This window comes from Rutidosis leptorrhynchoides, chromosome 4, assembly GCF_046630445.1.
Source record: "Rutidosis leptorrhynchoides isolate AG116_Rl617_1_P2 chromosome 4, CSIRO_AGI_Rlap_v1, whole genome shotgun sequence".
Taxonomy (NCBI): Eukaryota; Viridiplantae; Streptophyta; class Magnoliopsida; order Asterales; family Asteraceae; genus Rutidosis; species Rutidosis leptorrhynchoides.
This window is the reverse complement of record NC_092336.1, coordinates 507,815,968-507,888,056: the sequence shown is the minus strand read 5'-3', so window position 1 is coordinate 507,888,056 and position 72,089 is coordinate 507,815,968. Positions and strand designations below refer to the sequence as shown.

The window sequence follows — 72,089 nt, the reverse complement described above, 5'->3', positions numbered from 1 at the left end:
TTAAATGTACACAAGTACACCGCAACCACAAGTCAACCTACATCCTAGGTGACTATCACTAAAACAATGTCCAAGTTCGCCTACTTACATTAGGCACTAGCTATCTAAGGCACTAATTTACACACGAAATAAGGCCCCACATAATCACACTTTGGCCAAAAAAAAGTCCTAGTTAGTCACCTACTCTAAGGCACTAACAAAGCTCAATCCGACCCGTATTCCTACAAGTCCCACAAATAACGCACAACCGCCAATGAGTCTAAGACTATGCACCTATTCCAAGGTCACCTAATTCCCTTAGACTATGCTCTGATACCACTTGTAACAACCCGACTCTGTTTTACCAAAAACACGCCTAAAAAAATAATAATTCTGGGACAGTACATCTGGACGGCGTCCAGCTCTGAAGGACTGTACGGCGTCTAAGCCCTTGGGACGGCGTATGAACTAAAAGTTCCTGATCAGTTTTTCAAATTCACACGAGCGGAAAACCCGTTTCCCGACACTTTTAGACGAAACAACTTTCACAACACATCATATTAAGTAAAACTAAGAGATTTCCACAATGAAAATAAGTTTTACAACACCGGGCCCACAATGACACGTTTTACAAATAATGTAGCAACTTCGACCCATTTATCTCTTTAGACGGATTAGAACTCTACAACCCAACCCGATACCAAGAGCACAATCCCGAGGGCTACCAAAGCCCCAATCCGCATTAACATATCCAAAAGCTACCCCATCGAGCCCAAGCGCTCCTAAGCATCTAGTCTAACAACTAGTTAGCTTCAAAACACGATACCTGTAAAAAGGCAAACAACGAGAGGGGTAAGCATAAAGCTTAGTGAATGCAATAATTATACAGATACATATATAACCTACTTACTTGCAATCACTTACACAATTACCGCATAAACGCTAGCAATATAATTAGCATACCATCGCAAAGTATAACGCTACATGTCCAATACACAAGCTAGCACAAACAATAGCATATAACTCGAACAATATAATATGCTACACTACAACACAATAACCATGGTTAACCAATCGAACGAGGGAACGGTATTTAAAAGACCGTCGGAGTTCATAACATCCATTAGTGCACTTAACACGTCATACACTAACCCCACGGGTGGCATTTTAACACGTCGATACTTCACCCTGGGTGGCGTCTTAACACGTCGACACTTTACCCCGAGTGGTGTCTTAACACTTCGACACTTCACTCTTCATTTTACTTGAGGTGGCATCTTAACACGTCGATACTTCACCTCGAGTGGCGCCTTAACACATCGGCACTTCACCCTTCATCTTACTTGGGGTGGCATCTTAACACGTCGATACTTCACCCCGGATGGCATCTTAACACATCGACACTTCATTCGTTAATTTCTTGGAGTGGCATCTTAGCACATCGATACTTCACTCCGGGTGGTGTCTTAACACATTGACACTTCACCCCGGGTGGCGTCTTAACACATCGACACTTCACCTGTCATATTACTTTGAGTGGTGTCTTAGCACATCGACACTTCACTCGTCACGTGAACGTGGTGTCTTAGCACATCGACACTTCATATCTCACGCTACACAAATAAATACATTATATATCTACGCATATAATTATTCCACTCACCTTGAAATGCCCGCACAAGTCATGTACAACATGATCTTCGGGTCCTCAAATCCGAGCAAGTAACCACCTATATCACACGTAGGTACAATATACACATAAATAATCATTCTCTAAAAGAGAACTCGACACAAACATCCCTTAGCCGAGGGATCACACCTTGCTCGTCAAAACCCGCCCATTTAACACCTAATGGACACAAACCAATTACCACTTCTGGTGGTAATTCAAATCAACACAACAAAGTACAATTTAACCCAAAATCATACTTTACCCCAACTAGACCAAACCTAGGTCTTAACACTATATTACTACTTAGGTAGTAATCATTTCAAACACCAATTGCACCAAAACCCCAACACGTGCAATATTGACCCATTTTGCTTTTGACCACGTTTGACTTATGTTAAAAATATCATTTTAACCCAAAATCACTTCTCGCGAGTACTTACATCCAAAAACATCATTTAATGCTTAACAAAAGCATTTAACATTCATTTAATCCAAATTAGTGTCATCCTCAAATTTGACCTAATTCAAATTACTCATTTTGACCAAAGTCATAAAACGCCCCATAATCACTAACGACTAGGGGTTATATTTCCAAAACATCAATTAACACCTAAATCAAGTATTTACATACTTGATTCACCAAAACTCGACTCAAAACTTAATTTGACACCGAATCAAGCTTACTTGACCCAAAGTACCCATTTGACCCATTTTGACCTAACTTAGGGTTTACACCCAAAAATAAAGTCAACACAAGTGTTCTAAGGTTTAACCAACACATGCAAGGTCCAAACTAACAATTTCATCAATTGAAACCCTAAGTCACCCATTTAGGCTTACTTACATGAATCTTACCCAAAACCCCCAAATTTCACAATAAATGGGTTTATAACTCTAACTAACACAAACTCTAACTCAAACAATAATCTTAACAATGAAATTCGGATTTAGAACTTACCAACACTACTACAACGTAGCCGTGAATGAGGTGAACAACTTTAACACTCGCGACTCGACCCGATTCACCCTTCTTCTTCCCCAAACCAAGCTCTCTCTCTCTCTAAAAACTTCTCTCTCTCTAGGGTTTGGTTGGGAGTGTTTGTGGGTGAAAATGAGGATAAGGGTGAGTTTAGATCAGTTTTGATGGCCCAAACAACCCCCAAGTGAAAAGACCCAAATACCCTCTTTTAAAAACTTCAAAATATCACAGCTGGCCCGTCAGGCCTTTTAGACGGCGTCCAAAAAGATTGGACGGAGTCCAGATTAACTGAATCAGTTTTCTGAACTTGACCCCCAAGTGAAAAGACCCAAATACCCTCTTTTAAAAAAAATCAAAATATCACAGCTGGCCCGTCAGGCCTTTTAGACGGCTTCCAAAAAGGTTGGACGGCGTTCAGATTAACTGAATCAGTTTTCTGAACTTGTTTTGGTCGTAACTTTCAAACCGTAGCTCCGTTTTTGATGAATCAAATATCGTTGGAAATGTAATGAGATTTACTATCTAATGGTAAGGTTTTAGAACATCAAATCTAACTTTATTTGGGATCCAAATATACGCTTACATGCCTCGTATTTCGAATGTCGTTCGAAATAACACGTAACTGAAAACGGGTGTTACATTGCGCCCTTGCGCATTGAAAAAATTTCGTGTTGCTATAGGTATGGTTCAACCGAGCACGGCTATGCAACAGATAGGTGGGAAAAAAGAACTTGCTGAAGGTTATTTAAGTGTTTTGGTACAGACCGTGCATAGCAAATATGAAAATTTTCCTCTTCCGGAGCCACCATCGACCGATATTTCTATGACTCTAGGTCAAGCCAAGAGTAGTTTCATTCTGTGGCCAAGGAAATATATTGAGCTTTATAAGGTACATTTCAATATCTTGATCATATTTCTTATTGGCTACATCAGGTCAACTGTTTTTTTATTAAATATAATATTACATCAGGTAGGGAATAATAGTCAGTATTAGCTTTAGATATTTCGATAATATGAAAGAAAAATAAGAAACATGAAGTAAACATTTGCATATGTTATATGTTTGACATAATGTCACCGATTGGTCATGTTTATTTGATCAGTGTGAAATGAATGATAAAAGCAAGACGACATATATTATTATTAAGTTATCTTTTAGTTTTTATCCATTATTTAGTATAATATGAATATATATTAAAAAAATTATACATCAGGTCACTGTTTTTCTAAATATTACACGAGTTCATTTGTTTTTGTTTAAACCGTAATAGTACATTAGATCAAATTTTTTATATTACACCTTAATATTACATCAGGTTAACTGGTTAATTATTATTTTGTTTGTGATTTGACTTTGTATTTATATCGACTCACATACAAATTGTTGAACATGTTGATAGCCTTCCACTGCAAAAGCAACGATGTCTAGGTTGGGAAATGAAGGAACTTCTTCTAGAAAAACACCAGTGTTGGCATCTAAAATAGCACGGGCCTTGGTGTCGAAACAGAAGGTTGATGCTAATAAGAAGTTGCGAAGTATGTACCATCACAAAATTCAAAAGAGGCCTCCCTGTGTGAAACAACTATTTGATCATTGGATGAATCGTGAGAACCCAAATGCTGGGAGAACATTTGAAGTGGACAGCTCGGTCTTTGGTGTAAATGAGCATCCTTATTTCACAATTATGCCCGACGATATTATGCGATTAATGACGAATGGGTGGTTGGACATATCAATTGTCACATGGTTTTCAATGTAAGTAAATTAGTATATACTATTATGTTGGGTATCAATGTTAGTTTAGATTAATAATATGTTTATTCTCATTTATTCAGGACGTGTCATAAAATTCAAAATGGGATAAGTAAACCAAAGAGGTGCGCATTCTTAAATCCAAATATAATCTCACAAGAAATATGTTCTAAAGCTCCCGAGAAGGCAATTGATTATATCAAGGCAACAACTTCACTTCGCAATAAGTATTATATCATACCTTATTTTCAAGGGTATGTACTATATTCTACTTAGCTTTTTTTTATACTACTTATGTAAATATGTATATATCTGATAGAATCTTTTCAAATTATCAGAAATCATTAGACGTTGTTTATTATTTACCCTCACGGCAATCGAGGTTACATTTTGGATTCCTTGAAAGGAGGAAAGAGTCCACGGAGTTACTTATTGACAGAGATAATAGATAAGTAAGTTTTTATATCCAATAATTCGAAATTCGTTTGTGATGCATAAAACTGAAACAAATATTGGTTGTCTTTTAGGGCTGTTGGATGTCTCACATGGGATCAACCGATGGTAATTAACCTTGACCTTTTACAACTTCATGTATACCTATTTATAGATATTGCTACTATTTTCCAAGTTTCATGGTAGATTTGATTATTGTTTGTATACCACACAATTCTGCAGGTGTGGTATACAGTGGTGGAAAAATCGGTGGTTTAAGCAGATTGGGTAACATGTCTAAGTGAAAAATATTACTTTGGGTATACAGTGGTGGAACTATTTAACCCATTTATAAGTGAATATGCTGAACTTTTCAACTCTACAAGATTTTTTTATTTTTTTTATTCAAAAGCAACTCCACAAGAAAAGATACTGATATTACTTAATATACACAAAGAAAGAAATACCCTGAAAAGCCTAATCCAACATTTTGTCACTGTTTTGAGTGTTTGTCACTATTTTCCAAGTTTGTTCATGTACCCTCCTTTAAAAACTAATAAAACTCTATTTTGCTTTAAAAAAAGAAAGAGAAGTTTGATTATCTTAGGTCAGGTAGTTTTCTAATTATACTGTCAATTATATATGTTTGATGATTGATGATTGATTATTTAATCAAAATGTAGTGTCAACAACAAGAAGGTGAATGGGAGTGCGGTTACTACATTATGAAGTGGATGCATCAATTTATTTTATTTGATCAACACAGGTTACACCAAGAAGTAAGTTATTTTTATATATTTTTAAAATTTGGAAAAGCAGATTGTAGGTCATAAAATTTGTTATGTGTTATTGCACATACAATCTAATTTTAAGTTTAAGTTGATATGATTTTTTTGGTTTTCAATCGGTTACGTTTTCGGGTTAACCAGTTTAAAGTCAAATATTGAACACTCATGCCTAAAAATATAATAAAGGTTAAAGGTTTGTTCAAGTACTGAAAATCTCTACACATATGATTAAAATAAGCCTTTTGAATGTACATGGACTATAAAGAGATGATCACATATTTTTAGGAGGTGTGACAAAAATACAGTATTATTTCTTAAAAAATGAACTAGTTTAATACATCTTGACTTGCTTGTGTAGTGACCCGAACTTTTCCATGTTTATATATATTAATTGAGATTGATATTTACATGATTAAATGTTTCCAACATGTTAAGCAATTAAACTTGTTAAGACTTGATTAATTGAAATATGTTTCATATAGACAATTGACCACCCAAGTTGACCGGTGATTCACGAACGTTAAAACTTGTAAAAACTATATGATGACATATATATGGATATATATATATATATATAGTTAACATGATACTATGATAAGTAAACATATCATTAAGTATATTAACAATGAACTACATATGTAAAAACAAGACTACTAACTTAATGATTTTTAAACGAGACATATATGTAACGATTATCGTTGTAAAGACATTTAATGTATATATATCATATTAAGAGATATTCATACATGATAATATCATGATAATATAATAATTTAAAATCTCATTTGATATTATAAACATTGGGTTAACAACATTTAACAAGATCGTTAACCTAAAGGTTTCAAAACAACACTTACATGTAACGACTAACGATTACTTAACGACTCAGTTAAAATGTATATACATGTAGTGTTTTAATATGTATTTATACACTTTTGAAAGACTTCAATACACTTATCAAAATACTTCTACTTAACAAAAATGCTTACAATTACATCCTCGTTTAGTTTCATCAACAATTCTACTCGTATGCACCCGTATTCGTACTCGTACAATACACAGCTTTTAGATGTATGTACTATTAGTATATACACTCCAATGATCAGCTCTTAGCAGCCCATGTGAGTCACCTAACACATGTGGGAACCATCATTTGGCAACTAGCATGAAATATCTCATAAAATTACAAAAATATGAGTAATCATTCATGACTTATTTACATGAAAACAAAATTACATATCCTTTATATCTAATCCATACACCAACGACCAAAAACACCTACAAACACTTTCATTCTTCAATTTTCTTCATCTAATTGATCTCTCTCAAGTTCTATCTTCAAGTTCTAAGTGTTCTTCATAAATTCTACAAGTTCTAGCTACATAAAATCAAGAATACTTTCAAGTTTGCTAGCTCACTTCCAATCTTGTAAGGTGATCATCCATCCTCAAGAAATCTTTGTTTCTTACAGTAGTTTATCATTCTAATACAAGGTAATAATCATATTCAAACTTTGGTTCAATTTCTATAACTATAACAATCTTATTTCAAGTGATGATCTTACTTGAACTTGTTTTCGTGTCATGATTCTGCTTCAAGAACTTCGAGCCATCCAAGGATCCGTTGAAGCTAGATCTATTTTTCTCTTTTCCAGTAGGTTTATCCAAGGAACTTAAGGTAGTAATGATGTTCATAACATCATTTGATTCATACATATAAAGCTATCTTATTCGAAGGTTTAAACTTGTAATCACTAGAACCTAGTTTAGTTAATTCTAAACTTGTTCGCAAACAAAAGTTAATCCTTCTAACTTGACTTTTAAAATCAACTAAAAACATGTTCTATATCTATATGATATGCTAACTTAATGATTTAAAACCTGGAAACACGAAAAACACCGTAAAACCGGATTTACGCCGTCGTAGTAACACCGCGGGCTGTTTTGGGTTAGTTAATTAAAAACTATGATAAACTTTGATTTAAAAGTTGTTATTCTGAGAAAATTATTTTTATTATGAACATGAAACTATATCCAAAAATTATGGTTAAACTCAAAGTGGAAGTATGTTTTCTAAAATGGTCATCTAGACGTCGTTCTTTCGACTGAAATGACTACCTTTACAAAAATGACTTGTAACTTATTTTTCCGACTATAAACCTATACTTTTTCTGTTTAGATTCATAAAATAGAGTTCAATATGAAACCATAGCAATTTGATTCACTCAAAACGGATTTAAAATGAAGAAGTTATGGGTAAAACAAGATTGGATAATTTTTCTCATTTTAGCTACATGAAAATTGGTAACAAATCTATTCCAACCATAACTTAATCAACTTGTATTTTATATTATGTAATCTTGAGATACCATAGACACGTATACAATGTTTCGACCTATCATGTCGACACATCTATATATATTTCGGAACAACCATAGACACTTTATATGTGAATGTTGGAGTTAGCTATACAGGGTTGAGGTTGATTCCAAAATATATATAGTTTGAGTTGTGATCAATACTGAGATACGTATACACTGGGTCGTGGATTGATTCAAGATAATATTTATCGATTTATTTCTGTACATCTAACTGTGGACAACTAGTTATAGGTTACTAACAAGGACAGCTGACTTAATAAACTTAAAATATCAAAATATATTAAAAGTGTTGTAAATATATTTTGAACATACTTTGATATATATGTATATATTGTTATAGGTTCGTGAATCAACCAGTGGCCAAGTCTTACTTCCCGACGAAGTAAAAATCTGTGAAAGTGAGTTATAGTCCCACTTTTAAAATCTAATATTTTTGGGATGAGAATACATGCAGGTTTTATAAATGATTTACAAAATAGACACAAGTACGTGAAACTACATTCTATGGTTGAATTATCGAAATTGAATATGCCCCTTTTTATTAAGTCTGGTAATCTAAGAATTAGGGAACAGACACCCTAATTGACGCGAATCCTAAAGATAGATCTATTGGGCCTAACAAACCCCATCCAAAGTACCGGATGCTTTAGTACTTCGAAATTTATATCATATCCGAAGGGTGTTCCGGAATGATGGGGATATTCTTATATATGCATCTTGTTAATGTCGGTTACCAGGTGTTCACCATATGAATGATTTTTATCTCTATGTATGGGATGTGTATTGAAATATGAAATCTTGTGGTCTATTATTATGATTTGATATATATAGGTTAAACCTATAACTCACCAACATTTTTGTTGACGTTTTAAGCATGTTTATTCTCAGGTGATTATTAAGAGCTTCCGCTGTCGCATACTTAAATAAGGACGAGATTTGGAGTCCATGCTTGTATGATATTGTGTAAAAACTACATTCAAGAAACTTATTTTGTTGTAACATATTTGTATTGTAAACTATTATGTAATGGTCGTGTGTAAACAGGATATTTTAGATTATCATTATTTGATAATCTACGTAAAGCTTTTTAAACCTTTATTGATGAAATAAAGGTTATGGTTTGTTTTAAAATGAATGCAGTCTTTGAAAAACGTCTCATATAGAGGTCAAAACCTCGCAACGGAATCAATTAATATGGAACGTTTTTAATCAATAAGAACGGGACATTTCAGCTTGTAAATCCTAAATCACTTCAATCAGCAAATAACTTGTTACTCAGTATATTAGTTCAACAGGGGTGTTAATAACCAATCGGGACCTTGTTGAATACATAATTGAACGTTGTTATCATCTTTGCTCCTTGAGCTATCCTGCGTAGTATGCTTTCACCATGTATAAAGTACTAATTCTAAGTTTGGTATTGGTTATCTATATCTTTTGACTAACATGCTCTTTTTTGTTCTTTTTATAGATTTCGTGGATCTCTACACAACCGTTTAGTGAGACCGAGTTAGAAAGTATCGTTAATACTTGGATCTCCGAATATTTGAAGCCTTGATTAGTTAAGTTTTTAGTGGTACTTAGCTATCTTATTTTTTATTGTTGAACACGTTGGTTGTTGAAGTTTTAACAAGACTAAAACTTGTGTAAAACTTGTGCAAGTTATTTTGGTTGTGATGTGTCAACAAAACTGAGATTTGTTTACCTTTTGGAGTGTTATGTATGTTTAAAATATTAAATAGCAGGTTTCAATATATATTTTTTTTTTGAAAAGCAAAAAGTATTATTATTATTATCAGGAATATATCAATGCAAGTCCCTACGCTCAACTATACAATGATATGGACAAAATCGAAATATCGGAATAAAATTGGAGAATAAACGATGAATTATAAGACCGGGAGCGACGAAGCCTACTTAGCACTATGAGGGAACGAACTTGAAAACAAGCAGGGACAGAGGAGACAACCGTGCCGATCAAGCGGCGACAAAGTTGCCAGACAACCAACCCATTTAATCTACCCCACATAAGCTAAATAAGACCGCGAACACTGCCCGATATATGTACTGTCCTATTAACCTATTCCCGTACGATTTGTAGGTGATTCCACATAAAAGGAGGGGTTGAGAAGCCATTGATGCCATTCGATAGGTTTTTTTTTCCGGGAACGATTAGAGATCCAGCTGAAACTTTGAGTTTGAATCTCGGAGATAATCATAGCGGGATTCCATATTTTATTAGAGAAGACTTTTAAGTTTCTATGTTTCCATATAATATAACATGCAATCCATTTGGTAGCTTGCCATAAGGATGATCCAACGGAGCTATGAGAGAAACCTTGGTCGGAAATGATGGCTTCGTTGATGTTAGAAATTGTTGTGTTATTTTGGTTCCACCAATCAAGCAATTGTGTCCAAATAGAAGACGCGTTGTGACAAGTGACTAGCGCATGTTCGATGGTTTCGATATGATGATCGCATAAGGGACATAAGATGGTGTGTAAATCAATTCCTTTTTTATCTAGTTCACTTCTTGCCGGTATTTTTAATTGAATGACTCTCCAAGAGAATATGAAGATCTTTTGTGGAGCGTATTTGTTGTGGGGTATTGAAATGTTTCGAGAGTGTACGCCATATTTAAGTGTATTGATCAAATTTGACATTGATGCCGTAGTGAAAGTGCCGGTAGTGTCAAGGGAGAATTTCCATGAATCGGGGCGATCCGAAATACTTACGGAGGATAGAAGGTTAGTGAGCTCCCTAAGTTCATCTATTGCCCGACCACTAGGTGTCCGGGACCAATCCCAATTACAGATTGAATTGGAATTAACATTCGAGATTCTTTCAGCAACAGTTGCGTCTTTATGAGATTCCAACATGAATAATCTATGAAATAAGGATTTGAGGCTTTTGGATCCGAGCCATATGTCATGCCAGAAACTAATCGATGTGCCATTGCCGATGCGCTTTGAGAAAGACGTTGTGAAGGAGGTGCCTAAATTGTCTGCGACTTTTCCAGCTTTAATAATCTCTTTCCAAATGGTGCGACCTGAAATATTCCTGCACAAAACATTAGTATCCAACCCCCCCCCCCCCCCTCCCGGCCCATAAATACTTTTTATGATTTTTACCCATAAAGCATTATGTTCGTTTTTGAAACGCCACCACCATTTACAAAGTAGTGAGATGTTTTTAGCGAAGAGAGACCCCACATTTAGACCCCCATTTTCGTATGGCAAAATAATTTGGTCCCATTTAATCCAATTGATCTTATTATCATTTGAGGAGCCCCCCCCAGAAAAATTTCCGTCTTTTAGATTCAAGTACCTTAAGGATGGTGGCTGGTGCGTGTAATAATGAGAAGTAGTATAAAGGGATACTACTTAAGATGGATTTGATGATAGTGAGACGACCCCCGAAGGAGATGGATTTAGTTGCCCAATCCGAAAGTCTCTTATCGAATTTTTCAATGATTGGCTGCCAAGAAGATGCATGAGATGTTGGTACACCAATAGGGAGACCGAGATAGGTAAACGGGGTAGTACCTGCTGAACAGTTAATGTAACTGGCCATTTGCTCGGTTTCAAAGGTGGATGTTCCAATGCCATAAAGTTTACTTTTGTGAAAGTTAACTTTCAGACCAGAAATGTTTTCAAAACATTTTAGGAGTTTGGAGATATATTTAGCATTTCTTTTATTCCACTCACCAAAGAAGATTGTATCGTCCGCGTATTGGAGATGAGTGATGACGAGATTGTCGTGACCAATTTTTAATCCTTGTAGATGTCCATTGATTAATGCTCTTTTGGTGAGTATATTAAGACCTTCGGCAACGATGATGAAAAGAAAAGGTGATATGGGATCACCTTGTCGAATTCCCCTTTCTGGGATAAATTCTTTGGTAGGTGAGTCATTGATTAGTATGGAGATGGATGAAGAAGAAAGACATGCTCGAATGAAGCTAATCCATTTTGAACCAAAGCCCATGAACGGCATGGTTTTGAATATAAAATCCCATTCGATGCAGTAAAATGCCTTTTCAAAATCCACTTTGAAGATAAGGCCTTTTTTGTTTTTTGCGTTTTAATTCATCTATTATTTCATTAGCAATTAATATACTATCTAAGATGTTGCGGCCTTTGAGGAAAGTTGTTTGTTCAGAACCTATGACTTTATGGATGACTTTGGCAAGGCGATTGGATAGAATTTTAGTGAGAATTTTATAGTAGCTACCTATAAAACAAATTGGACGGTATTCGCTTAGGCCGATAGGATTAGATTTTTTCGGGATTAAAGTGAAGAAAGAGGCGTTACACCCTTTGGATATTTCCGAATTGACCCAGAACCAATCAAGAGATTTAATAAGGTCGTTTTTGATCAGTTCCCAATATTTTTTAAAGAATTTCATATTAAAACCGTCCGGGCCAGGTGCTTTTGAACTATCACAATTTATTATCGAGGGCAACAATGTGCCAAGCGTAAGTCAGGTAGCGCGAACATGGACAAACATGTGCGGATGTAAAGCCTGAATAAAGGATTGCAGCATGCGGTTCAAGATTAGAACAAATAAACAAAAAGACAACACAAATGGTTGGCATAATCCCAACATGGTAGGATCGCCAGACGGAGCAACAGTTTGCATGGCCATTGTTGCAGACAGTGGACAGACTCGTCAGAATATGCTTTTGCTTTTTGACAACTTTTCTGACAAAATAGTACGACGCAGATCAAACATGTTTCTTTTATCATATTACATGTCATTAAGGGAAAAAAGCTTGCACCTATAAAAAAGGGATCATACCTCATTACAATAGAGGGGTGTGGAACATCAAATAAACACATATTACACTCTCAAGAATACTCTCATTACAAGTTCATCCTCAAGAGGATCAAACCCGCGCTACCAGGTTATATAGCCTCTCACCCGTGTTACCGGACTTTACAGCATCTCCAGCTTCACTTAACAGTTACAAGTAACGTTCTACGAACATAAATTCTAACACCTCCCTTGAGCCATCATTCTGGTTATCCCGATGATGGTGGGTCGACGTTTAACCACCACTGTCGAGATCTTCATCTCACAACGGGGTTATTCATGGTACGACGAATAGAAGAATTAAAGCCGAAAACCCTTAAATCCTCCTTATTCATTGACAAGCATGGACCGAACCCCATGGATCAACTCTATGTTTGATCAATAGTGGTGGAAGAGTGGATAAGGGTCTTTATGAGGTTATGCGGCTGACATGGCAATGATGGGAGAGGGAGAGTTATTAGAGCACTCGGAGTCATGAGGTTTTTTTTTCGCCGTTAGCAAATTCGAAGTCGAGGTTTCAATATTGGTAACTCCGCATCGGAATTAAACTGCCCTTCACTGTCGAGCTCCAGTGTCAGATATCGACATTAAATATTGCTTCTTTTTCTTTCTTTCATTATTTTTGTTTTTTATTGTGGTTGGAGACAAATTTTGACCAATATGTGTTAGTCTAATAGAAGAAAAAAGAAAGATGGAGATAAAGAAGAAAATGAGGATACAAGTTTTTTTAGGTAAAAAAGAGGGTCAAAGAACATAAAATAAGGTTGGGCTACAATGGCGGAAATCTTTAAACCTTTTGGGAAAACTAGATCCGGATCGGCCCGTGCGATGTGACGGGCCTTTCGGGTTGCATACTCATATTTAACGTAACGTTATATATTTACATAATGCAAACTCGTTATCTTCTTATATCATGGTATGCAAAACACTACAAGAATACATTATCCTTCCCATCTTGTTGATGCCCACAACTCGTGCTGGAGTTTTTAAAATAGCAAAAATCCCCGTACGATTCATGTCCTTTCGAGCACTTGCTTGAAATATGGTGAATATGATTAGTGGTTCCTCAATAGGAGTCACATATCCCTTACCAGTGTTTTCCAATCAGGATATATACCACCTACCAAATAGTAACCAAAAGGATAATGGTGTTTGTTTACTTCAAACGATGGCGGTGGAGCTGTATTCTTTTTAAGCGAATCAAACAACCGATAATTATTTAACACATTTTTATCGTTGTTAGAACCAGTCATCCCGAAAAGTGAATGTCAAATCCACATATCATATGAAACAACCGATTCAAGCATGATCGTCGGGTGACTGTGATAACCTCCACCAAGCATTACTCTAAAAACAGTGTTTTTCCTCGTGCGCCAAATATAATCGAGCAATGTCACTTGCCGTTAGCATTCTCAAATATTATCGACCTTATAAGTCAATTATACACTTACTGAAATTAATCAAGCAAACATATCCCATTTTCCACCCATTTTTAAAGATTCATCAAACATATCTGCGACTGTTCCGTACGCCAACTGGCGCATCGCGGATGTACACTTTAAAAATATGGTAAGCCCAAGATGACCTAGTGCATCCGGACGTTGTTGGAAAAAAGTAAAATGTTTTGGAACAAAATCACTAGAGTTGAAGTAGACAAGAATACCCTTGTGAGATACGGAGAATAACCGAATCTGCATACGAAACTGTCTCTTAAATATGTCCGGAGGATATGTCGGTGTCGGTGAAAAATAATCGTTCCATAATGCAATACCCACAATTTCAAGAACTTTATTAATATAAAGCCTTGGATTTCGTTGCACACGCCGTCATGATGTTTTGCCCATCTCCATTTCTTTATCATCGGACGAAGAAGAAATAAACAGAATATCAATACTTTGAGCCAAGAAATCCATTTTTTTATAAGATGAGAATATGGATTGTGAGAATGAAATGTGAAAAAAATATAAGGTTTTATTGTGTTTATATATGTGAAAAAATAAAAAAAATCAAATGGCTCCATTTTAACGGCTATATTTAGCCAGCCAATTCGGAACCGCCACGTCACCATCACATTTCCCTTCTGCAAAGTTTGAGAATGACAAACGCTTTCGAAAAATTGCTCACAAACGCCCCACTACTTGCGTTTGTGGAGCTTTTGTCGAGCCAACTCACGATGGGTGGGAAAAGCACGAACGCGTTATTTGTGGTCTTAGAGTAGCTGCCATACTTGTAACTTCTACAAGTGAAAGATTAACAATAGATGATAAGTCCACTCCTTTAAAATTACATAGGTCAAAATAAGCAATAGTCATATAACACGGGGTATAGCGCATGAGAGGCCTCGAGGGGAAACAAGGTGATTGACTGTTCGGGGTTCAAATTTTTCAGAGGCTCAATTTTTTATATATATACAGATACATTTGGAGATTTGAGAAACACGGGAATTAGGGAGACACAAATGAAATAGTGAAGGCAAAGCATAATACTCAAAACAAAAATCAAAGGCCCTAGAAAAAAGAGAAATAAAAGTCCACCAGTATTTCTTTGAACATTTTTTTTTAAATAGTTTATATTATTCGTTATGACATAAGGGTCTTTTTTAAATAACTTGTATTATTCGGTAAGAGTTAAAGGTCTTTTTTCATTTCGTTCTAAATATTTAAATTATTGGGACCAACTATGGTATAACGGTAATGTAACTTTTAATTAATAAAAAGAAAAAATTACGCCGTTGGTACCTGTGGTTTGTTCACATTTGCATCATAACACCTAAACTTTATTTTTTGCGTAGTTGGTACCTCAGTGTTTGCTTAACTATCGTGATTGGCACCCCAACTTAACTGTCGTCAAAGTCAATGGTTAACCCTTCACATTATACAGTCATAAAAATATAAGGACTACTAGTGTAATACAGTAAAATTTTAGGGACTATCTCACAAAAACTGGATGTGGTTAGAAAATAATGCTTTCAGTTATAATGCTTTCATTTAGATTTATTGAACCTTACGATGTGATTTATTTTTATAATTTATAAACGATTACAATAATTTATGAACCACTACAAAAGATTTTTGTGTTTGTTGCTTCACAAGTGATTTCCATGGATTGGCAAGATATTCGTATTTTATTTTTTATATCCCTATTTGTGTAAGTTATTTTGTATTTGATATGCTACTTTTTTTTTTTTTTATGTAGCTGGTGTTGTCTATTGCACTGTGTACTCAATCTTTTTATTTTTGTCCCCATAGTTATGCTGTTACTACTGTTACTGCTGTTAAGCAGTGTGTCTAATAATATTTGTTTAGTCGTATTGAACTGCTATGTTTGTTTTTCTGTCTTTACGTTTGTATTTTGGTTGGTAATTTTAAATGAATAACTATTATTATTATTGAACAATATCGTATTATTATTGTTCGACTTACACTGTTAAGAAACTCACGTTACAAGATGATGAATTGATCAATGTATGTGATAATGAAAACATTGTTCTTGCTAAAGTTAAAGAACTTGGTGCGTTATATACGATTTATAAACAGTGTGCAATTGAAGGTTTCTTGAATTTCAAAATTCAATATGTTGGTGGCTTGTGGGTTTGGTTTTACTTCGAGTCTGCTGTCTCGTGCTCTAAATTTAAAGCAAATTCCAACATGTTGGAGTTGTTCTCGTGTATGAAAAGTCCTTCTAATTCTTTTGTCGTTGATGAACGCATTATTTGGATCGAAATTTCGGGTTTACCGACTAGTGCTTGGGGGACTAATGCTAGCAAGAAGGTAGCATCACAATTCGGTCGATTTTTGTTTTTCGAATCTAATTGTAAGTTACCCATCTCTACTAGTAGAGTTTGCATTGCCACGTATAATAAAAAACCGATATCTTCAATTGTTAAAGTTGCTTGTTTTGATGAAGAGGTTGACGTGTTGGTTAATGAAGTGGGTACATGGCTTTTTGATATTGATTCTACCATTGAGCTTGATACTCAAGATGATTTTCTATCAGGTGGTGATGAAGGTTCAATTGCATCTCAAAGTGATAGTGAAAATGAATTGTCACCTGACCACCTTAAAGAATTCGTGGGGATTAACTTAGATCCGTCTCCCGAATGTAGTGATGTCAATTTTGGAACGAATGGTTTGCCTCATAAGAATAGAAAAGTTGTTGATTGTAATAAGAATGAGGAACCTAATTCTTCTAATCAAAAATGTGCTTCTGTTAATAGTGGAAACGTGGAGGACATGTCCAAAAGTGCTTATGTTAATTGTAGAAATGTGGAGGAGACTGGAATTAAAGTTAAGGATTTGCCAAAAGATTCATCTCCTATTGCTACTAAGCCGATTCTTACTAGTCAAAGCGGTACTCATCCGCCGGGTTTTACGATTAATAAAAGTCAAAACGCTAGCCAATGTTCCGCTCCTTCCGTTAATTGTCATACCCCTTTTATTGTTCTTAATCATGATCGTGTAAATGAGTTAAGTAATGATCAAAGTGATGACATATTTGGAATTGGTGAGCTACTTGGTTTTTCTAGCAAAGGTGCGAAGAAGTTTGCGAATCGTGATTATAATAAATTCGGTTTATCATGAAGATTTTATCTATTAATAGTTGCGGGTCGTTGTTACATGTTAAAAGGAAGTGGATCAAGGACCTTTGTGTATCGAATAATATTGAGTTTTTGGCTATTCAAGAAACGAAGATGTCCCGTTTACATATGTTTCGCCTTAAATCATTTTGGGGCAACCCAAATTTTGACTTTGCTTTAAGTTTGGCTAGAGGTTTTTCTGGAGGTATTGTGTCTATATGGGACCCGAAAGTTTTTATGAGAAGCGACATTTGGTGCGACGTTAACTTTGTGATCGTTAAAGGTAAATGGCTTCGCTTTGATTTGGATATTTTTATGATAAACGTTTATGCTCCACAATCATTGGTTGATAAACGAAACCTATGGGAGAAACTTTCCATTTTTGTTTCTTCTCATCCGGGTGATTATGTTTTTATGGGTGATTGGAACTCGGTTAGAACGGATGATGAAAGACGTGGTTCAGTTTTTTTTCCCCAAGACGCTTCTCTTTTTAATGATTTTATTGAGAGCAACGAGCTTTTTGATGTCCCTTTAGGTGGTTTGAATTTCACCTGGCGTAATAAATCGGGCAGTAAGTTTAGTAAAATCGATAGATTTTTCATTTCTGAAAACGTTCTTAATACATTTCAGGATTTGAAAGGTCTCGTCTTAGTTGCTCTGATCACTCTCCGATAATGTTGTTCCAAGATAAGGTTGATTTTGGGCCTACGTATTTCAAGATTTTTGATTCATGGTTCGATAAAGATGATTTTGTTGATACGGTTCATGTTGCTTGGGAGACGATTAGTATGGATTCAAATCTAAATATAGTGGCCAAATTTAGATTACTAAAAGGTCATTTAAAGAATTGGATCCATAATACTAGATCTGGTGAAGCGAAACGATTAAAAGAAATCACGAGTCAGATTGATGAGTTAGACAATCTTATAGATGCGGGTGTTGCTACTGAAGATGAAGTTCAAACACGCAACAAGTTAGCTTCCGAAAAAAATGACTTATCTAAATTCATTGATCTTGATTATCTTCAGAAGGCTAGAGTTAGATGGGATGTGGAGGGTGACGAGAATTCAAAATTTTTTCATTCTTCTTTGAAACGTACACGTCGTTCTCAACATATTCAAGGTTTATTAGTTGACGGGACTTGGATCGATAACCCGAACGATATAAAAGACTGTTTCTTCGAACACTTTCAGTCTAAATTCGATGCGCATGATTCTGATTTTATTTTCGATGATCCTAGGCCGAGAAGGGTTTTGACCGTATTAGAATGTTCTACGTTAGAAGCCGATATTGAAGATGATGAGATAAAAAAAGCTGTGTGGTGTTGTGGTAGTTCTAAAGCTCCCGGACCGGACGGTATTTCTTTTCGTTTCATCAAACATTTTTGGGACTTAATTAAGTTTGATTTTTGCAAGGACATAAGAGGTTTTTTCTCTTCTTGTTCTTTGTCTCGAGGTGCTAATTCGGCGTTTTTTTCGCTTATTTCGAAGATACATAACCCGGTGCTTATTACCGATTTTAGACCTATTTCCTTGGTTGGTTGTTTTTATAAGACTGTTACCAAGATTCTTACGAATCGTCTTCAAGGGGTTATTGATAATATTATTAGTCCGGTTCAGACGGCTTTTATTGCTGGACGACAGATTTTAGATGGGCCTCTCATGTTGAGCGAGATTATCGATTGGTATAAACGTAAAAATAAAAAGATGCTCATGTTCAAAGTCGATTTTGAGAAGGCGTATGATTCTGTTAATTGGGAGTATCTTTTATCTATGTTATCGATTCTTGGGTTTGGTGACAAATGGTGTTCTTGGATCAAGGGGTGCCTTTTTTCTGCCCGTACTTCGGTTCTTGTAAATGGCTCTCCGACTCGTGAATTTCCTGTGAAACGTGGCTTGAGACAAGGTGACCCTCTTAGCCCTTTTTTATTTATTATTGTTATGGAAGGGCTTCATTTAGCGTTCCGTCAAGCTATGGAAAGAAATATTATTTGTGGGATTAATGTGGGGACTGAGAATATTAGTCTTTTCCATTTTATTTATGCGGATGATGTTGTGATTTTTTCGGATTGGAATGTCATAGAATTGAGGCGAATTCTTCTTATCTTGGAAGTGTTTCACAAAACTTCGGGTTTAAGGTTGAATGTTAATAAGTCGCATGTCTTTGGAATTGGTGTAGATCATATGGAGGTGGAAACATTCGCTAATGCTACGGGCACCCGAGTAGGTACGTTTCCTACGACTTATTTGGGTATTCCCATTGGTTCTAATATGAATATGGTTTTGAATTGGGAATCGCTAGTAGTTAAGTTTCGTACGAAGCTGGCCACTTGGAAAGCGAATCTTATGTCGGTTGGTGGTAGATTGACTCTTATAAAATCTGTAATGGGTAGTTTGGGGATTTATTGGTTCTCATTGTTAATATGCCCCGTTACTATTATTAAACGTCTTGAATCGATACGAGCTACATTCTTTTGGGGTGGAAGTAATTCGACCAAAAAAATGTCTTGGGTTAAATGGGAGAAAGTTTTAGCTTCGTTTAATAAAGGCGGGCTCAATATTGGAAGTCTTAAAGCATTTAATTACGCCTTAGTATTTAAATGGTGGTGGCGTTTTCTAAAGAGCCCGAATGCTTTATGGACTAGAGTTATGAAGTCGATCCATGGCCATAATTTTTTCGATGCTACTGTTGGCTCATCTACCTGGTCATCGATCACTAATTGTTGCTCGAAATTGGTCTCTAATCAGACACTTCCTTCTGATTCTTTTCGGATCCTTGTGGGCGATGGTCACAACATACGTTTTTGGCACGATTTATGGGTTGAAAATGAACCGCTTTTTTTTCGTTTTAATAGAATTCTCCACCTTGATTCTACATCTAACGCAACCATCTCGGATAAATGGGTGAACGGTAATTGGGTGTTCACTTGGGTTAGAGATAACTTAGGTGGAAGAAATGAAACTCTTATAAACACTCTTCTCGAGACTGTTGGTAAACCGGTGCTAAGTGATCGGCCGGATTCATGGTTGTGTTCGTTTTCTAATGACGGGTGTTATACGGTGAAAAAAGCGAGGGAGTTGATCGATAATAAGTTACTTCCCACATCGCAGATTCACACGGTCTGGTACGACTTTATCCCTAGAAAAGTTAATGTTTTTTTATGGCGTTTTCGTTTAGATTCCCTCCCGGTTCGTTGGAATCTTTCCGCGAAAGGGATTGATGTTGCTTCGATTGTTTGCCCGTCATGTATTAATGGGGTAGAAACTAGAGACCACTTATTTTTCTATTGTGATTTGGCTCGTGATTTATGGTGGAAAGTTCGTGTTTGGCTCGATTGTGATATGCCTCATTTTGTTTCATGGGATTCTTTTTTGGTATGGTTAGAAGGTGTACGTTTACGGTCTTCTTCCAAGGATAGGATCATTGCGGTTATGGTGACGTCGTTATGGGCTCTTTGGCGATTCAGGAACGGCCTCGTTTTTTCAGATTCTTTTTGTAACAAGAGTAGTTTATTTGATTTTGTTAGTTTAATTACTTTTCGTTAGATTAAAAATAGAGGCCATTTAGTTTCCAATTGGAATTCATGGCTTGCTATACCTTTGTAATCATCCCTTAGCTCCTTGCTAGGGATCGCTTTTTTCTAATTTAATTATTCTTTGGCCGTAAAAAAAAAACAATAGCCTACCTTATTTTATCTTTAGGTTTTCTTATATTGTGTTTGTGGCTAGGAAAGGTGTGATCATGGTGTCATACACACCTGCACATCGTAAAGGAACTTGCATTAGCAATTTTGCATTTGTATCTGTTGGGGTTCAAACCTATCCCACATAGGAGGGAGACAAAAACAAATGTATGTATATAAGTTTAAGGGGAAGTCCCTCTAATACCAATTGGTTTTAGAAAAGGATGGACTCTTGGACTTATATTGCAGGACATTGTGTTTGGGCTATACGATCTTACAAATGGCATCAGAGCTAGGCTATAGCCCGATGTGGTGAACGACGCAGTGGTGGCGCACCCCTAAGCGCACGGTGCGACATGGCACACCCCTCAGTTTGCCAACGATAATGGAGCCATGGTGCCTTATATCGAAAGTCTTCCTTCCCAAGGCGTGGAAGTGCGGCGTGTCCCGATGGTGAAAAAAAAAGTGAAAGAAAAAGATCGGCGGTATAAGAGGCGTGTCCCGGTAGTGAAAAAAAAGTGAAAGAAAAGAGACCGGTGATATAAGATGGCGGGAGTATCGTTGAAGGGGAGGCTCGGTGATGTGGTCTTCGGTTTGAGGGGAGGATTGTTGGGGTGCAAACAGGGGCGGAGCCAGGATTTTTTTATCAATGGGGTCACAAAATAATATTCATATTTCATATATATAACTAGTAACAAAATTTTAATTGACGAAAACATCTATCAAGCGTAGGGTTCAGTAGGAAAAACAAAAGTAAACTTTAATAACTGGTAGACATAACGATATGAAAAATGTTTTCAGTTTCAACCTTTAATAGCAAGGTCATCAAAAGTTTAGCAAATTTTTTATCTCAGTACATAGAACAAAATAAACGTTGATATAAAATTTTTATTAACAGATACCTCGAGTTAACTTAAAAAATAACTGCCAATGGGGCTTTGCCTCATTGGTAACCATGCTTGCATGGTTTCGAGGAGACCGGGGTTCGAGTCTCACCAGGGGGTTTTCCCCACCTGCCCTTTTGGATGGTGGCGGTTTCCTCCTGGAACGTGCGATGCGATCTAACCACTAACCGTGCGATGAAAACTAACTTGCCGTTCTAAAAAAAAAATTAAAAAAAATAAAAAAAAATTAAAAAAAAAAAGAAAAACTTAAAAAATAACTAGTTTGATTAGTTCATCAATGTAAATGAAATGAGCATCTTATTAGCAACGTTTATTGTTTTATTTACTGTCAACTAAAAATAATTAAATTAGTTGCTTATTTCATTTTGATACTTTTTATTGTGGTCCAATTAAAAAGTAAACTTTAGTCATGGTTCAATGACACGTGACACATTTGAGTCCAACTATTTGTCAAACTCATGTAATGGGTTGCTAACTGATTAAAACTGTTGAAGTCTAAACTTCACATAACTGTATAGACTATGAGACTAGTGGTTTTCTGAACTATTGAGTGGGGTCACGGGCTCCCGGTAGAAGCAACATAGCTCCGCCCCTGGGTGCAAACCTATCCCACATAGGAGGGAGACAAAAACAAATGTATGTATATAAGTCTAAGGGGAAGTCCCTCTAATACCAATTGGTTTTAGAAAAGGATGAACTCTTCGGCTTATATTGCAGGACATTGTGTTTGGGCTATGCGATCTTACAGTATCTGCAGACCCCCCGCATCAGCATGTAACTCTTATACTTTTGTGACTTTCTCATTGTATACCAAAAGATACATTTGAGCTTATTGTTCCACATCTGTTTTGAAATCGTATTGTGCACATAAATAGATACATACATTTGTGTTTGTATAAGTATTCTTATATGTAGATGTAGATATGTATGTGTGTGTGTGAGCTTCATAGTTTCATTTATGTTACGCTTATTATATAGATTATGTTTGTTGGATCTGCATGTTGATTTGAATATTTGTAGCTCTTCTGAGTACCAGACCAATCATACGTTATGTCTCTTTGAAACTTAATTTAAGTCCATGTTTCATGATTTGAAGGTATTAATGCCTTAATATTAATTTTTTAAAGATAATTATAATTATAATTTAGTGTTAACCTTTATGGTGACAAATGTTCTCAAATTACTTATCACTTGATTTTGCTATAACGTTACATAGAAAGTTACATTCACAATTTTGAGGTCGGGTGACATTAAATAAGTATTAAAATAAGTTTACTGGTCCAAATATACAATGTATACTTATGTAACACGTTGAATAATTTTTTTTGGTGTTTTATTTCAATTTTGGGTAGCAGATACAGTATTGGAAGGTAGCCCTAATGTTTTATTACTAACTGCTGCAGTTTGGAAGATGTCAATCATGTTTTTGTTCACCAAGTACCAATCTCTTGGTACACAATTTTCAACTTTATAAAAAAAGATTCTAACCACATTCAGTTTTTGTAAGAATAATCTCTAAACTTTTACCGTATTACCATAGTAGTCCTTTTGCTTCTATGACCGTATAATGTGAGGGGTTAACCATTAAACTTTGACGGCAGTTAGGTTGAGGTGCCAACCATGATAGTTAAGCAAAACTGAGGTATCAACTACGCAAAAAATATAGTTAGGTGTTATTATGCAAATATAAACAAACCATAGGTACTAAAGGCGTAATTTTTTCTAATAAAAAAAATAACCATAGCGATGCACGAACAAATAGTTCATAGTCGGAGGCAACTACAAAAACCGTTATATAGTCGACATGCATCATCAATTTTGGGAAAATATATTTATATTTTTGTCCCTTCAGTTAAGTTTTTTTGTCTCAATAAGCCCTTTACAGATGATGCCTAGTAAATTTCAAAAATCTATTGGATAGTTTTACTAGCTTTGGATCGATGTTGGTATTCAACGAGATTGTTTGGAACTTTTAAGCAAATATTTCAGTTAACAGTTTAAATTCAGATTTGAGAAATTAAAAATGCAAACCATAAAATTTTCTATGTTACTAATGTATTGTATGGTAGTGTAGTGAAAATCTTAAGGCCAAATTTTGTACGGAGTAATTATAGAAAATTTATCAAATCCTGTCCTCGTTTTGTATTAAAACATGTGTCATCATCTATTTATTCTTTGATATTTTTAGAGAATAAGTTAATTATCGACAAAATTTGTTGAACTTTTTGTGTTTATTTATTGTCCTAAATAAAAACGATATATATATATATATATATATATATATATATATATATATATATATATATATATATATATATATATATATAGTGGTAGGATCAAGAGGGAAGTAACCAATCGGGGGGAAGCAAATTTTTTTTTTTTTCGTTTTTTGAAAAAACTTTGTTCACGAACATTATAGATGAGATGAAAATATGAGCATTTAGTAGAAACACTTTGTGATAAATATTTTTATTTTGGCGGGAAAACGCTCGAAGAAGTAATATATAACAATTATCGTGTTTTTCGAGCGTATGTTGAGGTTTTAGCTATTGGGTTTAGATATTAGGGTTTATAGGGTTTAGATATTAGGGTTTAGAAATTTAGGGTTTAGAGTTTAGATTTAGGGTTTAAATTTAGGATTTAGATTGAGTTTTTAACACGAACGGTTTAGAGTTTAGGGTTTGGTGTTTTGGGTTTATGGAATAAACCCAAAACACCAAACCCTAAACCCTAAACCCTAAACCCTAAACTCTAAATCGGGCTAAATTTTACTTCACAAAACATGAAAAAAAACGTTCATATTCTTCACGAACAATATTATCTTGAATGTTATTTTTGTCGATCGTTTTCCCGCCTAAAGAATAACATTCATCACGAAGTGTCTCTTCTAAATGTTCATATTTTCGTGTGATCTTGATGCCGGAAAAAAATTCCATAAAAAACAAAAACAAAAACAAAAAAATTGCTTCCCCCTGATTGGTTACTTACCCATTGATCCTACCCCTATATATATATATATATATATATATATATATATATATATATATATATATATATATATATATATATATATATATATATATATATATTTTGTTTGTTTGTTTTTTTATTACTAGAGATAAGTGGAAGTAGATGTATACTAATTTCTAAGTGACAAACTTTACTTAATATAGTTCTTCTTTCCTGTGAATGTTGAAATGGAGCACTTAAGAGCTGACCAATTTAATCCGAATAGTAGCTGATTGAGATCTTCTTTAGTACTCGTGTGATTTAATAAAAGAATAAAATAGTATCATTGATATATACATGTTTCATCGTACTTTATAAATAATTGATGAATAACTTAATAACTTAATTTACATGGAATTAGCATCAAAAACCTTGACATAACATTTCGGCCTCATATGAGAATGGGAAACTTGAGCATTTTCTGCATTGGTGGATAAAGAATCGCAAACATAAAGATTTCTGGTTGACCATGTTCCAAAGAAAAAAATACTTTCAAGAAAGGTGAGGCATTTTTCCCGGCATACGGAAAAAAAAATTTCAGTATGACGCAAAAGATGAGTAAGGGACGGAGGGGCAAGCTCTCGAAACCAAACGAGCCTAGAAGGAGCAAGAATTAGTCCTGATCATAACTAGTTGTCTATAATTTTTTTCAACCAACTATCTATCATTTATTGGTTATTAACGATGGCATGATGCAAACAAGAGAATATATCTCAACTAATTAATTGATTAATTTCTAATATTAATTTCCTGTACATGGTGACAAGTCTAATTATTTTTGATTCTACCATGGAAATTTGATTCTACCATTTTCATGGCGTCTAATTATTTTTATTTTATTATTTTTATTTTTTTTTAAACATTTTCCTACTTAAAGGCCGGAGGTCCTCTCGGAAGCAATCTCTTTATCCGTCGAATAGAGAGAGGGATGACTTTCTCTACTTTTGAGAGTGTTTCACTCTGGGTGAATAAATGACTTGTCTTTATTCGCGGATAGGGGAAGGATTGTCTACATCTCACCTCCCCATACACCACTCATGTGGTATTGGGTTTTGTTGTTGTTGTTGTGGTGGTGACAAGTCGTATAATACTTTAAAGTGACCATTTTTATAGTCAAATGAAATCTTTTTTAATGAAAAAGATTTCAAAAAATGAAGAATAGTTAAGGGACTACTTTTGTAATTTCATATTTTTCGTGGGAAACAAAGAAGGAGCGCTTAAAAACTATCACCCCCTAAAATATTGACAATCTGTCTCCTGCATCCCCTTCCCCTTCCTCCTCTATCTAAAATTCAAATTTCTTTTTGTTGTTGACGATCAACGATTTTATTCATTTCCAAAATTTATTACAAATTTTTATATTTATATTAAATCTTACACATACATTTCAAACGATGTCATGCACAGATTCCGATTCATCATCTCACGGCAACGGAGATTATAAAACTTTCCGTCAAATCAGCCGTGATCGTAAGTTATCCGGTCTCAAGGAATCGAATTCATTATTTAAAATATAAATGTAGCATAGTTGGAATGTTAATTAGTTATCTCTGTATTTATTGCGTGAGGTTAGGTTATTGATCTCAATTATATTATCTGCTTGTTCTGTTAATGATGCATTTGTTATAACGTGCTTTGATTTGCTTAGGTTAGCTACATATTTTCGAATATTTTTTCAGTCGTTTAAATTTATGTTTGTTAATAGAATAATAGATATAGTTAATTTATACTCCCTCCTAGTAACAGAATTTAGAAACTGCTATTGCTATAGAATATAGGTAGAGTTAATTGAATTTTTTACCTATAGAACAATATTAATATTACAGTTTTTAGGTCGTAAGAGGTTTTTTTGGCCTTATTTTAATAATGTACCTTGTTTTGTGAAAGGAATGTTTACGGTTGCTTCGTTGGCGTTTTGTAGTATTTTTTGATGGTTAATTGATGTCAAAAGAGCATGTTGCTTTTTGTCATCGTACATGGATATCTAAGCCAACTTTTGCCTATTTTTCTATGCTAGATACATATATAGTAAGAAACTCTTTATGTAATAATATAATCAAGTTTCTGTATCTAAGACCTTAAAATGGATACTGTGTATCTGTCTTCAATTTACTTTTGTTCCTTAATGCTGAAAAAACCGGTTACTATCTCGCAGGGTTGTTATATGAGATGCTCAAATCATCTTCATCAGGGGACGCAAGATCAAGTTGGAAGGTATGTACATAGATCAATTACGACTTCGAAGTAACACATATATTGATATTGACTTGTTTCTTGATCAATCCAATTATTCAGTCAGTATCTAACATAAAAGTGCTGCTGAGATATAATGTTGATATTGTTATTTTGCTTCTTGTTTAAGACTTTTCTGGACTTTTTTTTTTTTTTTTGCAGGTACTTATTATGGATAAAGTCACCGTGAAAGTTATGTCTGCTTCATGCAAAATGACAGATATCACTGATCAAGGAGTTTCATGTAAGCTTATCAATTATTATAATCCTGTGTTGCGTTACATACTTTAATTGTCTGATGACGTTGACAGTTGACTATTCCTCTTCTGTAAATCGATTTCTGATCTTTATGTGCTCCCTTTATTGCAATGTTTAAGTTTGAAATGTGATTTAAACATAGATATACTGTAGAGGTCATAATGTGAGCAGCTCTATAGTTGCACGCAGATATAGACATGTAGTCGTCGTAGTTTTTAGTATCAGAAATTTTCTTAACGGTAGTCCTGCAGTCCCTCTGCCTCGCAGATCATATCTAATAAGTTTATGGCATGATTGATTAATCTTTTTGAAGATATCTGTTTATGTTCGTTTTTAAGTTTTATTTTTGTCTGCAGTGGTGGAAGACATTTTTAAGAGACGGCAACCTATGCCTTCTATGGATGTCATATACTTCATTCAGCCAATCAAAGAGAAGTACACCTTCTATTCTTTTTCTTCATCATCATGTGTGTAATTTCATATGGTAACAGACATGTGTAAACTCTTCTTCATGATCGACTATAATTAGATGTCAAGTATTATTTCTTACGTACAATTTGTATCATTTATAAAATCTATATCTTTAGCCTCAGTTTACAGACTATTTATTCTCTTATGTAGCTTGTAAATTTGACTCTATTATTTGTTTGGTTTGCAGCCTCATCATGTTCTTGTCTGACATGTCAGGAAGAGAACCTTTATATAAGAAGTACGTGAAAGATTGTAATTCCATAGTCTTCTTTGTTCTGTTTGTTAGTTTATATCTTATATTGGTTTTCTGGTTTACTCCATTTGTTGCAGAGCATTTATTTATTTTAGCTGTCCAGCCTCAAAGGATTTGATTAGTAAAATTAAGAGTGACATGAGTGTTTTACCACGCATTGGTGCTCTGAGAGAAGTACTATCACCATCTTCTTTTTGTTCATTATCTTTGATCTATTAAATAGAAGCTGTAAAAAATGATTTCACCGTTGATTTTATTGCAGATGAATCTGGAATACTTCCCTATAGAAAGTCAGGTAACTATCATTCATCCATTAGCTGTTTACGCCAGTACCTTTTTTCTCCCATTTTTTAAAGTCATTCATGACTTTTTCTTAATTATTTTTATGGCAGGCGTTCACAACTGATCATGATAGAGCTCTACAAGATCTCTACAGTCAAAGTGCTGAAAATTCTCGCCAAGTTGACGCTAGCTTGAACATTATTGCAGGTCGCATTTCTACCGTTTTTGCTTCAATGAAGGTAAGAGTAAAATCTCAGATTCTAAAGAACTATTTAAATTACACCTTTCAAGGGTTAACATATTCACATTATGCCAGGAGTTCCCTGTTGTATGGTACCGTGCAAAGGGCATGGATGGATCTAGTGCAGCAACACAACGGGACTTGGTGCCTGTAAAGCTTGCTTCTGCTGTTTGGAACTGTATTACAATGTATAAAACTACTATACCTAACTTTCCACAGACTGAAACATGTGAATTGCTCATAGTGGATAGATCACTTGATCTGGTAAGCTTTGTTTTTGCTGACTTTAATATTATGATGTTTTGAGTTTTTTAAAATATGTATGATAATCTGCGTCCAGATTGCACCCATCATTCATGAATGGACTTATGATGCAATGTGCCATGATCTGTTAGAGTTGGATGGGAATAAATATGTGCAAGAGGTACATTTTAGGGTAACCTTGCATACTTAAGTAACTAACTTAATAAATATGTGAATATGAAGCGTGTTCTATATAGGTAGTTAATAAACCTGGCAGTGAGCCTCAGAAAAAAGAGTTCCTTTTAGAAGATCATGATCCAGTTTGGCTTGAAATGCGCCACCTACACATTGCTGAAGTATGTATTGATTTTTTGCTTTCTGGCGACATGTAAATGTGTTAAGTTTTGATTTTTATTATATCCTTCTGCTTTCATATCAGGCTAGCGAAAAACTGAGTGACAGAATGCAAAATTTCATGTCAAAAAACAAAGCTGCACAATTACAACAAAGGTTGGTGCTGTCATATAGATATATAATGGATACTGATATGATATTGTGTAGTCATAATCTTTTCCGTTATTAGTCATTAAAGTTCGAATTTTCAAATATTTATATACATGAAAGACACCATTGTGACTTAGGGACCATTATGCAAGCTTTGAGAAAGATATGTACACCTTTTGACTTGTATTTCAACATTAATATGCACTGTACGATATATTGACATTACAATTTACCTCAATTTACAAACCTTTTACATAAGGTTCTGACGTAAATGCAGAGATGGTAGTGAGTTATCAACACGGGAGATACAGAAGATGGTTCAAGCTTTGCCACAATATAATGAACAAATGGAAAAACTTTCACTCCATGTAGAAGTATGTTTCTTAATTACTGTATGATTTTTACCGTCTTTTTCTCTATTTGGTAGTTTCAGTGGTATTCAGGCACTTAAGACAAGGCAAAGTGGGCGGATCGGTTATGGGTCAAAACAGGTTGTAGTCGAAACGGGTTGGTAGGGATGTACTAACCCATACAAAAGTTTCTTTTTATAAAAGAACTGATGTGTTATCTATGTTTGACCTGTTCCCGTAGATAAATTTCTGATTTAACCTGTTGGGAAAAAACACAACCCAAATAGACTCATTTTTTACCAAGAAGGTTGAAATTGCCACCTTAGTGATGAATAACTTAATTACATGTTTAAATTAGATTGCTGGAAAAATCAACAAAGCTATCAGAGATGAAGGGCTCAGAGATCTTGGTCAAGTTGAGCAGGATCTTGTATTTGGTGATGCTGGAACAAAGGAAGTCATTAACTGTTTAAGGACGTATCAGGTGACTTGAAAAGTACATATAAGACATGAATCCACAGGAGATTTTGCTAAAATATATTAGTTATATTCTTATAATATGTCGTTATACTTGTTCCAGGACACAAAACCTGAATACAAGTTGAGATTAATGATGATTTATGCCATGACTCACCCCGAAAAGTTTGAGGGTGACAAAGCAACAAAGCTTATGCAGGTTTCTATTTTTCATACTCTGTCCATCAAATATATATAACTTTTTAATTCCTTCATTCGATTAATTTGCTTATGATATTGTCTTGGTCTTTTTCTTTATTGTCTCTTAGTTGGCAAAATTGCCTCCTGAGGATATGAAGGTAATACAAAATATTAAATTGCTGGAGGGATCAAATAGCAAAAAGAAACACCATGGATCCTTCTCCTTAAAATTTGATACTCAAAAGGTAATCACATAATCTTTCATGACAATATCAAACACAACTCAGATATATATTTTCATGCAGTTATGTATCGAACTTCTGACTGTTTCTTGTATTTTTATTATCCTGTTATTAGAGGAATCATGCAATAAGAAAAGATAGAACAGGAGAGGAGGAAACATGGCAACTCACACGATTTTATCCCATGTTAGAGGTAACATTATAACCGTCATATGATGCAATAACAATATTAACATACATGATTTTCATCTGAAATATCATCATCTGCTAATACTTGTAGGAGTTGCTTGAAAAACTTGGGAAACGTGAATTGCCAAAGGACGAGTACCAATGCATGAACAGTCCAAGTTCAAGTTCTCAGAGTGGTTCTACTCATAGCACGCACGACACATCAGCAAGGAGCGGGGCCGCTAATCATCCACATTCAAGAAGATCAAGGAGGACTGCCACATGGGCAAAGCCCCGTTCATCTGCCGATGGACATTCGAGGTATTCTTTACAGATTTCCATTGTAATGTGTAATTTTAAAAGAAGCTTTTGATCCTCTCTTTGAGTAAAAAATCATCTTTATTTTCAAAATAATCGAGTGTGCTCACTATTCAACTGTGTTTGAAGCAGTTCTGCATCAACTAGTACATCTTCGGATTTCAAAAACATGGGACAGCGTATCTTTGTATTTATAATTGGTGGGGCCACTAGATCTGAGGTAAACATTTCAGGTTTTTGTTTATGACACAAATATTTCATAGTTGTATTCTTTGCCTATAAGGTGTTTTTTTGTATGCAGTTACGAGTTTGTCACAAGCTTACTGCCAAGTTAAAGAGGGAGGTTATACTAGGTTCAACTAGTTTCGATGATCCAACACAATATATCGCAGTAATATATCTTTCATATCTTCTATGTTTTTATTACTATTATTATTATTTTTTGCTCTATATTATGATTTCGCTCTATTTTTCCATTTGTGCTGCAGAAAGTAAAGATGCTTTCCGAAAAAGGACACAGTCGATGACATTTAAATTAAAATCTATGTTGTTTATTGCATATTCAAGATTGTGTCAGGTTACAAGTTGTTACACTAACCCCAATATGTCAAGTGTCGTCCGTTTGACAAAGTGTTGTGGAGTAACAGATTTTTTTGGCCCCAGGACTTCAATTGTAAATTTTTTTATTTATGACATTTTTTATTAGTTTCAATTCTCCATTACCTTCAGTGCTAAAAGTTAAATTTACTGAATACTCATGTCTGGGAGAGTAGACTAACTTCTCATGGTTTGGATTTCAGATCATCATTTCAATCTTTATTAATACGATACTTGGTTGCACTAAATAGTTAAAGATATAATCAGTCAAGTACCCTTTAGATTTACAAAAATTATTATAATTTTGTTGCAATAAATTTCTTGTGCTTTTCTAATCTAATTGTTACTACTTCCAACACTAAAGTATACAAGATCCAAACACTAACTGCTCCAGATGTAGACTTAGGGAAATCATTATATGCTGAACAGCAGAAGGCATACAAAATACATAATAGAAACAACGAAAGAGTCTCGATTCATTTATAAAATGTGAATACAAAAGCATTCACAATGCAAATAAGTACACAGACAGAAGTTTCAAGTGAACATAAATCCAAGATGACGAATATTTAAAGTACTACATTCAGTTTTTATCCAAACCTTTGACACTTGCTCACGCATTGTGAAAACCCCATCTAATCAAGTTTGTTCGATTCATGAAAGACTGATAAGATGCCAAATCACAATATTCAGAAAATTCATTTGGTATCTAATCCCTGCGGAGTTGTTCACTTTCACGACGAACACCATTAGCATTCAGGATTATGATTTCTACACTATCTCCCTGTGTAACAAAAAATTAAGGATGTATTAGAGCATCTACAATGTATGCATCGGATATCCATTATAAAGGAGCAGAAAAATAAAAGATACTGACTTATGAAATCTTCATATAACTTATACTCTTTAAGAAGATTTAGCAATAGCACCGAGAGTTTCATTTGTATGTTACAACTTACAACAAGTATAAGGATACCAGTGTGGGTTCCACTTGAAAGTTAGCAACCACAAAATTACTCTCTTCATTTATTGCATAGCACCGATGATCAAGATTTATGTTCTATGCCAATGTCTAATCCTTAAGACTTAAGCACATCAAAAAATAGGAGATAAAACTTACGGTGTATATATCTCTTTCTGTTGCTGATGAAAAGCAAGTCTTCACCAAATCAACAGCTTCAGATTCTGAAAGTGGCGTAACAGCATCCTGTACCAATAATAAGAAATGTTTATCAAAATGTGCCAGTGTAAACTGTAAAGTGAAATATAGATTCGTTTTGTGGTTCTGATTTCTGATTCTCCCTCCACGTCATTTAATTACTGTCATTGTAATTCAAAAAAAAAAAAAAAAAAAAAAAAAAACTGATTTGCAGACAGAGAGTGTAAGCAAGCTTTAGTATCTGCATATTTTTCACGTTTTTAATAAGTGTGGCCCTTGTCCATATTCCTCTTAGGATGCTTAACGAAGTGTTAAACAGGTGATTTAAGTTATGAATCAACTAAAAAGATACACATATAAATCCGTCTATGCATCTATTCAACAATCCTTCAAATGATAGATGGGAAATTATGCTAATGGAAGTGTTAGTAATAAATTTAATCACATTAAATAAATGGTAAAATTTAAGCAGAGTTATTACTGTTATTAAACACAATGATGTGGTTTTTGCTGGTGTCAAAGTACATAAAAGATAAATATTAGAGGTGGTAATTTTAAGCCATTTACATATGAGCAAGTCAGTTTAGGATATGACATAATTCTAATGGGTAACATAATTCAAATAGATAAGAACTTGCGGGCATAGCCCAACGGTTCTCCCCATGTACTTTGTGTCATGGGATAAGGAGAGGTCATGGGTTCGATCCTTAGGGATGACATGATTTTCTTTAAACCAATTGAACACCAATAATGGTGGTATATATTGACCATATATGGAGGTTTTACCGGATTCATTCACGGACCCCTACCCGGAACCACTGCCCGAATGGATGTGTTCCCGGGTACCGTCGATCGGGTTCGGGTTTCCGCCCGAACGTGTGTGTTACGTGCAAATGATGAGGGTCGTTGAAAGAAATGATCTACTGATGCCAAAAAATGGCCGTTAAAAAAAAAAATTCAAATAAATAACTAATAATCAAGAAAGTCGACCCGATATGTACAAATCACCATTTTTGACATGTCTAAATATGTGTGTGTGTGTGTGTGTGTTGGGGGGAGAGAGAGAGAGAGAGAGAGAGAGAGAGAGAGAGAGAGAGAGAGAGAGAGAGAGAGAGAGAGAGAGAGAGAGAGAGAGAGAATGTTCAATTCAGACCTTTGCAGGTAACAAAAGAGGGCTGGGGGATTTAAGCTGGTTGTCAAGGAATGGAGTAATGAGAGTGGCACCAGAACCTTGCGCACTGTATCCAACCCTCTCATAGGATCCAACGGCATCATATGTGAAGACACATCCCTTTCCTTGATATGAAAAAATTAGTTAACACTTTCACAAACATAATGCTTAAGAATATTACTGCATGAAAAAAATGTATATCAGCATACCTTCACTATCGAGGCCACCTAAAACATTGAAAGCATAGTATGGGAAAAATCGTTTGTAATATAGTGTATTCGAGAGGAGCTGAGCCATAGCAGGGCAACTCATCTGTTTGTTGTGCTGGTGTTGATAAATCTGTAATAAAAACACACATAGAAAACATAAACATTTTTGTACCTCATTATTCGGACTATGATTTATAAGCAACTAAAACAGTTTCCCCATATAAAAGATTTCAGACAAGCAATTGGAGTTAACATTAACACAGCTGCAGAAACAAGCTTTCACTATGTATCGATTTAATTAACACTAAAAGATAACAAGTTTTAAGGATCTTACCAGGTGTCTAGAAGACAGAACCTTTTGAAGCGCTTTCACATCGGCCTGGAATCCTGAAGAAGCCATGAAACTTTTGTCCGCTCTGAAAGTAAATATTCGAAAAGCCTTTAATATCAGCTATTTAAATTCAAAATTATTTTATTTGGGAAGACTCATTTTATGCTTTTCAGACAAACCAAATGAGAAACCCTTCAAGTACATGGATCCATGGGTAATTGAAGTTCAAAATGGCTCATACAATAGGTCTCAAGTTCGAATCCTGTCTACGACGAATATATTAAATCTAACAGAAAACAAAATCATGCATTTAACAACATCCATAAATAAATTAAAACGAGATAAATCATACAATTTACAGATTTTAGAGTAATCTCTGGTGAGAATACTGTAACCGGTAGACATTCGAGTATCAGCTGCAATCACACAGTAATCCGCACCAGCAATCGCAACACATGTTCTGCGAATTAAAAAAAAAAAATTAAATTAATATATAATCGAAAGTCTATAAACAAAGAAGAGTAAAATTAGGGCATAATAATGATAAAGTACCCTCCATTGTTGTCATACGGAGACCAGTTAGCTTGTTCCTTAGGCATTATGATTATGAAATTGGGGATTTGATTTTCGGATCACAAGAGCTTATAGTGTGCACTTCTTGTATGTATAAAGGAGCCCTATTTTCACTTCTTTTGTTCTTCGATTTCTTTTCTATCAAGAAAACATGAAAATTGCAAAGGGGAAACTAGTTACCGTTTTGGTCCCTCATGTACAAGTAAAGTTCACTTACAATCCCTATAGTTTTGTTACGGAGTACATTATACGTAATTTATAAGCATTAAGCATAAACAATATACTCCATATAGAAGAGTAGTACCGGTAGAAGAACTCGACTCGGTTTTCTTTAGGTAGTTGAATTTTCTCTCAAATATATAGAAATTCAGAGCAATTAATAGGTAATCCCCTCTTTCCGTGATGATGTGAAAGGACTCGATTCCACTTTCTTCCCTATTGAAATGTAGTAGGAACAACCTTTCCGCAATTGCATTGGCATAATACGAAGTATTATATAGGATAATATAAATATAAATATGATATAAAATAAAATAAAAGAGAGGTAAACAAATTCTTATAATTAATATCTTGATTTATAAATCATACAACAATACAATCACGATGTTATCTAAAACATGCCATATGTTAAGAGTTAATAGTTTTAACTACCTTTGGCCTAAGCTTTGATAAATTCTTTGTAGTATGAAGAATTAATAGTAGAGAGAAATAACAATATATATTTCTTATTCTTGTAAGAAATTGGTGTGTGTTCTTTCTTACATTCATCATCTATTTATACATAAGAATAATAACTGTATAGAATCAATTACGAGATATGAATTGTAAATTTGTCTCCTAAAGTTGAATTATTGTGGATGGAGATATAAATTGTCAAACATCCGTTTTTGGCTTTTATGAATATAACACTCCCCCTTGGATGACAATTTTTGTTTCATTAGAGATCAACTAGTACTGCCTCGTTAAAAACCCTGTTAAAGAAAACTCAGTGGGAAAAAACTTTAGCTAAGGGAAAAAAGAGTGCAGCATGAGTTGACTCCCCCTCAAGTAGACATCGGTGAGCTGTTACATCCTTTTAACATGCCTCATGCCAATATTGTGAACATGCGCTCTGAAAATAGCAGTTGGAAGTGCTTTGGTGAAAAGATCAGCAGAGTTTTTGCTGGATTGAACATATCGCATTTCAATCAGGTTGTTCTTAATGAGATCTTGAGTGTATGAGAAGAATCTAGGAGGTATGTGTTTTATTCGGTCACTTTTGATATACCCTTCTTTCATCTGTGCTATGCAAGCTGCATTATCTTCATAGATAGTTGTTGGACTTTTATCGCGTTCTAGTCCACAAGAATCAGTAATGAGTTGTGTCATTGATCTTAACCAAAAACATTCCCGAGTAGCTTCATGTAATGCAATTACTTCGGCATGATTTGATGATGTTGCAACAAGTGTTTGATTTTGAGAACGCCATGAAATTGCGGTACCTCCATTTAGGAATACATATCCAGTTTGAGATTTAGCTTTATGTGGATCGGATAAATAACCTGCATCTGCATAACCAACTAAATCTTGTTTTGAATCGTTAGAATAAAATAATACCAAATCAGCAGTTCCTCGAAGGTATCGAAATATGTGTTTGATTCCATTCCAGTGTCTTTTGGTAGGAGCTGAGCTGAACCTTGCCAACAAATTAACTGCAAAAGAAATGTCAGGTCTTGTACAATTTGTAAGATACATAAGAGCTCCAATTGCACTAAAATATGGCACTTCAGGTCCCAGAATATCTTCATGATCCTCACAGGGACGAAATGGATCAGTGTCAACATTAAGTGATCTAACAACCATAGGAGTACTTAATGGTTTTGCCTTGTCCATATTGAAACGCTTTAAAATCTTTTCTGTATAAGTTGTTTGATGTACAAGTAAACCATTAGGCATATGCACAATCTGCAAACCAAGGCAATACTTGGTTTTCCGAGATCTTTCATTTCAAATTCTTTCTTTAGAAGTTCAATGGCTTCATGGACTCTTTATTTGTACCTATGATGTTAAGATCATCGACGTAAACGGCTATGATCACATATCCGGATGTTGTTTTCTTAATGAATACACATGGGTAAATAAGATTATTAGTATACCCTTTGCTTATCAAGTAATCACTTAATCGTTTAGACCACATGCGACCCGATTGTTTCAACCCATATAAAGACCTTTGTAACTTGATTGAGTACATTTCTTTGAGTTTTGCATTGGATGCTTCTGATACCTTAAATCCTTCAGGTATCTTCATATAAATATCACTATCAAGTGATCCATATAGATAAACAGTCACAACAACCATGAGATGCATTTCTAAATTTTTAGAAACTGCCAGGCTGATTAAGTATCTAAAAGTAATTGCATCCATAACAGGAGAATAAGTTTCCTCATAATCAATTCCTGGTCTTTGAGAAAAACCTTGAGCTACAAGTCTAGCTTTATACCTTGTAACTTTATTTTTCTCATTTCTTTTTCGCATAAAAATCCATCTATATCCCACAGGTTTCACATCTTTAGGTGTGAGAATGATAGATCCGAAAACTTTTCTTTTATTGAGCGATTCAAATTCAGCTCGTATTGCTCATTTCCAATTATCCCAATCATGTCTATTTTGACATTCCATGACAGATTTTGGTTCTAGATCATCATCATCATTCATGATGTCATATGCAACATTATATGAAAATATCTCATCAATATTTTTCATTTCATTTCGATTCCATAATATTTTTGAATGTGCATAATTGATTGAAAATTCCGTATTGACATCATCAATCTCCTCTGCAGAAGGAGTATTGATTTGTGGTTCTTCTTGAACACTTTCTTTAACCTCATTATCAACTGATTTTCTTTTTCGAGGATTTTTATCTTTTGAACCAATTGGTCTCCCATGTTTCTGGCGTGGCAAAGACTCAAGAGTGACATTATTGCCAGCTTTTGGAATTTCAATTCGAGCTGGAGCATTTGCTGCTGGTATATATGATTTAGTCACTCTTTTTGTATCTGTAAATGCATCAGGCAATTTATTCGCAAGTTCTTGCATATGCATTATTTTTTGAACTTCGATCTCGCATTCTTTTGTGCGAGGATCAAGATACATTAATTGAGGTTCACACCATGAAACATCATTTTTTTTTATTTTTTTTTCTCCCCCTAATCTAGGGAACAATGTTTCATTAAAGTGACAATCAGCAAAATGTGCTGTAAAAACATCACCCGTTATGGGTTCAATATATCTTATGAATGAAGATGTTTCATATCCAACATATATTCCCATCCTTTTTTGAGGACCCATTTTAGTGCGTTGTGGTGGTGCGATAGGAACATAAATCGCACAACCAAATGTTTTAAGGTGGGTAATATTTGGCTGATAGCCAAAAGCAAGTTGCAGGGGAGAATATGTATTACTTGCACTTGGTCTAATGCGAATTAATGATGCAGCATGTAAAATTACATGACCCATACAGATACTGAGAGTTTTGTTCTCATTATCAATGGTCTAGCTATTAACTGCAATCGTTTGATTAGTGATTCGGCTAAACCATTTTGTGTATGCACATGGGCAACAGGATGTTCAACAACAATTCCAATAGACATGCAAAAATCATTAAATGCTTGAGATGTAAACTCACCAGCATTATTCAATCTCACCCTTTTAATAGTATAATCAGGGAAATGTGCTCTCAATTTAATAATTTGAGCAAGAAATTTTGCAAATGCCATGTTTCGACTTGATAATAGACAAACATGAGACCATCTACTAGATGCATCTATTAGGACCATGAAATATCTAAATGGTCCACATGGTGGATGAATTAGTCCACATATATCACCTTGAATTCTTTCAAGAAACATTGGTGATTCTTTTTCAACCTTAAGAAGTGATGGTCTTATTATCAATTTTTCAAGTGAGCATGATGTACATGGGATAAGTGCATCATGAGGGATCTTTTGATCCGTCAATGGATGTCCATGTGTATTTTGAATTATTCTTTTCATCATTGTTGATCCTGGGTGGCCTAATCTTTCATGCCACAGATTGATCATTACAGGATCGCATGCTTTTTCATTAACTACCGTATGTGTTTCTGGTACATTTATATATGTATAATGTAAACCAGAACTAAGTCTTGGTAGTTTTTCAATTACATGATTCTTGTCAGTGATACTTAAGTATTTATCATTTTCTGTAGTCACCGACTGATAATCATATCCATTTTGGTATATGTCAGAGAAGCTTAACAAATTTCTCTTTGATATGGGAGAAAATAAGGCATTTTTTTATCATAAAATTTATACCATTTGGTAACATGAATTTTGCCTTTCCCATTCCTTTTATTAAATCCGAAGGACCTGATATAGTATGTACTGTTCCTTCTGTTGCTTTAAAATCAGTGAAATATTTTTTAGATTTGAGTATAGTGTGTGTGGTACCACTGTCTGCAATACAAAGATCCCCACCATTTGACTGATTTGCACTCCAGTAGTTTACATCATGAACTTCAAAAAAATGAGAAACAAATAATTAGTTCATAATTCATCAATATATTACATTCAAAATATGTTATAAACGAAAGTACATAATAAGGGAAACATATAGTAAAGTAGATATGGTATAGATCGTAAATCTACATCCATTTATGTGACGCCCCGTACAAAACCATCGTGTACAATTCGTCAACAACAGGATCTTTACACGGTCGAACATTATATGCTGTTTGAAAACCAGTTTTGCATTCATAAAAAGATAGCGTTTACAAAAGATAACGTGACACAGAGGTCATTACAAAGCCATTATTCAAATAACATAAGTTGTAAATGCAAGATAAAAGTTTCATGATTGAGACATCTCTAAGTAATGCAGCGAAAATCTAACACAACAGGTCCATAACAGTAAGTCTATAACACCAAGACAGCAAGTCTAACAGCGGAAGCAACATCGTCTAAGTACCTGAGAAATACACGCTTAAAAAGTCAACACGAATGTTGGTGAGCTATAGTTTGTTTGTAATCAGTAATGTAATGTAGGTCACGAGATTTCAGTGCTTCAACCAGCAGTTTAAATCAGTAATTCAAATCAGTATGATAAAGTATATGCTTATCCGTGGGCACCCGGTAACTAACTTAACGTAATGTTACCCCCTAAAAGTACACTTGGCGAGTGCGTAAGTTTACGAAGTATTAAATACCAGTTAAATGCTAGCGCGACTAGCCCGAGTGGGGATGTTAAACCCTATGGATCCATATCTAAGATTTGCGTTCACCGGTTCAAAGACCAATGACTAAACGTTACCTAGCTAAGGGGAAAGTTTATGCCGTTGTATAACCCACACATATATAAAGTTTAAGTACTCGTGCCTAGTATGTAAAACGTAAAAAGCGCATGTATTCTCAGTCCCAAAATAGTTAAAGTAAAAAGGGATGCTATAACTCACAGTGATAAAAGCGGTAAAGTCGATAATGAAAGTATGCAAGTAGTAAGTCGGTCCGAAAGGTCGTCAACCTAAGTCAAAGGTCACTAAGTCAGTATGTTGTCCCAAAAAGATTTGAAAGTGCATAAATTAAGTTTAAGTGTCATCATTATCATCATTCATCATCATAAAAGCTAAGTAAGTTTGACAAGAATAGAGATCGAAACAATAGGCTAAATTCGGTCAGCTTCTACGACCTCTATACAAAATGAAAAGACGCATAGTCAGTGGATATGGCTCCGTATATGAGTCCTCTAACCGCTGACCAATTTTCAGAACCTAACTCGTCTTCGTTTGACCGTGGCGACGGTTTAAGTGCGAGTAGGTTAGAAATTTCAGCACAACGTTACAACGGTGTAGTGACTTTCGGAGGGCTATAAATCCTAAACCGTATATCGGATTAAGTCGAGGCCTAAACGAAAAGTCATCTACTCGAAACGAGCTAACTGAAAATCAATTTTCCAGAAGTCCAGGAATCTGATCAGATCCCAAAAAACAATTAAACAAGTGCTCCGGTGGGGTTCTTAGTGCTTGATGCTCATCACGGTTCTCATCCTTGATGCTTGTAGCTTCAAGTGTACAACTCGTTGATGGGTTAGCATTACCTTGACCAAGATTCTACCATCAACACACAATATGTTAAGACCAAGTGAAACGACCCGTCCATATTACTATAAATGCAGTACGTTATTCATTGGTCCCATAGCGAGGTAATTGACCTCTATATGATACGTTTTAGAAAATATTGCATTTGTTTCATAAAAAGCACACCATTATTATACATAATACGAGTTTTAAACATATGGGCGATTATTTACAAAATAATCCCCATGATACATCGATTTTCAAATATTACAAAGGTGACATAACAGTCGAATATAATACATGACCAAAGTTTTATTGAATGCAACCCTCTTTTAAACAAAAGCATGAGCCTCCATGCAAAGCTTGCTCAGATAATGCGACAGTGGAAGAATTTCTTAAGGACCTGAGAATAAACATGCTTAAACAGTCAACACAAAGGTTGGTGAGATATATAGGTTTAAAGCTAGCATCGATATAAATATAGACCACAAGATTTCATAGTTACAAACATTTCAATAAAGATATTCTATAAGATGTTGAGCGCTTCGGTAACCATACTTAACCATTAATGTGGCATATTCCCTTTATTATAAATCTCCCTACACTATACCAAGTGTAGTAAAAACGAAGTACTATGCAACCGTTTACGATACTAGAGTGACTAGCCCAGTTGGGGTTGTCAAACTTGATAGATCTATCAATAGGATTCGCGCTTACATGTTCTTACAACATGTAAATATTAGTTACCAAGCTATTAGGGAAGATATGCAAGGTGGTACAACTCAACGTAGAATATATTTTAAGTACTTGTGTCCATGGCGTAAAACATAAAATGCATGTATTCTCATCCCAAAATATTTTAGAGTTTAAAAATGGGACTATATACTCACAGTAGTAAAAGTATATTAATAATAAGTTTTCAACTTATTAAAAATATGATCGTCATCCTTGGATTCACGAACCTATAACAATAATAACGATTCAGATAATAATACAACATATAAAATAAAGCAAGTTCATAGAATACTTATATAATAATTTTTAACATTTTATGTTGGTAGTCCAAAATAGTTCTAAAAATCCATTAATCGGTATATATATATAATCTTAGAATTACCCCACGGTGTATTGTGTACGTATTGTCTTGCATCAATCCAGAGACGTATTGTATACGTATTGTCTTAGAATTAACTAAGACGTATTGTGTACGTATTGTCTTAGGATTTATCAAAACGTATTGTGCACGTATTGTCATGGAACGTACCAAGATTATTATATATATACAATCTCGAAATTAACCAAGATTATAATATTTTGTTATACTAATGATAACATGTCCAAATATGTATAGGATATAGGAAAAGTTAGCAAGGATATGGTTAATATAGTTTTTATAATATAAATTTCGTCCATACAACGTTAATTTTAGCAGATTTTGTTTTACTCGCCAAATAATCATTAAAACTCCGTTTAAAGTGAATCAAATTGCTATGGATTCCTTAAGAAGTAAATTTAACAAAACCAATTCGAAAAGATCCGTCCAAGTAGTAATTTTTAGAACTTTACCCTCTTTTTTTGTCCGTGGACAGATTTGGGAAAATCCCGGCATCCACCCAATATATGATTTTTGATAAAATACTTCCACTTTGTCTAAAATCATGAAAAAATACTGTAAGTCTTATTTACATATATTAACATATTTCCAAAGTCTTAGCCTCGAACTCAAAGTCTAAGATAGGTTTTTAATTCCCAACCCAAAACAGCCCGCTTTTTACCGAATGGAGATTAAAGGATATATGTTAAGTTTCAAGGTGTTCTTCATATGTACAAGTTATAAGTTCTTATATTAACTTAATATAACATCAAAATACATATAAATAAGTGTTATTAGAGTTAATTTAGAAAGATTAGATTAGTTTTTCAAACAAGTTTAGAATCAACTAAACTATGTTCTAGTTTATAAACTCTTACATAGATAGCTATAAACATATGAATTGAAAAAGAGTTGAAGTAGAGTTTTTACCTCAATTTTAGAATGTAAAGTTGCTAGAAAGAAGTAGTAGAACAAAACTTGAGAGAGTTCTTGCAAGTGTGTGTAAAAATGAGTTAGAAATAGTGCTTATTTATAAGCTTGAAAATTTGATTTTTAGTGAAAATATCTAAGATAAATTAAAATGTATTAAGTCATGGATGACATATTAAATTGATTAGGTCATGGATAACATATTACACAAATAATTGCAGATTTCTATTGGTATATACCAATAGTAAATACTTCTAGAAGCTGTGTATAATACGGGTAACAATACCGTATGAATACTGAAATGTCCCGTTCTTATTGATTAAAAACGTTCCATATTAATTGATTTCGTTGCGAGGTTTTGACCTCTATATGAGACGTTTTTCAAAGACTGCATTCATTTTTAAAACAAACCATAACCTTTATTTCATAAATAAAGATTTAAAAAGCTTTACGTAGATTATCAAATAATGATAATCTAAAATATCCTGTTTACACACGACCATTACATAATGGTTTACAATACAAATATGTTACATCGAAATCAGTTTCTTGAATGCAGTTTTTACACAATATCATACAAACATGGACTCCAAATCTTGTCCTTATTTTAGTATGCAACAGCGGAAGCTCTTAATATTCACCTGAGAATAAACATGCTTTAAACGTCAACAAAAATGTTGGTGAGTTATAGGTTTAACCTATATATATCAAATCATAACAATAGACCACAAGATTTCATATTTCAATACACATCCCATACATAGAGATAAAAATCATTCATATGGTGAACACCTGGTAACCGACATTAACAAGATGCATATATAAGAATATCCCCATCATTCCGGGACACCCTTCGGATATGATATAAATTTCGAACTACTAAAGCATCCGGTACTTTGGATGGGGTTTGTTAGGCCCAATAGATCTATCTTTAGGATTCGCGTCAATTAGGGTGTCTGTTCCCTAATTCTTAGATTACCAGACTTAATAAAAAGGGGCATATTCGATTTCGATAATTCAACCATAGAATGTAGTTTCACGTACTTGTGTCTATTTTGTAAATCATTTATAAAACCTGCATGTATTCTCATCCCAAAAATATTAGATTTTAAAAGTGGGACTATAACTCACTTTCACAGATTTTTACTTCGTCGGGAAGTAAGACTTGTACACTGGTTGATTCACGAACCTATAACAATATATACATATATATCAAAGTATGTTCAAAATATATTTACAACACTTTTAATATATTTTGATGTTTTAAGTTTATTAAGTCAGCTGTCCTCGTTAGTAACCTACAACTAGTTGTCCACAGTTAGATGTACAGAAATAAATCGATAAATATTATCTTGAATCAATCCACGACCCAGTGTATACGTATCTCAGTATTGATCACAACTCAAACTATATATATATTTTGGAATCAACCTCAACCCTGTATAGCTAACTCCAACATTCACATATAGAGTGTCTATGGTTGTTCCGAAATATATATAGATGTGTCGACATGATAGGTCGAAACATTGTATACGTGTCTATGGTATCTCAAGATTACATAATATACAATACAAGTTGATTAAGTTATGGTTGGAATAGATTTGTTACCAATTTTCACGTAGCTAAAATGAGAAAAATTATCCAATCTTGTTTTACCCATAACTTCTTCATTTTAAATCCGTTTTGAGTGAATCAAATTGCTATGGTTTCATATTGAACTCTATTTTATGAATCTAAATATAAAAGTATATGTTTATAGTCAGAAAAATAAGTTACAAGTCGTTTTTGTAAAGGTAGTCATTTCAGTCGAAAGAACGACGTCTAGATGACCATTTTAGAAAACATACTTCCACTTTGAGTTTAATCATAATTTTTGGATATAGTTTCATGTTCATAATAAAAATCATTTTCTCAGAATAACAACTTTAAAATCAAAGTTTATCATAGTTTTTAATTAACTAACCCAAAACAGCCCGCGGTGTTACTACGACGGCGTAAATCCGGTTTTACGGTGTTTTTCGTGTTTCCAGGTTTTAAATCATTAAGTTAGCATATCATATAGATATAGAACATGTGTTTAGTTGATTTTAAAAGTCAAGTTAGAAGGATTAACTTTTGTTTGCGAACAAGTTTAGAATTAACTAAACTATGTTCTAGTGATTACAAGTTTAAACCTTCGAATAAGATAGCTTTATATGTATGAATCGAATGATGTTATGAACATCATTACTACCTTAAGTTCCTTGGATAAACCTACTAGAAAAGAGAAAAATGGATCTAGCTTCAATGGATCCTTGGATGGCTCGAAGTTCTTGAAGCAGAATCATGACACGAAAACAAGTTCAAGTAAGATCATCACTTGAAATAAGATTGTTATAGTTATAGAAATTGAACCAAAGTTTGAATATGATTATTACCTTGTATTAGAATGATAACCTACTGTAAGAAACAAAGATTTCTTGAGGTTGGATGATCACCTTACAAGATTGGAAGTGAGCTAGCAAACTTGAAAGTATTCTTGATTTTATGAAACTAGAACTTTTGGAATTTATGAAGAACACTTAGAACTTGAAGATAGAACTTGAGAGAGATCAATTAGATGAAGAAAATTGAAGAATGAAAGTGTTTGTAGGTGTTTTTGGTCGTTGGTGTATGGATTAGATATAAAGGATATGTAATTTTGTTTTCATGTAAATAAGTCATGAATGATTACTCATATTTTTGTAATTTTATGAGATATTTCATGCTAGTTGCCAAATGATGGTTCTCACATGTGTTAGGTGACTCACATGGGCTGCTAAGAGCTGATCATTGGAGTGTATATACCAATAGTACATACATCTAAAAGCTGTGTATTGTACGAGTACGAATACGGGTGCATACGAGTAGAATTGTTGATGAAACTGAACGAGGATGTAATTGTAAGCATTTTTGTTAAGTAGAAGTATTTTGATAAGTGTATTGAAGTCTTTCAAAAATGTATAAATACATATTAAAACACTACATGTATATACATTTTAACTGAGTCGTTAAGTCATCGTTAGTCGTTACATGTAAGTGTTGTTTTGAAACCTTTAGGTTAACGATCTTGTTAAATGTTGTTAACCCAATGTTTATAATATCAAATGAGATTTTAAATTATTATATTATCATGATATTATCATGTATGAATATCTCTTAATATGATATATATACATTAAATGTCTTTACAACAATAATCGTTACATATATGTCTCGTTTAAAAATCATTAAGTTAGTAGTCTTGTTTTTACATATGTAGTTCATTGTTAATATACTTAATGATATGTTTACTTATCATAGTATCATGTTAACTATATATATATATCCATATATATGTCATCATATAGTTTTTACAAGTTTTAACGTTCGTGAATCACCGGTCAACTTGGGTGGTCAATTGTCTATATGAAACATATTTCAATTAATCAAGTCTTAACAAGTTTGATTATTTAACATGTTGGAAACATTTAATCATGTAAATATCAATCTCAATTAATATATATAAACATGGAAAAGTTCGGGTCACTACAGTACCTACCCGTTAAATAAATTTCGTCCCGAAATTTTAAGCCGTTGAAGGTGTTGACGAATCTTCTGGAAATAGATGCGGGTATTTCTTCTTCATCTGATCTTCACGCTCCCAGGTGAACTCGGGTCCTCTACGAGCATTCCATCGAACCTTAACAATTGGTATCTTGTTTTGCTTAAGTCTTTTAACCTCACGATCCATTATTTCGACGGGTTCTTCGATGAATTGAAATTTTTCGTTGATTTGGATTTCATCTAACGGAATAGTGAGATCTTCTTTAGCAAAACATTTCTTTAAATTCGAGACGTGGAAAGTGTTATGTACAGCTGCGAGTTGTTGAGGTAACTCTAGTCGGTAAGCTACTGGTCCGATACGATCAATAATCTTTAATGGTCCAATATACCTTGGATTTAATTTCCCTCGTTTACCAAATCGAACAACGCCTTTCCAAGGTGCAACTTTAAGCATGACCATCTCTCCAATTTCAAATTCTATATCTTTTCTTTTAATGTCAGCGTAGCTCTTTTGTCGACTTTGGGCGGTTTTCAACCGTTGTTGAATTTGGATGATCTTCTCGGTAGTTTCTTGTATAATCTCCGGACCCGTAATCTGTCTATCCCCCACTTCACTCCAACAAATCGGAGACCTGCACTTTCTACCATAAAGTGCTTCAAACGGCGCCATCTCAATGCTTGAATGGTAGCTGTTGTTGTAGGAAAATTCTGCTAACGGTAGATGTCGATCCCAACTGTTTCCGAAATCAATAACACATGCTCGTAGCATGTCTTCAAGCGTTTGTATCGTCCTTTCGCTCTGCCCATCAGTTTGTGGATGATAGGCAGTACTCATGTCTAGACGAGTTCCTAATGCTTGCTGTAATGTCTGCCAGAATCTTGAAATAAATCTGCCATCCCTATCAGAGATAATAGAGATTGGTATTCCATGTCTGGAGATGACTTCCTTCAAATACAGTCGTGCTAACTTCTCCATCTTGTCATCTTCTCTTATTGGCAAGAAGTGTGCTGATTTGGTGAGACGGTCAACTATTACCCAAATAGTATCAAAACCACTTGCAGTCCTTGGCAATTTAGTGATGAAATCCATGGTAATGTTTTCCCATTTCCATTCCGGGATTTCGGGTTGTTGAAGTAGACCTGATGGTTTCTGATGCTCAGCTTTGACCTTAGAACACGTCAAACATTCTCCTACGTATTTAGCAACATCGGCTTTCATACCCGGCCACCAAAAATGTTTCTTGAGATCCTTGTACATCTTCCCCGTTCCAGGATGTATTGAGTATCTGGTTTTATGAGCTTCTCTAAGTACCATTTCTCTCATATCTCCAAATTTTGGTACCCAAATCCTTTCAGCCCTATACCGGGTTCCGTCTTCCCGAATATTAAGATGCTTCTCCGATCCTTTGGGTATTTCATCCTTTAAATTTCCCTCTTTTAAAACTCCTTGTTGCGCCTCCTTTATTTGAGTAGTAATGTTATTATGAATCATTATATTCATAGATTTTACTCGAATGGGTTCTCTGTCCTTCCTGCTCAAGGCATCAGCTACCACATTTGCCTTCCCCGGATGGTAACGAATCTCAAAGTCGTAATCATTCAATAATTCAATCCACCTACGCTGCCTCATATTCAGTTGTTTCTGATTAAATATGTGTTGAAGACTTTTGTGGTCGGTATATATAATACTTTTGACCCCATATAAGTAGTGCCTCCAAGTGTTTAATGCAAAAACAACCGCGCCTAATTCCAAATCATGCGTCGTATAATTTTGTTCGTGAATCTTCAATTGTCTAGACGCATAAGCAATCACCTTCGTTCGTTGCATTAATACACAACCGAGACCTTGCTTTGATGCATCACAATAAATCACAAAATCATCATTCCCTTCAGGCAATGACAATATAGGTGCCGTAGTTAGCTTTTTCTTCAATAACTGAAACGCTTTCTCTTGTTCATCATTCCATTCAAATTTCTTCCCTTTATGCGTTAATGCAGTCAAGGGTTTTGCTATTCTGGAAAAGTCTTGGATGAACCTTCTGTAGTAACCAGCTAGTCCTAAAAACTGGCGTATGTGTTTCGGAGTTTTCGGGGTTTCCCACTTTTCAACAGTTCCTATCTTTGCCGGATCCACCTTAATACCTTCTTTGTTCACTATGTGACCGAGGAATTGAACTTCTTCCAACCAAAATGCACACTTTGAAAACTTAGCGTACAATTCTTCCTTCCTCAATACTTCTAACACCTTTCTCAAATGTTCACCGTGTTCTTGGTCATTCTTTGAGTAAATAAGTATGTCATCAATGAAAACAATGACAAACTTGTCAAGGTATGGTCCACACACTCGGTTCATAAGGTCCATGAACACAGCTGGTGCATTAGTTAAACCAAACTGCATGACCATAAACTCGTAATGACCGTAACGTGTTCTGAAAGCAGTCTTTGGAATATCATCTTCTTTCACCCGCATTTGATGATACCCGGAACGTAAGTCAATCTTTGAATAAACAGACGAGCCTTGTAGTTGATCAAATAAGTCATCGATTCTCGGTAGTGGGTAGCGGTTCTTGATGGTAAGTTTGTTTAACTCTCGGTAGTCGATACACAACCTGAATGTACCATCTTTCTTCTTGACAAACAAAACAGGAGCTCCCCACGGTGATGTGCTTGGTCGAATGAAACCACGCTCTAAAAGTTCTTGTAATTGGCTTTGTAGTTCTTTCATCTCGCTGGGTGCGAGTCTGTAAGGAGCACGAGCTATTGGTGCAGCTCCTGGTACAAGATCTATTTGAAATTCAACGGACCGATGTGGGGGTAATCCCGGTAATTCTTTCGGAAATACATCAGGAAATTCTTTTGCGACGGGAACATCATTGATGCTCTTTTCTTCAGTTTGTACTTTCTCGACGTGTGCTAGAACAGCATAGCAACCTTTTCTTATTAGTTTTTGTGCCTTCAAATTACTAATAAGATGTAGCTTCGTGTTGCCCTTTTCTCTGTACACCATTAAGGGTTTTCCTTTTTCTCGTATAATGCGAATTGCATTTTTGTAACAAACGATCTCCGCTTTCACTTCTTTCAACCAGTCCATACCGATTATCACATCAAAACTCCCTAACTCTACTGGTATCAAATCAATCTTAAATGTTTCGCTAACCAGTTTAATTTCTCGATTCCGACATATATTATCTGCTGAAATTAATTTACCATTTGCTAATTCGAGTAAAAATTTACTATCCAAAGGCGTCAATGGACAACTTAATTTAGCACAAAAATCTCTACTCATATAGCATCTATCCGCACCCGAATCAAATAAAATGTAAGCAGATTTATTGTCAATAAGAAACGTACCCGTAACAAGCTCCGGGTCTTCCTGTGCCTCTGCCGCATTAATATTGAAAACTCTTCCAAGGCCTTGTCCATTCGTGTTCTCCTGGTTCGGGCAATTTCTAATAATGTGGCCCGGTTTTCCACATTTATAACAAACTACATTGGCATAACTTGCTCCGACACTACTTGCTCCGCCATTACTCGTTCCGACACCATTTGTTCCTTTCGTTCTATTAACCCCTGGTCCGTAGACCTCACACTTCGCCGCGCTATGACCATTTCTTTTACACTTGTTGCAAAATTTGGTGCAGAACCCCGAGTGATTCTTTTCACACCTTTGGCATAGCTGCTTCTGATTGTTGTTGTTGTTGCGGTTATTATTGTTGTTGGGATGATTGTTGTTGTTGTTGTTGTTGTTGTTGTTGTTGTTGGGCCGTTTGTTGTAGTTGCGATTGATGTTGCGATTGTTGGGATAATTGTTGCGATTATTGTTGTAATTGCTGTTGTTGTTGTATTGGTGATTCTTATCACCGTTTTCCTCCCACTTTCTTTTGACTTGCTTCACATTGGCCTCTTCAGCAGTCTGTTCTTTAATTCTTTCTTCAATTTGGTTCACGAGTTTGTGAGCCATTCTACATGCCTGTTGTATGGAGGCGGGCTCGTGTGAACTTATATCTTCTTGGATTCTTTCCGGTAATCCTTTCACAAACGCGTCGATCTTCTCTTCCTCATCTTCGAATGCTCCCGGACACAATAGGCACAATTCTGTGAATCGTCTTTCGTACGTGGTAATATCAAATCCTTGGGTTCGTAACCCTCTAAGTTCTGTCTTGAGCTTATTGACCTCGGTTCTGGGACGGTACTTCTCGTTCATCAAGTGCTTGAATGCTGACCACGGTAGTGCGTACGCATCGTCTTGTCCCACTTGCTCTAGATAGGTATTCCACCATGTTAATGCAGAACCTGTGAAGGTATGCGTAGCGTACTTTACTTTGTCCTCTTCAGTACACTTACTTATGGCAAACACCGATTCGACCTTTTCGGTCCACCGTTTCAATCCGATCGGTCCTTCGGTTCCATCAAATTCCAAAGGTTTGCAGGCAGTGAATTCTTTGTAGGTGCATCCTACACGATTTCCTGTACTGCTAGATCCAAGGTTATTGTTGGTATGTAGCGCAGCCTGTACTGCGGCTATGTTTGAAGCTAGAAAAGTACGGAATTCCTCTTCATTCATATTCACGGTGTGTCGAGTAGTCGGTGCCATTTCCTTCAAAATAGTTAAATGGAACAAGTTAATCATACAGAATATTAAGAGTAGTTAATAGTATTTTGTAAAATAATATGAACTCATTTATAAAAGCTTTTTCTTCATATTAGCGTTTTATAAGTTTAAATTCGGGTAGTACCTACCCGTTAAGTTCATACTTAGTAGCTAATATACAATTCAACTACTACAATTCTATATGAAAAACTGATTATAATAATATTTCGCGTTCAAACTTTTATACAATATTTTACAAACTTACAATACCGCTTATTTTACATAAAGCATGAAATATAGCACACAATAACTTTGATACAAGATAGTTGTGAATATAATTCTAGCTAGTACACAAGTCGTTCAGCAAAGGCAATAAAGACACGTAATTCATACGTCCAGAAACAAGTCATGCATTCTGGTTTTACTAGGACTACTTCCCATCCTTGGTCTTGTGAAAAATAACCGTTATGGCCGTTGATAAGACAGCGTGTTGTAACGTCGTCAAAGGGACGAGGGTTACGTAATGTCCAACAGTCCCGTAATAATCTAAAAACCTCATTTCTTACCCCAATTACCGACTCCGTCACTTGTGGAAACGTTTTGTTTAATAGTTGTAGCCCGATGTTCTTGTTCTCACTTTGGTGAGAAGCGAACATTACTAATCCGTAAGCATAACATGCTTCTTTATGTTGCATGTTAGCCGCTTTTTCTAAATCACGAAGTCCAATATTCGGATATATTGAGTCAAAATAATTTCTTAACCCGTTGCGTAAAATAGCATTTGGGTTCCCCGCAATATATGCGTCAAAGTAAACACATCGTAACTTATGGGTTTCCCAATGTGATATCCCCCATCTTTCAAACGAAAGTCTCTTATAAACCAAGACATTCTTAGAACGTTCTTCGAATGTCTTACAAACTGATCTCGCCTTAAATAGTTGTGCCGAGGAATTCTGGCCGACTCTAGACAAGATTTCATCAATCATGTCTCCGGGTAGGTCTCTTAAAATATTGGGTTGTCTATCCATTTTGTGTTTTTAAACTGTAAAATAGACAAGAGTTAGATTCATAAAAAAATACTTATTAATACAAGCAATTTTTACATATATCATAAAGCATAAGAATACTATATTACATATATTACACCACACGAATACAACTATCTTATTCCGACTCGCTCGTTTCTTCTTCTTCGGTTTTGGTTCGTTTTGCCAAGTTTCTAGGGATATATGATGTTCCCCTAATACGAGCCGTCGTTGTCCACATTGGTTTAGAAAAACCTGGTGGTTTAGAGGTTCCCGGGTCATTGTTACAACTTAAGGACTTCGGGCGTTGACGATACATATAAAGTTCATCGGGGTTGGAATTAGATTTCTCTATTTTTATGCCCTTTCCCTTATTATTTTCTTTTGCCTTTTTAAATTCAGTTGGGGTAATTTCTATAACATCATCGGAATTCTCGTCGGAATCCAATTCATCGGAGAATTGGTAATCCTCCCAATATTTTGCTTCCTTGGCGGAAACACCATTGACCATAATTAACCTTGGTCGGTTGGTTGAGGATTTTCTTTTACTTAACCGTTTTATTATTTCCCCCACCGGTTCTATTTCTTCATCCGGTTCCGATTCTTCTTCCGGTTCCGATTCTTCTTCCGGTTCCGACTCTTCTTCCGGTTCCTCTTCGGGAACTTGTGAATCAGTCCAAGAATCATTCCAATTTACATTTGACTCTTCATTATTATTAGGTGAGTCAATGGGACTTGTTCTAGAGGTAGACATCTATCACATAATATCAAACGCGTTAAGAGATTAATATATCACATAATATTCACATGTTAAAAATATATAGTTTCCAACAAAATTTGTTAAGCAATCATTTTTCAAGTAAACACGGTCGAAGTCCAGACTCACTAATGCATCCTAACAACCTCGATAAGACACACTAATGAAAAATTCTGGTTCTCTAAGACCAACGCTCGGATACCAACTGAAATGTCCCGTTCTTATTGATTAAAAACGTTCCATATTAATTGATTTCGTTGCGAGGTTTTGACCTCTATATGAGACGTTTTTCAAAGACTGCATTCATTTTTAAAACAAACCATAACCTTTATTTCATAAATAAAGGTTTAAAAAGCTTTACGTAGATTATCAAATAATGATAATCTAAAATATCCTGTTTACACACGACCATTACATAATGGTTTACAATACAAATATGTTACATCGAAATCAGTTTCTTGAATGCAGTTTTTACACAATATCATACAAACATGGACTCCAAATCTTGTCCTTATTTTAGTATGCAACAGCGGAAGCTCTTAATATTCACCTGAGAATAAACATGCTTTAAACGTCAACAAAAATGTTGGTGAGTTATAGGTTTAACCTATATATATCAAATCGTAACAATAGACCACAAGATTTCATATTTCAATACACATCCCATACATAGAGATAAAAATCATTCATATGGTGAACACCTGGTAACCGACATTAACAAGATGCATATATAAGAATATCCCCATCATTCCGGGACACCCTTCGGATATGATATAAATTTCGAACTACTAAAGCATCCGGTACTTTGGATGGGGTTTGTTAGGCCCAATAGATCTATCTTTAGGATTCGCGTCAATTAGGGTGTCTGTTCCCTAATTCTTAGATTACCAGACTTAATAAAAAGGGGCATATTCGATTTCGATAATTCAACCATAGAATGTAGTTTCACGTACTTGTGTCTATTTTGTAAATCATTTATAAAACCTGCATGTATTCTCATCCCAAAAATATTAGATTTTAAAAGTGGGACTATAACTCACTTTCACAGATTTTTACTTCGTCGGGAAGTAAGACTTGGCCACTGGTTGATTCACGAACCTATAACAATATATACATACATATCAAAGTATGTTCAAAATATATTTACAACACTTTTAATATATTTTGATGTTTTAAGTTTATTAAGTCAGCTGTCCTCGTTAGTAACCTACAACTAGTTGTCCACAGTTAGATGTACAGAAATAAATCGATAAATATTATCTTGAATCAATCCACGACCCAGTGTATACGTATCTCAGTATTGATCACAACTCAAACTATATATATTTTGGAATCAACCTCAACCCTGTATAGCTAACTCCAACATTCACATATAGAGTGTCTATGGTTGTTCCGAAATATATATAGATGTGTCGACATGATAGGTCGAAACATTGTATACGTGTCTATGGTATCTCAAGATTACATAATATACAATACAAGTTGATTAAGTTATGGTTGGAATAGATTTGTTACCAATTTTCACGTAGCTAAAATGAGAAAAATTATCCAATCTTGTTTTACCCATAACTTCTTCATTTTAAATCCGTTTTGAGTGAATCAAATTGCTATGGTTTCATATTGAACTCTATTTTATGAATCTAAATAGAAAATATAGGTTTATAGTCGGAAAAATAAGTTACAAGTCGTTTTTGTAAAGGTAGTCATTTCAGTCGAAAGAACGACGTCTGGATGACCATTTTAGAAAACATACTTCCACTTTGAGTTTAATCATAATTTTTGGATATAGTTTCATGTTCATAATAAAAATCATTTTCTCAGAATAACAACTTTAAAATCAAAGTTTATCATAGTTTTTAATTAACTAACCCAAAACAGCCTGCGGTGTTACTACGACGGCGTAAATCCGGTTTTACGGTGTTTTTCGTGTTTCCAGGTTTTAAATCATTAAGTTAGCATATCATATAGATATAGAACATGTGTTTAGTTGATTTTAAAAGTCAAGTTAGAAGGATTAACTTTTGTTTGCGAACAAGTTTAGAATTAACTAAACTATGTTCTAGTGATTACAAGTTTAAACCTTCGAATAAGATAGCTTTATATGTATGAATCGAATGATGTTATGAACATCATTACTACCTTAAGTTCCTTGGATAAACCTACTGGAAAAGAGAAAAATGGATCTAGCTTCAATGGATCCTTGGATGGCTCGAAGTTCTTGAAGCAGAATCATGACACGAAAACAAGTTCAAGTAAGATCATCACTTGAAATAAGATTGTTATAGTTATAGAAATTGAACCAAAGTTTGAATATGATTATTACCTTGTATTAGAATGATAACCTACTGTAAGAAACAAAGATTTCTTGAGGTTGGATGATCACCTTACAAGATTGGAAGTGAGCTAGCAAACTTGAAAGTATTCTTGATTTTATGAAACTAGAACTTTTGGAATTTATGAAGAACACTTAGAACTTGAAGATAGAACTTGAGAGAGATCAATTAGATGAAGAAAATTGAAGAATGAAAGTGTTTGTAGGTATTTTTGGTCGTTGGTGTATGGATTAGATATAAAGGATATGTAATTTTGTTTTCATGTAAATAAGTCATGAATGATTACTCATATTTTTGTAATTTTATGAGATATTTCATGCTAGTTGCCAAATGATGGTTCCCACATGTGTTAGGTGACTCACATGGGCTGCTAAGAGCTGATCATTGGAGTGTATATACCAATAGTACATACATCTAAAAGCTGTGTATTGTACGAGTACGAATACGGGTGCATACGAGTAGAATTGTTGATGAAACTGAACGAGGATGTAATTGTAAGCATTTTTGTTAAGTAGAAGTATTTTGATAAGTGTATTGAAGCCTTTCAAAAGTGTATAAATACATATTAAAACACTACATGTATATACATTTTAACACACTTCGTTAAGTCATCGTTAGTCGTTACATGTAAGTGTTGTTTTGAAACCTTTAGGTTAACGATCTTGTTAAATGTTGTTAACCCAATGTTTATAATATCAAATGAGATTTTAAATTATTATATTATCATGATATTATCATGTATGAATATCTCTTAATATGATATATATACATTAAATGTCTTTACAACGATAATCGTTACATATATGTCTCGTTTAAAAATCATTAAGTTAGTAGTCTTGTTTTTACATATGTAGTTCATTGTTAATATACTTAATGATATGTTTACTTATCATAGTATCATGTTAACTATATATATATATATCCATATATATGTCATCATATAGTTTTTACAAGTTTTAACGTTCGTGAATCACCGGTCAACTTGGGTGGTCAATTGTCTATATGAAACATATTTCAATTAATCAAGTCTTAAAAAGTTTGATTATTTAACATGTTGGAAACATTTAATCATGTAAATATCAATCTCAATTAATATATATAAACATGGAAAAGTTCGGGTCACTACAAATACGAGTAGAATTCTTGAGGAAATTGAATAGAAATACGATTATAGCTATCCTTTATATGTATTAGTATATTATAAAGTGTATTCAATACTTGTAAGAATGTATTTACACTCGTAATACATTGTATGTACATACATTTTAATTTAAGTTAATTACGTCGTTTAAATAGTAACATATATATTGTTCAAAAACTCTTTAAATTAGTAGTATGAAAGTATATATATAATACTTTGTTAATATACTTAATGAGATATTTAATTATCATATTTTCAAGTTAAATATATGTATATATACACATATATATAATTAATACAAGTTATGACGTTCGTGAATCGTAGGAATAAAAGGGTGGTCAACTGCTTATATAAAATTCTTTCCGGAGGTTCAAGACTTATTAAAATTCATTGTTTATCATATCAAAATTATTAAATCATATAAATAGTATAATCAAGTAGTCGGAAAAATCCGGGTCATCACAGTACCTACCCGTTAAAGAAATTTCGTCCCGAAATTTGAAGTAGTACCTATTTAATGGGCGGTGTTTGTAAACAGATGTGGATACTTCTGTTTCATCTGGTCCTCTCTTTCCCAAGTGAACTCGGGACCTCTTCGAGCATTCCAACGAACCCTAACTATAGGTATGTTGCTTTGCTTGAGCTGTTTGACTTCACGGTCCATGATTTTGACAGGCTCTTCTATAAAATGCAGTTTCTCGTCGATTTGGATTTCTTCAAGAGGAACAGTGAGGTGTTCTTTTGCAAGGAATTTCCTTAGGTTCGAGACGTGAAAGGTATTTTGTACTCCAGCAAGTTTTTGTGGTAGCTTAAGTCGATAAGCCACCGGTCCAATACGTTCGATGATCTTGAATGGTCCTACGTATCTTGGGTTCAATTTACCCCTCTTACCAAAGTGTATCACACCTTTCCAAGGTGACACCTTTAACATAACCATGTCATCAACCTGAAATTCTAACGGCTTCCTTCGAACATCAGCATAGCTCTTTTGACGACTTTGGGCGGTCTTCAATCTCTCCTTGATTTGCACAATCTTATCAGTAGTCTCCTGTATGATCTCGGGACCAGTCAGTTGTCTGTCACCTACTTCGTTCCAACAGATAGGGGATCTACACTTTCTTCCATAAAGTGCTTCGAATGGTGCAGCATTAATACTCGTATGATAACTGTTGTTATACTAGAATTCTGCCAATGGTAAATATTTATCCTATCTGTTTCTGAAATCGATCACACATGCTCTAAGCATGTCTTCAAGAGTCTGAATGGTCCTTTCACTTTGCCCATCGGTCTGAGGATGATATGCAGTGCTCATATCCAGACGAGTCCCTAGAGCTTCATGTAGTGATTGCCAAAACCTTGACGTAAACCGACTGTCGCGATCGGATATAATGGAGATAGGTACTCCATGTCTTGAAACAACTTCCTTCATGTATAATCATACCAATTTCTCCATCTTATCCATTTCCTTCATAGGTATGAAATGTGCAGATTTGGTGAGACGATCGACAATTACCTAAATGGTGTCGTAACCCCATGCAGTCTTTGGTAGCTTCGTGATGAAATCCATAGTAATACATTCCCATTTCCATTCCGGTATTTCTGGTTGTTGAAGCAGACCTGACGGTTTCTGATGTTCCGCCTTGACTTTGGAGCAAGTCAAACATTCTTCGATGTACGTTGCAATATCAGCTTTCAAATTTGGCCACCAAAAGTGTGCTTTAAGATCTTGATACATCTTTCCAGCTCCGGGATGTATCGAGTATCTCGTCTTATGTGCCTCATCCAAAACCAATTTTCTTAACCCTTTAAACTTTGGTACCCAAATGCGTCCAGCGAAGTATCGGGTTCCGTTCTCCCGTGTAACAAGCTGTTTATCTAACCCTTTAAGCATCTCATTTCCAAAGTTTTCTTCAGAAAGAGCTCCTTGTTGAGCCTCCTTAATTTGGGTAGTGAGGTTCGTATGAATCTTCATATTCATTGCTCGTACTCGAATCAGCTCTCTTTCCTTCCTGCTTAAAGCATCTTCTACTACATTTGCTTTCCCGGGATGATATCGAATTTCACAATCATAGTCGTTTATCAGCTCGACCCACCTACGTTGCCTCATGTTCAGTTGTTTTTGGTTGAAGATATGTTGAAGGCTTTTATGATCGGTATACACAGTACATTTAACCCCGTACAAGTAGTGTCTCCAAATCTTTAATGCAAACACCACTGCTCCCAATTCTAGATCACGAGTCGTATAATTTTGTTCAAGAATCTTCAGTTATCGGGATGCATATGCAATAACCTTCTTTCGTTGCATGAGGACACAACCAAAACCTTGTCGCGAAGCGTCACAATAAATTACAAAATCATCGTTCCCTTCAGGTAACGATAGAATAGGCGATGTAGTCAACTTCTTCTTCAATAATTGAAATGCGGCTTCCTGCTCAGAAGTCCATTCATACTTCTTCCCATTGTGTGTTAATGTTGTTAATGGTTTGGCTATCTGGGAAAAATCTTGAATAAACCTTCTGTAATAGCCAGAAAGACCCAAAAATTGGCGTATTTACGTTGGAGTCTTTGGGGTCTCCCACTTTTCAATGGCTTCAATCTTGGCTGGATCAACCTGAATTCCTTCACTGCTGACAATGTGACTAAGGAACTGTACTTCCTTCAGCCAAAAGGCGCACTTGGAAAACTTTGCGTATAACTGTTCTTTCTTTAACAGTTCCAGCACCAACCTTAAATGTTGTTCATGTTCTGCTTCATTCTTAGAATAAATAAGAATGTCATCAATAAAGACAATAACAAACTTATCCAAATACGGACTGCATACCCGATTCATGAGGTCCATGAATACAGCTGGTGCATTTGTCAGCCCGAACGGCATGACTAAAAATTCATAATGACCGTAGCGTGTCCGAAATGAGGTTTTCGGAATATCTTCTTCTTTGACACGCAACTGATGATAACCCGATCTTAGATCAATTTTGGAGTAAACACGTGACCCTTGCAGCTGATCAAACAAGTCATCAATTCTCGGTAATGGGTACCGATTCTTGATAGTTAACTTGTTTAATTCGCGATAATCTATACACATTCGAAAGGATCCATCTTTCTTCTTGACGAATAAAATCGGAGCTCCTCATGGTGAAGTATTCGGTCGAATGAATCCACGGTCCAGTAATTCTTGTAACTGGCTTTGTAACTCTTTCATCTCAGACGGTGCAAGTCTGTATGGAGCACGATCCACTGGTGCAGCTCCTGGTACTAGATCTATTTGAAATTCTACAGATCTAAATGGAGGTAATCCCGTCAACTCTTCCGGAAAGACTTCAGGAAATTCTCTTGCCACAGGCACGTCGTTGATGCTCTTCTCTTTCTCATTCGTTTCGACTTTATTAACATGTGCTAGGATAGCATAGCACCCTTTCTTCAAGCACTTTTGGACTTTCAAGCAGCTAATGAGTTTTAGCTTTGAGTTACCCTTCTCTCCATAAATTATTACTTTCGTTTTATCCTTACGGGGAATGCGAATTGCCTTCTTGGCACACACAACTTCAGCTCCTATTTTGGACATCCAGTCCATGCCGACTATTACATCAAAACTTCCTAATTCTACGGGTATCAAATCAATTTTAAACGTTTCTCCGGCTAAATTTATTTTACAATCACGGCAAATTTTATCAACTTTAATTAGTTTACCATTAGCTAACTCAATCATGTACTTAGCATCTAGAGGTAATGATGAACAATTCAATTTAGCGTAAAAGTCTCTACACATGTAACTTCTATCGGTACCAGTATCAAATATAATAGATGCAAATAAGTCATTAATGGTAAACGTACCCGTAACAAGCTTCAGGTCTTCACACGCCTCTCTAGCATTAATAACAAATGCTCTTCCCCGTGCAGGTCCGTTATTCTTCTCTGGATTCGGGCACTGGATCTTAATATGACCCTGTTTCCCATACCCGTAACAAGTAACAGTAGCCAAGGCAGTTCTATTTGCATTGGTGGCAGGAGTCTTGGTGCCATTTGTATTTGTAACGGGAACCCAACAATCTTCAGCAAGATGACCCCTTCGATTACATTTGTTGCACACCACATTACAAAAACCATTGTGATGTTTGTGGCATCTGTTACATAAGGGATTATGCCCTTTGTAACCCGAGCTTGAACCACTACCCACACCTTGCGTGATTTCCTGTTTCTTAAGAGATTGTTGCTGGTGACCTCGATCACGATTTCCATCCCACTTTATTTTGTTATCCGATACCTTGGCATCGGTATTTGATGCGTTCTTATCCAGGATGATCTGATCCATTAGCTCATTTGCCATGGTTATAGCTTCATGAATTGTCTTGGGTTTGGATGCTGTAACATTGGCCTTGATGTTCTTTGGCAGACCATCTTTGTACAATTCAATCTTTCGCTCTTCCGTTGGTACCAATTCAGGACATAACAAGGCTAATTCCATGAATCGCCTGTTATAGTTGGTAAGTTCGGTTCCGACAACTTTCAGATTTCGTAACTCGGCTTCCATTTTTCTAACCTCGTTCCTTGGGCAGTATTCATTGATTAGCATATTTTTCAACTCCTCCCAAGGAGTATCATATGCTTCATCGCCCCCTACAGCTTTTACATAATTTTTCCACCATGTAAGTGCACCATCCTGTAATGTGCATGAAGCATACTTTGTCCTATCCCCTTCCGCACAACCACTGATTTTAAATACGGACTCGAGCTTTTCGAACCATCGGGTTAAACCGACTGGTCCTTCTGTTTCGCTGAATGATGAAGGTTTGCAACCTTGAAATGCTTTATATGTGCATCCAACACGAGGGTTGGTGTTATTTGCTGATGCTCTTGCCGCTTCGACCCAAAGCATACGATCGTTTACGCGTTGGTTGATAAGCTCCTCAATTTCTTGTTTCGTCATTCGGTTTAATCGAGCCATGTTTCTTCAATAAACATATAAGATAATTAATCACATAGAATATTATAGATGTAGTGAGTAATTAATGGTACATCATGGCATATTAATAATATGAACCAATTATTATAAAAGCATTTTCTTCTTATTAGCAATTTATAATTATTTCTAGGGTATTACCTACCCGTTAAAGTTCATACTTAATAGCTTAGTACAAAAATTAACTACTACAATCTAGATAATATTCTATTATGAAAAATTTAAAGTAAAATCACATAATCATTTCACGCTTATTCATGATATAACAATACAATACCAGTATTTCACATAGGTTTATTTTGCATAATACATATGTAGGATAAAATAAAGCACACTACATAATATTATACATGGCGTGAAATGTTATCATAGCGGGAGGTGATTCAAAAATGACGGGGCCTTTTAGTTGTTGGTGAATCAATTTGTTTAGGTGGAATGAGGGATAGACGCACAGTGTATTTTGTTGTTGGTCGTGTGTTGGAGGTACTTGGTATCTTGGTGGGATTATCAGGGAGATTTATATGGTAAGGGTGGTTTGGTGGTAAAAGGTGTCGGTTCTCAAACCCTACTACAATAAGAAGTTTAACATCCCTTGTTGCGTTATTCCAATCTTGTTTAGAAATTTCTTTGACTTCCTCCTCCGCCTCAGGATCGTTTTCAGGTTCTTTCACTTCTGGTTCTTCTGAAATTTGTGAATCTTCCCAAAATGCATCCCACTCTAGGTCATTATCGTCATCAGTTATATAGATGATTGATACATCTTTCTTCGAGTCATCGTGGTTATCAGATAAGTCAATGATTGGTACTTTTGCTGGAGATTCCTCTTCGGAGTCGCTGAATGTGATAATGAGGTTAGTGCTAGAAGTAGACATCTATTACACATTAACTACCACATTAGTAATATACCACATAATATTTACATGTTATAGTATTTAATTTCCGACCAAAAATGATAAGCAATGGTTTTCAAAAACAAGTTCGGTCAAAGTCCAGACTCACTAATGCATCCTAACAAATACCGGTCATACACACTAATGCAATTTCTAGTTCGCTAGACCTCTGCTCTGATACCAACTGAAACGACCCGTCCATATTAGTATAAACGCAGTACGTTATTCATTGGTCCCATAGCGAGGTAATTGACCTCTATATGATACGTTTTAGAAAATATTGCATTCGTTTCATAAAAAGCACACCATTATTATACATAATACGAGTTTTAAACATATGGGAGATTATTTACAAAATAACCCCCATGATACATCGATTTTCAAATATTACAAAGGTGACATAACAGTCGAATATAATACATGACCAAAGTTTTATTGAATGCAACCCTCTTTTAAACAAAAGCATGAGCCTCCATGCAAAGCTTGCTCAGATAATGCGACAGCGGAAGACTTTCTTAAGGACCTGAGAATAAACATGCTTAAACAGTCAACACAAAGGTTGGTGAGATATATAGGTTTAAAGCTAGCATCGATATAAATATAGACCACAAGATTTCATAGTTACAAACATTTCAATAAAGATATTCTATAAGATGTTGAGCGCTTCGGTAACCATACTTAACCATTAATGTGGCATATTCTCTTTATTATAAAATCTCCCTACACTGTACCAAGTGTAGTAAAAACGAAGTACTATGCAACCATTTACGATACTAGAGCGACTAGCCCGGTTGGGGTTGTCAAACCTGATAGATCTATCAATAGGATTCGCGCTTACATGTTCTTACAACATGTAAATATTAGTTACCAAGCTATTAGGGAAGATATGCAAGGTGGTACAATATATTTTAAGTACTTGTGTCCATGGAGTAAAACATAAAATGCATGTATTCTCATCCCAAAATATTTTAGAGTTTAAAAATGGGACTATATACTCACAGTAGTAAAAGTATATTAATAATAAGTTTTCAACTTATTAAAAATATGATCGTCGTCCTTGGATTCACGAACCTATAACAATAATAACGATTCAGATAATAATACGACATATAAAATAAAACAAGTTCATAGAATACTTATATAATAATTTTTAACATTTTATGTTGGTAGTCCAAAATAGTTCGAAAAGTCCATTAATCGGTATATATATATAATCTTAGAATTACCCCACGGCGTATTGTGTACGTATTGTATTGCATCAATCCAGAGACGTATTTTATACGTATTGTCTTAGAATTAACTAAGATGTATTGTGTACGTATTGTCTTAGGATTTATCAAAACGTATTGTGCACGTATTGTCATGGAACGTACCAAGATTATTATATATATACAATCTCGGAATTAACCAAGATTATAATATTTTGTTATACTAATGATAACATGTCCAAATATATATAGTATATAGGAAAAGTTAGCAAGGATATGGTTAATATAGTTTTTATAATATAAATTTCGTCCATACAACGTTAATTTTAGCAGATTTTGTTTTACTCGCCAAATATTCATTAAACCTCCGTTTAAAGTGAATCAAATTGCTATGGATTCCTTAAGAAGTAAATTTAACAAAACCAATTCGAAAAGATCAGCCCAAGTAGTAATTTTTAGAGCTTTACCATCTTTTTGTGTCGGTGGACAGATTTGGGAAAATCCCGGCATCCACCCAATATATGATTTTTGATAAAATACTTCCACTTTGTCTAAAATCATGAAAAAATACTGGAAGTCTTATTTACATATATTAACATATTTCCAAAGTCTTAGCCTTGAACTCAAAGCCTAAGATAGGTTTTTAATTCTCAACCCAAAACAGCCCGTTTTTTACCGAATGGAGATTAAAGGATATATGTTAAGTTTCAAGGTGTTCTTCATATGTAAAAGTTATAAGTTCTTATATTAACTTAATATAACATCATAATACATATAAATAAGTGTTATTAGAGTTAAGTTAGAAAGATTAGATTAGTTTTTCAAACAATTTTAGAATCAACTAAACTATGTTCTAGTTTATAAACTCTTACATAGATAGCTATAAACATATGAATTGAACAAGAGTTGAAGTAGTTTTTACCTCAAGTTTAGAATGTAAAGTTGCTGGAAAGAAGTAGTAGAACAAAACTTGAGAGAGTTCTTGCAAGTGTGTGTAAAAATGAGTTAGAAATGGTACTTATTTATAGGCTTGAAAATTTGGTTTTTAGTGAAAATATCTAAGATAAATTAAAATGTATTAAGTCAAGGATGACATATTAAATTGATTAGGTCATGGATGACATATTACACAAATAATTGCAGATTTCTATTGATATATACCAATAGTAAATACTTCTAGAAGCTGTGTATAATACGGGTAACAATACCGTATGAATGCGAGTAGAATTCTTGAGGAAATTGAACGGAAATACGAGTATAGCTATCCTTTATATGTATTGGTATATTATAAAGTGTATTTAATACTTGTAAGATGTATTTATACTCGTAATACATTGTATGTACATACATTTTAATTTAAGTTAATTACGTCGTTTAAATAGTAACATATATATTGTTCAAAAACTCTTTAAATTAGTAGTATGAAAGTATATATATAATACTTTGTTAATATACTTAATGAGATATTTAATTATCATATTTTCAAGTTAAATATATGTATATATACGCATATATATAATTAATACAAGTTATGACGTTCGTGAATCGTAGGAATAAAAGGGTGGTCAACTGCTTATATAAAATTCTTTCCGGAGGTTCAAGACTTATTAAAATTCATTGCTTATCATGTCGAAATTATTAAATCATATAAATAGTATAATCAAGTAGTCGGAAAAATCCGGGTCATCACACCAAGTAAGAACACAACTCATTTAAGAGTCTTAGATGGATGATGAACCAAGGTTACATCATATCCTTAGTCTTAACACAATTACAAGTTACATTTACAACTAAAGCTACAAACTTTACTTCAATCAAACAAGTATGAACATAATCTAAGTCAAATAAAGTGATAGAACCCTAAGCTAGAGAGCTTGGATCCTTTTCACACAAGTTATAAGGTCACAAAGCTAGAAAGCTTGAACCTTTAGTGTTCTTGAAGACCTTGAAGCATAAAGCTTAGATCTTTAAGTTACATGAAGACCATAAACACACGTTTTGATCTTTACAACAAAATAATGAGATCATAAGTTAGAAAACTTAGATCCAACAAAAGATATGAAGATTCAAGCTAGAAAGCTTGCATCTTGGTTGTTCTTGAAGATCTTGAAGCATAAAGCTTGGATCTTTAAGTTACATGAAGATTACAAACACAAGTTTGAATCTTTATAACAAAATAACAAGATTAAAGTTAAAAGATTCAGATCTACAAAGTAGGTGAAGATTCAAAGCTAGAAAGCTTGAATCTTCCATGTTCTTGAATGATTCAAATCCATGTTTGAATATACAAGATGTAATCAAGATCAAAGCTAAAAAGCTAGACCCTTAGATGATGATGATGATTTCGTGAAAGGCAAGGGAAGAAGAAGAAGAAAAATCAAATACTTACACTTTTTAGAGAGAGGAAGACTAGAGAAAAAATTTGAGAGTAAGTGTGTGTGAAATGCAAATGAGAGCAAGTGTAAAATGGATGGAATAAGGCTTGTATTTATAGGTGGTGAGGGTGTGGAGAGGGGTACATGGCCGTGGGTTATGGGGGGAATAAGGAGGGACACCTTTTTGCTTTTTGGTTAATGGTTGTCTAAAGTTGGTGCTTATGTTAGGATCTCATGCAACATTAAGGATAATACTTGACAAAAATGCTAGTATGTTCCCTCTAATAAATGGGCATTTATCTTACTTATTAATGAGTCACTAGTTAATTATAATTGGGCTAATTAAATAGTCCACTAACTAGTGTAGGGTGGGCTAAGGTCCAATAAGGTAGAAAGTCCAACAAGACTAACTAGTGTGCTCTAGTAAATTACTAAGCGTAATTAAGCATCCAAAAACCCAAGTAATTATTATTATAAAATAACAATTAATATTTTGTAGTAGTAATGTTCCGGTTACGACAAAATTTAAACGTGTACGCAGTTCGTTAAAAACGTCAAGTGACACCAACAGTCGTAAAAGCATTCGGGGATCAAGGTAAGTGATTACACACTTAATAGCACGTTGTAAGATATTAATGAAAGTAATTAATCATTAAATAAGATCCCAGAGCATAAACTAGCTCAGTACGCACATATACGCAGTTTCGCGAAAGCACAAAGCACAAAAGCAAGTTGAAAAAGCCGGGTCATTACATTACCCACCTGTTAAAGAAAATTTGATCCCTAAATTTTGAGGGGTGACCAACAATGGTACCATTTTTGAATAAGAAGGAGCATATCAAAGTTCCGTGAGACACGTGGGCTCAGAAATGAGTTATTTACCTTGAAAGGTACTTGGGCGTATAACAGTAAGAATAGGTATGCGCCATTAATTAAGCCTCTTCTCCTAAGAGATCAACAAATTGATTTCGTTTCTTGTTAACATGAACATGTCCTCTGAATATATATTCATAAAAGGAAAGATGATGTTTTTAGCCTTACAGGCATCTTCAGTAAGCTGGATGCATGAAATACATCATGAATGTTACTAAACTTATCTAAAACATTGAGCACTTATGTCACAATACAAAGCTGACGAGTAGAATGGAAAACATGGTGATCACAACCACGTGATTTGATGTCTGGATAGTGTTAGCCACGGATTTTTACTAATCCCTTAATTTCGGAAGGAGACCATAGGTATGAAGAACCCGATATTTAAGAACGTTTCATTTGACTAAATGAATTGAAATTTTTAGCTGAAAGTGACTAATTGGACTTATATGAAATGCAAGCCATAATTATTTATAGTGTCTTCAGGACGGTCTGAACGAACAATGAAGGATATCACCCAGTTTACCATACTACAGGTGAACTTATCCTTAGATGGAATGAAAGCACAGTTCCATAATGTAACTTTATCCTTTCAGTTACATGTTGAAGTTAGGGTTAACATTAATCTAGAACAACATATAGTTGTGACCAATGAAGGAAGGAATATATAGAGTAACCACATTAGTGTCGTAGATGTTTTAAGCAGTCCCCTCCAAGAGGATAACAAGATTCATAGATTCCTAAAGTATCTTACACTACAATTCCGAAAGAAAATCGCACGAAAAGTGTGGTCCTTGAACGAGAGTGAACTCTCCGAGCGGTTCGTCCTGAATTTTTCCTTATACTTAAGGGGATGCGCGGATGAGAAGATATGTGAACCCTAGGTCATAAAGAATGGTTTTCTCCGAGTGAAAAGAATTTCAAAAATGATTCTTGTACCTCAATATACTGATTCATAGATATGATGTTTACGAGAGTGTTGCGATTAGCCGGGAAATATTGAGAGTAGAAACTAGCCTAATGCCTTTCCTACGATAGGGTGACCACTGAGTGTACCTCGGAAAACTGATTTATCGGCCCGCGTTTTTGCCAAATCTAACCTTAAGGGGAACATTTCATGAGCGCAAAGACTTTTTAACAAATTTTATAGAACTGCCATCCAAAGTGGCTCAAGAGTTTTTAACAAAGATCATAATCGTAAGCTTCATCCCTAAACGGAGGAAAAGAAAAAAGTGTGATCCATACATGGTGTAGACTTAATACGAAAACCTTTAATAAAATCAACCAAGGAAGTTTTGAAAAAATTTTAAACGTTTGATGTGACAACATAAAAGGAACGAAATTCCTAGTAAATTTAGAAGTATGAACGACGTGTACCATTTTGCACAAAACTATTTGACTTAAGTTAAACAACTCAATAAAGGAGCGATTTTTAAATAATTTGAAGGTATAACTTAGTATGTATTAAACCAAAATAAGTAAAGGTAAACTTGTTAACTTAATTATATACATACATATATGATTTTACAAATCGCATAAGTGACAGAAAAATTTTATTATTTTCATTTGTCCATAAATCTCGTGAGGACCGCGCAAATAACAACGTGTAAAATTTTTGATAAACATAGTTTTTCGTATTTCAGAGGTTACGAGTTAAAAAAAGGTCGAGTGAAAAATCTTTGAATCATCGGTTGACATGTTACTAGGTAATGAAAACTAATGAATTAAATGTAGTTTTGATGATTATCAGGGACTTAAGTCTTTGGCTCAAAAATATTCACGTGTGAAGCCGTTGCTAAAAGGTGAGGTACGAAGGATAGAGCATGAGGACAAGAAGTTAATCGCTTCTTGACTTTGCAAGATGCCAAACAGGTTATGGCTAATATTAAAGTCGGAATACTAATGATGTTAATATCACTAAATGAGAATCCTTTGGAATAAGTCAAGACTTAGAGTTATGTAAGAAAGAGCATCGCTCCGACAGGTGTGACAAATAAGATCCCTGAGGTAACACAGAAATTTTGAATGGTTTAAGTGTTAGTGGACGCCCGAAGGCTCTGCATGACGTGGTAGTAAGTGCCTTCATCACATACACACACACACACACACACACACACATGAAACTCTCAATTTCGACGGTTGTAAAGTCTTCATGATGACTTGGATAAGAATAAGCAACGAAGAATTTTGTATAATAAGCAACGAAATTTTTATAGAAATCGTTTAAGGTGACAATGTAAGAAAAGAAACGAAGTTCTTAGTAAACTGGGTTATGTACAACACGTACCATTCAAAGTAAGATATCTTTTGAATAAAAGATTTGATTTGTAAAAGTGAAAGTAAAATTTCATATGTATTTGTCAAAGATAAGAAATCATTTACTTTATTTTATATACGATTTCAAAATTTTGCACGAATGGTAAATAAAATAAATTTACTTTTATAAAACTTTGAGGGGATTGATAGTGCTCCAAATGAACATATATTTAGGCACAATATCCTTCCAATATGTAAAGCTTTTAGTTATTATTGTTCTATTTTTATGTAATAATCGTTTAAATAAATAAGTGCGAAGACAAAAGAAGAAAATGACGATTTGAAGATGCAAACGACCAAAAAGCTCAAAAGTACAAAGAACAATCCAAGTGGTTCAAATTATTGATAAGAAACGTCTCAAAAGTTACAAGAGCACAAGACGCAAAACGCAAAGTACAAGATATTAAATCGTACGAAAGGACGTTCGAAAATCCGGAACCGGGACCTGAGCCAACTATCAACGCGCGATGCAACGGAGCTAAAATTACAAATCAACTATGCACATGAATATAATATAATATATGTATAATTATATAAAATTATATATATATTATATATATTAAATAAATATGTCGACAAGCTAGCAGCCAAAAAGTATGTGACCAGGAAATGACGGCCATGCGATCGCATGGCCAGAAGGCACAAATCTCATGCGACCGCATGAGTTACTGTAGCAGGCCACATCCTATAAATTCGCCAGTTTTCTGCGAGTTTTAATACATCTTTTTCTATTTTCTTTCTCTTATCTCTCAATTTATATTTATATTTATATTTTAATTATAATTTTAATTTAAATTAATAATAATTGGGTTATTGTAAGAAACGTTTTACGGGTTTTAAGTCGGAACTCTGTCCGGGTAACGCTACGCGATAAATAATCACTGTAAGCTATGTTCTTCCTTTTTAAAATTAATATCTCGTAACTAAGTTATTATTATGCTTATTTGAGCCAAAGTAATCGTGATGTTGGACTAAATATTAAGACGGGGTTATTAGATTTTGTACCATAATTAAGGTTTGGACAAAAGACCGACACTTGTGGACATTGGACTATTGACTATTAATATATAGGGGGTATTGTCTAATCGAATGATAACTCATTAGAATCTGTCGAACCTATCTTCAAATTAGTTAATCTAATAATTATTAAAATGATTATGTATGTCCTATTTAGTGACGTCTATACGACATCTTTTACGATCATTTAATTAATTATTCGGGTTGAGTAATTGATTATTCATTCTGATCAAGTGGGTAAATTAATATTCATATCTCATTAAAACAGGGGTGGATTACATACAAGGATAACTGGTGTAATTGTTAACAAAGTTATAAAACCTTGGATTACACCCAGTCGATAACCTGGTGTAATCATTAAACAAAGTATTAAACCTTGTTACAGTTCGAATCCCTAATTAGTTGGAATATTTGACTTCGAAAATAAGGTTAATTTGACAAGCATTTTATAATTATGACCGATGGACTATTATGGATAAAAACCAAATAGGTATCAAATAATCCAGGACAAAGGACAATTAACCCAGGGTAATAAATTAAAATCAAAACGTCAAACATCATGATTACGGAAGTTTAAATAAGCATAATACTTTTATTTCATATTTCATCGTACCTTTATTTACTGTCATTTTAATTACTGCAATTTACTTTATCGCAATTTAAATTCTGTCATTTATATTATCATCATTTATCTTTTTGCTTTATTTAAAATCGACAAACCGGTCACTAAACGGTAAAATCCCCCTTTTATAATAATAATAATAATAATATTACTTATATATATATTTATACAAATATAGTTTAAAATATATATAGCGTTAAACTTGGCTAGCTCCCTGCGGAACGAACTTGACTTACTAAAAACTACACTACTCTACGATTAGGTACACTGCCTATAAGTGTTGTAGCAAAGTTTAGGTATATCCACTCTACAAATAAATTAATAAAACTTGTGTAATTTGTATCGTATTTCGTAATAAAAATATAACTATTTCGTATACCTCCGCTACCACATCAAGTTTTTGGCGCCGCTGCCGGGGAACAAACAACGCCGAAAGCGAAACGCTATATAAAAAAAAGATTTTATTAAGTTTTAATTTCTTTTTGTAAAAATACGTTTTAGATATTAAAAATACAAAAATATAAAAAGAAAAACAATATATATATATTTTTTAGAATTTGTTTAAAATATATAAAATTATAAAATATTTCTATTTCTATTTTAGTTTGTAAAAATATAAGTTTTTATTTATTTTATATACATACTTCATATAATATAAAAAACAGAAAAATAAAAAAAATATATAATTAAAATTGTATTCGGGTCGTACTGTAGCAGCCCAAGATCAGAGCTGGATCCAGAAGTCATGCGATCGCATGGCCCATATGCATGAAAATTATGCAACCGCATGAGGGTTGCTGACACGCCTGATACCTCTGCCGACAACATTAATTACAGATTATTATTAATTATTATTAATATTAAACCCTAATTAGGGTTAATTATTATATTAATTAATTTTAATTTTAATTAATTTGTAATATTTAGTTTATTATAGTTTTAATTAGTTATAAATTGATACTTTTATAAAATAATAATATAAAAATAATATTTTTATAAAAATTGTATTTTTATAAATTTAAGTTTTTTTTAAATTTATATCTTTTTAATCGTTTATTCGTAATTATATATT

At 34.4% G+C, this 72,089-nt stretch overlaps 2 protein-coding genes across 2 annotated transcripts; one reads left to right on the top strand and one right to left on the bottom strand.

Annotated features, from left to right (window-relative positions):
- Positions 1–26,365: 26,365 nt before the first annotated feature.
- LOC139842481 (protein transport Sec1a-like) lies at positions 26,366–31,717 on the top strand. Its single transcript, XM_071832617.1, has 21 exons — positions 26,366–26,441; positions 27,127–27,185; positions 27,366–27,447; positions 27,818–27,896; positions 28,120–28,170; positions 28,263–28,359; positions 28,448–28,480; positions 28,578–28,706; positions 28,784–28,972; positions 29,049–29,132; positions 29,209–29,307; positions 29,391–29,461; positions 29,733–29,829; positions 30,164–30,289; positions 30,386–30,481; positions 30,591–30,707; positions 30,820–30,897; positions 30,985–31,193; positions 31,323–31,410; positions 31,492–31,581; positions 31,679–31,717. The coding sequence occupies exons 1-21, from the start codon at positions 26,366–26,368 to the stop codon at positions 31,715–31,717; spliced, it is 1,989 nt and encodes a 662-aa protein (XP_071688718.1).
- Positions 31,718–32,243: 526 nt separating this feature from the next.
- Positions 32,244–35,314, bottom strand: LOC139844820 (proteasome subunit beta type-1-like). Its single transcript, XM_071835052.1, has 7 exons — positions 35,210–35,314; positions 35,010–35,117; positions 34,661–34,742; positions 34,327–34,456; positions 34,100–34,242; positions 32,908–32,994; positions 32,244–32,571 (listed from the first exon to the last, which is right to left on the bottom strand). The coding sequence occupies exons 1-7, from the start codon at positions 35,254–35,256 to the stop codon at positions 32,497–32,499; spliced, it is 672 nt and encodes a 223-aa protein (XP_071691153.1). The 5' UTR covers positions 35,257–35,314; the 3' UTR covers positions 32,244–32,496.
- Positions 35,315–72,089: the final 36,775 nt, after the last annotated feature.

Coding starts and splice junctions, on each gene's coding strand:
- LOC139842481 (XM_071832617.1), top strand. CDS start 26,366: ATGTCATGCACAGATTCCGATTCATCATCTCACGGCAACGGAGATTAT. Junction 27,448..27,817: donor CACTGATCAAGGAGTTTCAT/GTAAGCTTATCA, acceptor TTTTGTCTGCAG/TGGTGGAAGACATTTTTAAG. Junction 29,830..30,163: donor AACTTTCACTCCATGTAGAA/GTATGTTTCTTA, acceptor TGTTTAAATTAG/ATTGCTGGAAAAATCAACAA.
- LOC139844820 (XM_071835052.1), bottom strand. CDS start 35,256: ATGCCTAAGGAACAAGCTAACTGGTCTCCGTATGACAACAATGGAGG. Junction 34,743..35,009: donor TACTCTAAAATCTGTAAATT/GTATGATTTATC, acceptor ATTTACTTTCAG/AGCGGACAAAAGTTTCATGG. Junction 34,243..34,326: donor AGGTGGCCTCGATAGTGAAG/GTATGCTGATAT, acceptor TTTCATATCAAG/GAAAGGGATGTGTCTTCACA.